Source organism: Falco rusticolus, chromosome 7 (genome assembly GCF_015220075.1).
Source record: "Falco rusticolus isolate bFalRus1 chromosome 7, bFalRus1.pri, whole genome shotgun sequence".
Lineage (NCBI taxonomy): Eukaryota > Metazoa > Chordata > Aves > Falconiformes > Falconidae > Falco > Falco rusticolus.
Window position 1 is genome coordinate 5234504 of NC_051193.1, and position 71424 is coordinate 5305927.

General features: G+C 50.7%; 1 protein-coding gene across 1 annotated transcript; it reads right to left on the reverse strand.

Annotated features, from left to right (window-relative positions):
* Positions 1-6377: 6377 nt before the first annotated feature.
* SMAD6 (SMAD family member 6) lies at positions 6378-52334 on the reverse strand. The gene is made up of 4 exons (XM_037395218.1): positions 50554-52334; positions 48364-48420; positions 46570-46647; positions 6378-8197 (listed from the first exon to the last, which is right to left on the reverse strand). Exons 1-4 carry the CDS (start codon positions 51347-51349, stop codon positions 7656-7658), a joined length of 1473 nt encoding a protein of 490 aa, XP_037251115.1. The 5' UTR covers positions 51350-52334; the 3' UTR covers positions 6378-7655.
* Positions 52335-71424: the final 19090 nt, after the last annotated feature.

Below are 71424 nucleotides of genomic sequence, written 5' to 3' on the forward strand. Positions count from 1 at the left end.
GGACAAAGCGCAGAACCTTCTCTCTCCAAAAACCCACAGCCAGGCTGCAAGGGATGCTCTGAGGACCCTTCCCTTTCTCTCCCATTGCACATGCTCTTCCCTGCGATGCCAGGCTGGAAGGCATGCTCTGGGGACAGAGCCAGGCTGTGACCTCCTGCAACTGAGTGGCACAGACCCGCACCATCCTCCAACACTGTGGTCACACAGGCAGGACATCAAAAACGTTTTGTGGCCATTTCATTCAGTTTCCTGCCCCATCACAGGTCCCTGGTGCAGCAGCACACGTGCTGGTGTCTCCTCCACCACTATCACATATTACACAGCAGCAGGCAAGGGGCAACCCCATCCTGACCATACTGGGAAGCAGGCAACAGGTCAGAGATATTTTCAATTTATTACTTGAAAAAATAAAATAAAGGCATTTCTGGGAGGTTTTTTTTTTTATAGGGATAATCCCATTTTCTCTTTCCCCTGCATCGCTTTGACGTTTACTCTCTGCAGGAGCTGTGGAAGATGCAGACAGTCCCATCACATATGCCACGGGGCCACCAGCTTGTCACCCAACTCAAAGTGGCAGCTGAAGGGTGCTGAGGTTGCCTGCACCCCCAGGAAGCTGCGGAGGGAAGGAGCTGGGAAACACCAACAGGCAGATGAGGAATTTCTGAGCAAACACTTGGCAGCAGTTGTAAAGCAACACAGAAACCATTAGCTCCACGGATCCTTTATTGGGATGGCAGGCTCAGAGCAGGATGGGGAGATGCCACCAGTCCATGGCCCTGGCAGCAGACAGCCTGGCATCCCCAAAACCAGTTCCCACTGCCAGTGCTAACCCCTTCCCATAGATGCAAACAGGCTGAACACAATCCCATAAACAGCATCCAGATGTGGTTTGGGAGGCTAAATAATAGTTCTTGATCTTCTGACAATAGTGCCCAGAAGGATTTGGAAAACTGACAAAAAGCTTTGAAGTTTTATGTAATAAGCTTAGGATTTCTACAGCAACAGCTCCATCACCCCCACCCCACCCAGCTAAGGGGCTGAGCACCCTTCCCACACCCAGAGGTGCAGCCATGTCAGGAAATAAGAGCCAAAAGTTTACGTGGGGCTTGTGCTGTGTGTTCAGGAATTGGGAAGCTTGGATGCTGCTCATCTCTGGCTTGGTGGTCTAGAAATCACACTGACATTACCCAAGCAAGACTGCACCGAGGGCATTTCTTCTGTCTCCTGGTCCAGGCTGAAAATACTGTGGGAAAAATTATTCCCAGAAAAAAAACTGGTAGCTCCAAGCCAGCAAGCAGAAAGCCAGCAGCAGGAGAGCGCCGAGTGGCACTCCTCATAACTGAAGAGTAGCTGATGGGGTTTATTTTTTTTAACCAAGTTTCCTAAGGAAACATGGGAGCGAGCCACCCTGTCTGTCCATCCCCACAATTTACGAACCATTTATTGGATTTTAACAAAAGCTATGCGAGGATAAGCAATTGCAAAAGACATTTCATGGGGCCTGGCATGCCATCTCACACCCCTTGCTGTCCCTGCACAGAAAAAGGCTGGAGCAGAAACAAAATTCTGATTTAATAAGGAGCTACAAGAGATGTTCCAGCCTTAACACCTACAACCAGAGTCTGCATCTTCTCAGACAAGAAGGAAAAATCCAACCCCCAGCCCCACAGCAGCTGGAGCCCCCTCCTCAAGAAACACCTCTACTTTACTTCCCCCAAAGCTTTGCCTCTCCACCACCCTCCAAGAGCTCCATCACGCACCCTACTTCTCAGAGGCTTGTTTTCAGCTTTGTCCCCCAAGCTGGGGCTCGAGGGCAGCTGCAAGAGTCACATTTCCCCAAGAAATTCCGGGAAAGGCACTCCTGCTTTTAATGAGGAGAAGATTTTTTTTGCCGACTTCCATAGCCAAGCTAATAAAAATGGAAAGCAATAAGAAATTCCAGCAGAAGGGAGGTGGAAAGGGAAGATACCACTCATTTGAACCTATCCTAAATAGGAGAAGATAATTAGCCACATATATCCCAGAAAGAATAGCAACAGTATATGCAATTATTGGGAATGCACACTTTAAGAGCATTTGCCAAAAATGCCTGCTTTTATTAAAAAGGAATGGTTTCACAAAGGCCCAACTGTAAGAAAGGTTGTAATTTGCCCAAATAAAACTTAATTTGATCCATGAAATAGCTGTGGTTTATTGTGTAATATATGTGCTATGTGTTTTAATTTAATAGAATCCAATATAATTGTAAGCCAGTCGAGTTTCAGAGCAATTTTGGGTTGTTCCCACAGTGCATATAGTACAGATGCTACTTTGTGCATCACACCAGCACATGCATAAATCAGGAATATAGAAAGGATAATCCACAAAGCAGCAAGCAATGCTTCATCATGCACCAAATGGAAAATAAGACCTTTGAGGAAAGCAAAAGAAGTTATTTACAGGAAATAACTCTGGATGCTCCAGTTAACCACTGCACCTCAGACTCCTGGACCCAGTCGTGGGGTGCTGGTGCTGGCACAGCGGCTGCAGGGACCAGGCCCAGGATGCCACCCAGCACCAAGTGATGCTGTGGACCTCACTGCAATGCCACGTCACCCCCAGCACACCTCCCTTCCTGGGGCTTTGCCAGATTCAGCAACCCAGCCCTCCTCAAGTGAGGGGAAGTGGAGATGAATCTTTATTCTTACTTTCTAGGAAATTTATGGTCCACACTGGCCATCCATCAGACCAGATCCATGTTCACCCACAGGGCAGCTTCTCCTCCCAAACAGCTCAGACAAGGGACAGGAGGGACACAATAGGGTGAAGGCACCAGGATCTCTCACTCCCAGCTTCTCTGAAAACTGAGCTTAAAAACCAGCCAGGGCAACCAGGTAGCAGCAGCTTCACCACCAGCCCCACTCAAACTCAACAGCTCAAACCCAAGGCCATGCACAGCCCCGTCCCCACAGCTGGCTCCCTCCACAGGGCCATTCACCTGGATGAGACATTTGGGTTTTGCTCCTGGCATTTGTCAGAAAAGAAAAAATCCACTCTGGCTACTGAGGCTCGTGTCACACTGCTCAGAGGCTCCAGGAGAGCAGCAGCTCCGAGCAGGCAGCTGCTTCACCCTCTGACCCAGGACCACGCCAGCCCCGGGCAGCTGTCAGAGCTCTTGCTCCTTCCCCTGCACCAACAGGGATTTTTCTTTTTCCCTTGCTAGTCCATACATGGCAGGGGGGCAATATTCAGCTTTTAATTATGCATACAACAAGCCCCCCTGCCCCCCTTTTCCTGCAGAATTAAAATCCTGAGGAGGACTATGGTCTAGAGACCGACAGACCCTGCAGAACCATGGCAAAACCTGTGACACAAAGGGATCTCAGCCCCTCTTTTTAAGAGGAACTGAATGCGATTCCTTTTAGCATTCATTTCTTTTCTGTTCTGGGGAGTAAAAGGTATTTCTCAGTCACAGTAGCAATGAATGTCAAGGACAAGGATGACAAATTCCTTCTTGCAGGAGAAGCCTCTGGGACCTACCAGCAGCAACTGGCTGCTCATCAGCCCATCACAGTTTAACAATGCAGCATTACTCAGATTAAGAGGATCTTGTCAAATAAGCACACTCCACAAAACAAAGCCCACAAGGACTCAGGTCCAATACTAGGAGAATTACTAATTCAGGACTTCCACCCAGATAGATTTTGAGCATATTTGGCACAGGGAAGCCAGAAACAGACCATGCAGCCTTCAGCCTCCTGGTTGCACCCGTAACACCGTGAGAAACCACCTAATGCCTCTGCCAGTGCTCCGGCACTCACAGATAGAAGCGTCCAGCAAGTTTCACTGCCCAAATAACACCTTAATACATCTCTGTGTCCCACCACCTCCACAGATGACCCATAAAGCAGCCAGCGTGAGTCAGACCATTCACCTCCAGCTCTTCTGGAGGATCAAGGTCTTACTCCTCGCTGACAAGGGAATTTGAGGGCTGTGGTGTGGGGAAGCTCCACCTGAGGAGTCACTGCCTTGGAGGGGTGACACTCACCAGCTTAAGATCAGCTGAAGCACCAAACCCATGCAACACCCCCATCCTACAACAAAACCGCAGTGTCTCCATACAAGTAACTGCTGAGCTGGAGTTTGCTCCAAGGTCAGTGCGTTGCTGAAGCCCTTCAGCACAGGGGGGAAGGTGTGTTTGCTCAGGGATTTGCTGCTCCTGTGTCTCATCTGCCCACGCCGGCCTGGAAGGTGCTACAGGGATCCTGCCATGCTACTCACTGGTAGCACACCCAGCTCCTTCAGCTTAGCTCAACCCTCGATAGCAACACTATGTGTGTCCCAGCACTACTACAGGGGGGAGGAAAAAAAAAAAAAAAAAAAAAGGCATTTCCCTACTGCACTGCTAGTGCATCCTTCTGAAAAATAAGAAGCACTCTGTAATACCACAGCCACACAGGCAGCCCAATAACCTTCCCAGGACAAAGCTAAGCCAGTCCCAGCTCCACAGCTATCGCACAAAACCCTGCGGCACCCAGAGCAGGAGCTCAGCCCAAGCACAGCCCACGCAGAAGCAGCCCAGCGGACTAGCAGACCGCTTTCACACCTGCCTTTAAACCAGCATAACCCCACACAGACCTTAAAAGAACAAGAACATGGCACTTACCTCAGGTGCTGGAAAAGCACAACTGTTCCAGAAGACAAAAAAAGAAGGACCTGGAAAACCTCACAGAGGACACCCAAAAGCTGCCCAGAGGGTTGTGGCCATCTTGTTTTTGTAGGGGCTGTGGCTGATGAGCAAATGGCAACAGCTGTTGGGCACAGGAGTGACCCATTGGGTCGTCAGCAAAACCTAACGATGCTCAGCTGCACCCACAAACCTGGCAGGGAAATAATTGTTGTTGCCCTGATGCCAGTGCCCTCCACCCATAGCTACCCCCACCCCAAAGGCTGCTCCAACTGCCCACTTACAGTCACCCAACAGCCCCCAGGTTCAAACCCAGTGCGGGGTAATCACACCGGGGCGGCTTCAGCTGAGCTTTGCAACAGTCCAGCCTGGAGTTCCAACAGCCTGGAAGTCTTAAAGCATCTTTAAAGGGTCCCAAGTTTGAATGATTACAGTAAGGTACGAAAGGGGAGAAACAGGACAGGAAAGGATACTTGATGTCTTATTTCATTCCCTCACCATAAAATCCTTTTCTATTCCCTTTAAAACCTTGCTGTCAACTGAAATAAAACTCCAGATTTATTTCTGGGGAAGCGCATGAGTAATAATAAAAAAAGAAAAAAATTAAGTACAATCAGTGGATTGCACAAGGGAAACCCCATAGTTAACCCTCAAATTTCAATCCACAAAAATCCTTTCGCTGATGCGAACCTGGAATAGCAGCAAGTTGCCCGACCAGCCCAGCTGCGCTGCAAATGCACTGCGTGAAGTCAGGGAAAACCAACAGCCCATGAACAGCCGCTTCTGGGGCACTGGGGTGAGGTCTCTTGTGGGTGGTATAAAAGCAAACAACAATGTCCGTTCTTGGTGCCATTTTGCCCAAAACATGGAAGAAGAGGGCAGAAGGTGGAAGATGACAGCACTGCTGCATCCCTGTGCGTGCACACGAGGACAGGGAGGGAGGCAGCAGCCGGCTCAGGCTGCAAAGGCCAAACCTTCTGGGTTTGGTGGTGGGAAATGCCAGGGAAAAGGAAATGGGGAGAAACAATTCGGCTTTTGGCTGATCCTTCCCCGTTAAAATGAGGATGGTATTAACAGAGATCTCTTAAAAAAAACCCAAACATAACAACGGCCCCTTGACCAATGGCGTGAGTGATACAGTGAGTGATGTAGGTGGTATGGCAGGACACACCAGATCTAAGCCAAAGGGGATGAAAAAAATCTGGCTTTAAACGATAATGACATGTTTTGACAGCGTTCCCTGACAACAATGGCTGTAACACGAACAAAAATTAATGATGTCAAGTATTAATACTGATGCTGCATGAATTCAGCCAATGTGGTCCCAATTAAATATCAAGCGTGGTTATAATTTGAAAAATGACAGCGGAAACGTCATTGCGACATTCCCTGCCTGTCTCCCCCCGACACCCCCCAGGCCCGCACATCTCCCTGACGGGATGCGTCCCCACCTTCCCCACCCTTGCTCAGGGCTGCTGTAGAAACACCAAGTCCAGCTGCCAAAATGCACGACCCCGACATGCATCAGGAGGGTTCTTTAATAATAACTTTACATCCTATTTTACTCTCTGCGTTTTGAACCATTGAGGAGGTCTTGTTGCGTAAAAGCCGAGGTGCTTCTGCAGTCACCGGACTCCAGAGGCCGGGACTTTATGAAAATCCAACGTACACAGATTTGCAATACAACTCTTAAGACTTGGCAACACTAGGCACTGGCAATAAATAACTTTACTAACCAAACAAAGCCAGGCAATGTCCAACCTGCCCATGCAAGCGCATGGGTGCTAGAGCGCTGACAGCAGCCAAGCTCATGCAGAAGTCAGCAAAATGCCTGATTTTATCCAGGATTTCCAGAGAAAGTAAATCAGCCAAGTCAAGCTCATTTCACCAGGACTTCTTCTGGCTGCAACTGCTCCTCAGAGCAAACATGTTCTTCCCAAGCAACCCCGTATCAGTTTATTGCCCAGACGACAGACTGGGAGATCTACAGGACAAAGCTGCACAGACCTCACCCAGCTCACCGCCGCCTGATTTCAAGTTACTGGAGAGGTTCCCAAAACTCGGGCCATGCTACAGTGTCTCCAACTGAGGATCCGCCCAACTGCGAGTTGTCCAAAACCACCATTTGTTTCTCAACCAACAAACACGTCCAGGAGATACCGGACTCACAGCCAACCCCTGTGCGAGGTCGATAATGCAAACTGGTCCTACTGGGCAGCTTTTAGGGCCACGGTCTGTTCTGCTCTTTCTACCAGCACCGGTACCCATTGATTTGCAATGACAACCATCAATTTGCACAAATATGAACATGCACGCTCACCTTCAGGATGTCTCCATCATGTTTGGGTCATCAGAGAGACCAGAGAACCCTGAGCAAGAACAGCGAGGGGAGATTTTCCTCTCACCTTCTCCGCTTGCTCCCCGGCTCCCAAACTGTCCTCATTTACCCTCTTGGAGACAGCTGCAGCCTTCCAGCAACTCATTCGCTGCTTTTCTAAGGGTCCTGGCTGAGATGGGAGACAGTGGTCACCCCTCTGGAAATACCCCCTGACTGAAGAGTGCTCAAGCAGATACTGCTGCAGACTTCAGTCGGGGAGGGGGGGAAACAAAAAGACAATTAAACCCCCCCCCTATAATGTGAATACTTTATTATCAATGAGTGACTGGTATTAGCTTTTTGTCTGGGTATTAATAATATTTCAAAAAACCATACATCAAAATTAGGGCTTTCTCCTATTTTTGCTGTATAATTTTTCTTTTTTAAAAAAATCTGTATTGAAAGAATTATATAAGCCAAAGTGCATTTTCTGTTTTTTGTCCATATACACATTGCACCATACATAAATAATTACATTGTAAAAATGACTCCATAATTACAAGTATAATATATATTTTCATATAATATATAAAACTTTATATTAAATCTAGGTAGATGATATTTGGGATAGTCTGTGTCTTTTTTTTTTTTCCTTACGTCAGAGGCTGACCGTTATCGATTGTTACTGAGTAAAATCTCCAGCCAACAAGGACACGACGTGATAAACTGTCTCGAGTAACACGGCCCCCAGCCTTTGGCAAAGCTAATCCGCACGCTGTTCGGGTCGTAGGGCCCGTCCGCGTAATCCAGATCGGCCGTGTGCTGCAAGAGGCAGGACTTCTCGTAGTCAAACACCTTGATGGAATAGCCCGGCATCACCTTGCGCACTATCAGAGTCCTACAGTTGGGGATGTCCAGTGTCGGGGAGTTGACGAAGATGGGATGCTCACTGCGGTTGTAAGCCCACACACCGTCCGGTTCTTTGCTAAGTAAGATCCCATAGCCGATTTTACTTCGAGTCCTTCTCACAGTCTCGCTCCTGTTTTCCAGGTTTAGCTGTCCGAGGCAGAAGCCGTTTCCTTGAGGTAGGTCATAAAATATACTGACAGACTGTTCGTACACTGTGTAGAGGCGGCCGACGCGTGTCCGGTGCTCCCAGTAGGCCACGTTGCACCAATGGCTCCTCTTCACGGCATCGGGCGACGTACTGGCATCTGTGGGGAAAAGCAGGGAAGAGTCAGGGTTTGCTGTGATCGCCTGGGAAAAGACAGGGATGGAGGGTAAGCTAACGGCTCTCCCCACCCGCTGGCTTTGCTTATGTGGGAAATGAACTTGGTTCAACCCAAAACTTGTGTCCCACCCAAAGCCCGTCCTCAGTTATGTCAAACGCCACCAAGAAAGAAGGCTCAAGCAAAGGTTAGTGACCCAACGGGCCACCCGCCAGCTCCCATGAAGCTCGATGCCTGTTTCTCTTCTCTAATTCAATGTTCAGCCCTGCACCCAGCAGCTGGGACCCTGTGGGTTTCTGCCACCAGGAGCCAGCATGGATACTGCACCGCTGCAGCTCAGCCACCCTGCAGCGCGGCAGGTCCCCAAGCTCCGCCGCGGTGCTGCACCCCACTGCCGAAGGCCAACCTGTGTTGAGCTGGAACGCAGGGATGTCCACGGAGTGCCTGGATGACTGACCCGACAGTTCTCTCTGCCATGGATTATTCTTTGACAGTGATGCCGATGTTCCCATGGGGAACATGAAATCTGAGGAAGCGTTTCATGCCAAGGGGGAGTAGCTGCTATGAACTATACACGTTCTCCTACAAAGCCACTGGAACTCACTCCAGGACAATGAGAAATGTCTCTTCTTTCTAGGAATTACATTCAGGAAAGACAGGAGGGACGCAGACTGCCAGAAAGCTGCTTGATTTATGATGCCTCCAGAAGGAAGATGGAAACTCTCAGCCCTAAAAAAGCCCCGAAGAGGGGAAACAAACCTCTTGCTGAACATCATTCCTGCTCCTACCACACCAGTTAAAAGAAATCCACCCTGAAATCTCAGGCCAGGAGCTCTCCATCAAGTCAGCCTCGCTCCGTGCCTGGCATTAAGCTCCCTGACAATATATCACGCGCCCGCGGCCTGCTGACCCCTCTGCCTTCGTGCCATCATGTCCGATTAACTCGCACGCGAGGTGATGCCATTATTTTGCTTCAGAGACCCTATTGACGCACCGGATTTCAAGCGCAGCCCCGCAGCCCCCTTTCTTTTCAGGCTCAAATTACCCCGGAGGGGAACGAGCTCTCCTCCCCATTAACAATCTTTGAATTAAGCGGCTTTGTTAGAGTTTAACTTGAGTTGTAACCATACAAATTTAAGGGGAGGGAGATGGAGGGATTGTGGGGGGGAGGGTAATCAGGCAGACGGGGAGGCAGCGGGATGCCCTTTGCCATGGGTGATGCTCGTCGTCTTGCACCGACCCCTTCACCTGCTACAGGTCTAAACCACCCCAGAAATGCCAGATTGGCCCCCTTCTCCCCCGTCATCTGTTTACATTATTTTTAGGACCCAGCATGGCCACCAACAGCCCCCTTTCAGACTGATGCATATTTTATCCACAACCGGGAAGGAAACCCCACAGCAATCAAGACACTTCAACCCCACTGGGAAAAGCAACACCATTTCCCTGCATTTATGGCAAACCTTTATGGAAGAGCGAGCCAACAGCTTTGCGCCCACTAACACTGGAGGAGATGTCCTGGGCCACCCAAGGCATGGGAAAAGCCCTGCTGAGCACGAGTGGGTGAGATATTCCCCTTGGAGTCAGAGTTAGTGGCTCTGCACAGCAGGGAAATGGGTGAAGACTCTTGGTGAGGGCAATGGCAGCATCCCAGAGCCAGGTGAAGCAAACCTGGGTTTCCTTCCCCAGGGACAAGGTCCTGTCCCCCAGCCACAGCCCCTGTGGTGGCGTGGGCCACTGCACCACATCACAGTGGCAACAATGGGTCTTTGTGTCTCTTTGCTTCTGAGCCATCCTCGAAGGAAACCACCCAGAGTCACTCTGTAGTAAGCTCATCCTAATGCCATACTCTGCTACCAACAAGTATCAGCAAAACCTAAAGTTCTTCACCATTCTTACTCTTTGGCCAATAACAGTACTTTTTTTGCCATTTCAAATGACCATCCTGCATCCGGATCGCCAGGAGTTAAACGAACAACCCAACTTGCTCTGAAATAGTAATGACTTCATCGGCAAGTGCATGATGAATATGTTGTACCCAAGCACATCATTAAATACTGATGACTGGACTTGACCCTTCCTGAAGTACCTCATGATGCCTTGCAAAGCACCAGCCAGACGATACAAGGAGTTTTAAAGAAGGAAGAGAAGATTCAAATGTAATTCTGGGTTAGAAACCCTCCACAGCTGCCCAGTGCCAATATGATGCACGCACTAACATCTACACCACGAACAGAAACTGATAAAATTTGACAAAAGGTTTCAGAACGTCTCTGCAGTATTTCTGCAGCAGTTGCAAAAATTACGTTAACAATGTTAATGGCATTAACACAGATCTGACCCAAACAGTCTTACCTAACTGAACGTTACTGAAGCAAGACCATCCTTGGCTACATCTGTACAACCCCCTGAAATCAAGAGCTTGGCATGGATGAAAACCTTCTGACTTTCTCTGATAACACCTCTTGGTCTACCACCATGCAGATTGTGAGTGTGTTCTGCTCTTTAAAATACACTACAGCAAATAGTTCCAGATTTTCTTTAAGAGGTGACACAAGATGTAGTTCATAAATGACACGACAGCAGAAGGAAGAGGCACTGAGTAACTGAGCTTCGTCTGCAGGTGCCTCTTCCACAGCATCCAGTTCCCACAGTCATCTTTCCCTTGGGACAAAATATAGTCAAGACACTCCCAACACCTTTCCAGAACTCCTCTCAAACACCGAATTTTGCTGTCATCCCACTCAAGTGATGCTGGGGGGCTAGAGACAAGCTCAGAGCTTTTCATCTGCCAGGCCCAGAGGCTGGTAGCAATTACTGAGCTCTGCATCTGTTTAACCTCCCGACCTCCACAAAGCCCTGCATGCCCATTAGGTAAGTTGGTTTTGTTATTACATTTTTTAGAAACTACCACTCAGCCCCCGTATTTCCCTTACAGACTAAGTATGGGATAACTTCAAAACTCAGGTTTCCCCATCAGCTGAATTAATCAGGGGAACAGTCAACAATAAATATTTAAATAGGTGTTTCCTAGGGTTTATTGCAAATTAACATACCTAGTGGGGGAAAGCAAAGCAGGAGGAAACCAGTGTCTATTCTACACGAACATCTCGCCGTAGGTGCCACCACCCCCATGCCATCTCTGCTTTCCAGGAACTGGCAAATATTTTGGCAAAATCATCAATCTACACACACACTGAGAAGAGGGGAAGTTTTTTTTTACACCTCCTGCTTCCACTCATCTGAAACAGCCTTATTAAAATAACTTCCATGCAATTTATGGCATGAGCTTCAGTCTACCCGTACATGCACGCGTCTCGCAGGGTGAAACACCCCCCGCCAACGTGCTCCTCTTCTCTGTCACGGCTCCTGCCTGGCAGGGCCAGCTCTGCCAGCTCAAAGTGCTCCCAGAGGTGTCCTGTGCTCCTTCAAATGGGTGAGGACATTTGAGTTTTAGGTAACTACACATCAAGCAGCTGAAGTTTCCTCTCCACCCCTCCTTCTATGGAGCTTTAGAAAGAAAGGCTTTAGAAGCCATGCACCAGCCGCAAAGCAACCTGTCTGTGGCGTGCAGGCAAATAAAACATCCCAAACGGAGACTGTTAAAAGGCTCACCCAAAGAGCCTCTCCCTCCAGAAGGCTTTCGGCAGGGTCCCTCTTCCCCCCCAGCCCCATCCAGCGCCGCCCTTGCCAGCTGCCTCGCTCCCCCCATGCCACGCTGGGGTCCTTTGCCTTTTTTATCTCCCAGCGCGCTCAACCAAATCCTGAAAAGATGAACTCCTCTCGCAGCCCTGACATAAAGCAAGCACTTTAGCAAGCCCCTGATACAAGGGGGCCTGCGCTGTGTCTTATCCCCTGCCAAGTATTAGTTTCGCCTCCAGCTATTAGCCACTACCACTCAGCAGACAGCAGGGGCGGCCGGCAGAAAAGCATGTCCTCTGCCTTTTAAATAAATATTCAATTTTTTCCTCCTCTTTTTCCACACTGCCCTTTATGCACAGACAAGAAAACCCACTTCTTTTTTCTGTCCTCCTACCCACCCCCTTTCTGCTGGAACAGAGGCAGGCCTGTTAGCTTCCTTTTTGAAGAAAGAAAAATATTTTAGTCCTGCAGTGCCTCCCTCGATGGTATACGATGCATTTTTAACAACTATCATTGCAGGCAGCTACAACTTCTAACAGCTACATTTAGGCTGGCGTCAGGGCTATCTCCTCCATCAAAGCCACCTTTATCGATCAGATGGATGGGCTGAAACCCTGGCTCTTGTTTACTCCTTCCTCCGAGTTGCCGTTTCCTACGCTGCAGCGATGCCTCGCAGCAGACACATCCAAAAGGAAACTCAAACAATTTAAGATAAAAAAACAAGATAGGAAGCAAGTCAGGGAATCAAAACCAGAACTTAATGCGCAGCTCAGGCAAAAGAAATCCGGGTACGGGAATAAATGCAAAGAGCAAATACTGTAAATCCTCACAGTGTTAGCAGCACTGCTGCTTTTGCTCCCTGCAGAGTGTGGAGGTAAAGAAAATAACTCGAGGTTTTCTATTATTTGTGCTTTGACAGCATTTTATGCCAGTGAAGTTCAAAGCAGCGCACTGAAAGGGAAAAGAAAGATGCTTTTTTTCCAAAACAAAATGCTGCACAGTCCCACTGCTTGATGTTGCACTTCAGAGCAGGATGGAAAACATGGGCAGATCACAGAACTCATGAAACATCTCTGATTCATGCTTGGGCTCTTCCAAAGCCACCAAACCTCTTCTCAGCAGGTCAAATGGCCCCCACGATATTTGGCTGCAAGTAAGACCTTGCTGTGTAGGGAAACAGGGGTGAGAAGGGAAGTCTGCCGCAGTGCTTTGAGGAATATTCCCATTTTCACACAGACTCCTGAGGAAACAGTCACACGTGGCACTGTGTTGTTTATCCAAGCATTCCACGAGGAATGGGTGATGCCAGCCCCACCTTTCCCACCTAACCCCAAACCACACTCATGGGTTTTCAAAACACATTTAAGAGGCGCCCACAGGGAAGACCATGCACGTAAAACCCAAACATCACTGCTCTCTCCAGATGTGACGAGGACTCGAGTGAACATCTGGGCACGTGAAGAGATGAAGTGAGATATTCAGGTGTCCCCACAACTCAGCTCACAGCCCAGTTTCACGTCCCACCCTCCCATACTCCTGCACCACGGGGCAGCTTGAGGCTTCTCTAGCCACAGAGCTCAGTTACATCCTTTCTCAACTGCCACCATCTTTCCATCCAGTTTTATCCCACTTCAGCTTCTATTAGATACACGCTCAGACTTTTTTCTCACCTCTGCCACAGCACAGATGCATGCTTATACTACCCAACACGCCAGAGCGTGGAAGCAGGATGGTTACAGCCATACACAGGTCACTGTAAACAAAGTCCAGATAAAAGGCCCAGCACAAAGAACACGTACGTTTCCCAAAAATATTTTTAACAGTTCACTGGGGAGCAACTGGTTAAAAGAATCCCCCATTAATACCCTTTGAAACAAACTCCAGGGTAAGGAAGGGGTTAAAACTTTCCACAGCAGAAATGGAATTTTTATGGCCCTGAAAAAAAAAAAAAAAAATTAATTGTCAATCTGCCCCAGCAAAGCTCACAACCATTTTTGTTAAGCCAATATACTTAAAATACCTCTGCCTTACAAGTTTCAGCTGGAATGCATCACTGCGGCCCCCCTGAGAGCCCCCGCGCTGCAGCCAGCACCACAGCATCCACCCCAGCACCAGCCCCTCCCGGGCCGGGGGGGGGAAGCTGATCTTGCCCCACACACAGGGCACCCCCGTGCAGATGCCCTGGGGATACAGGGCCACAAAGCGGCCACCATCTGTCTGCCCCTCCTCATCGGGAGCCGTGGGGTGGGACTTTGGAGGCACCTTCCCACCCTCGAAGGAGCTGCAGCCCTTGGTGAGCTGTGGCTTGGCCAGCAGCTTGGCCAGCCTGCTGGAGCACTCCGATGTTGGATCCACCAGATATATTTAAGGGAATGTCCCCTGCCCACCAGCTGAACGCGGGAGGCTGGGCAGGACCAGAGTTGCCATCCTCGGTGGCCCCGGAGACACTGGAAGAGCAAAGGCAGCAGGAGGGTCTCCATGCTGTCCCCCAGTGAAAAGTCAGGGAAAGCCCTGACGAGGACAAGGACAGTTTAGTTCCCTTTTCCAATTACTTCCAGGTCTCGCCGATGAAGCAAGAAGCTGTCTGTTATGGCAGGACAACAGGTCTGGGCAAGGAGATGGCAGCTGGGTGCAAGCAGGGGGCTGGACAGCCCCCTAAGCTTCTTCCCAAAACTTTTCCTTAAGGCTCAGAATCAACTGAGGATCCTTTCATGTCCCAGCTCTCACCAAGAAACCCTTGCTCCCTGATTCACAGAGGCCCTGAACAACTGTCACCAGCTCCCCAGCCGATGACCGAGGTCAGCCACAGGGACAGCAGCCTAGACCTAGTGCGGACCTAGCAGGGTCTGTAGCAACGGGACCAGGGGTGATGGTTTTAAACTAAAAGAGGATGGGTTTAGGGTAGATATTAGGAAGAAATTCTTTGCTGTAAGGGGGGCACGGCGCTGGCACAGGCTGCCCAGAGCAGCTGTGGCTGCCCCGTCCCTGGCAGTGCCCAAGGCCAGGCGGGACAGGGCTTGGAGCATCCTGGTCCGGTGGAAGGTGTCCCTGCCCATGGCAGAGGGGTGTGGAACTGGGTGGTCTTTAAGGTCTCTTCCAACCCAAACCATTCCATGACTCTGACCTTCTCCATGCTGCAGAGCATCAAGCTCTCCCCCAGACTTCTGTTTTGCTCTGCTGAGACATAAAGGTTCAGCCCACCTCATACCCCAATTATAAAATAAGACACTGATTTCATACTACGATTAATCTGGCGTCAACACTGTTGTGGTGGGGTCCCATCTCCTCCAACCCCAGCATGGCTCTGGTGTGTTCCTCACGTTTGGATGTGGCTGTTGTGCAACTGTGAAGAGCAGTTCAGCTCACCCATCTGGCAAAACCCAACACCAAAGCAAGTGCCACCGGCCGCCGAAAAGCGCCCTTACTGCCGCCGCACCCGCCGTGGAGGAGCCACCTTCCTCCTCCTCCTCCAGCCTCCACCTTGGATCAGAGCTCTGGTGCTCCCCAGCCTCCTCCGTGAGCCAATTTAATTTGTTAACCCAGTAGATGATTAACTCAAAAGAACACTTGTGCTGGGTTAATTAATTAAATTAGTTCAAAAAAGGGTCTGACAGGCAACAGAGCCGGTGGAAGAGGTGCGTGGAGAGGCCTGGGGAGAAAGGGGGACATTTCCATGGCAGCCCAAGAAACAAAAGCAACACAGGACAGGAGCCAATGCCAAGAATTAGAATGAAAACAATTTTCTCTGCATAAAAGAAACCACTCTGCAAAATCATCAGCTCATGCTAATTTTTTTATATCCTTCAAAGAAAAACACATGCCACGTTTAGTTCTGCCCGGAAATTTGTAAGTCATCGTCAGTTAGCTTATTCTCAAGTTAAATTCAAGGAGTTGTTTCTAAATGTACCTTCTCTGGCCATTAATATATGTACTCCAGAACATGATTTTAAGGTATTTCAGCAGGGTTTTTTTCCAGCTCCCCTGCATGGTTTACAAAGGTCTTTTCAGCCAAGGGTGAAAAGTCCTAGAAAGTAAGAAAACTGGAAAAGCCCAACGCAGGTATTTTTCACTGACATTTTTATGTGTTACTTCTGAAGGCCAGTGTTTTCAGAGATTTAGGTGATTTTTTTTTTTATTTTTTTTTTTTTTGAGTCGAACAGTCTCCATATAATCTCAGCTTCCCTTGCTCACAGCTTTCACAGGCACATTCATCGCTTTAAAGTTCCTGGGCTGTGCATGTAACCGCTTTATACCTGGCATGTAAAAGTTAACACAACAATGTAAATACATCTTCAAAAGGAGCCCAAAACGTAATCACCTATGTTGGCTGCCAATTATGAAAGCACCAGACCTGTCATCAGCCAGAATTTGGCTGAGACTTCTCCCCTGTTGGAAACCAGCCCTGGGTAAGTCCAAGCCCAGCAAAATCCCAGGGTCGGGTCGTGCGCGGCACCTCCGTGAGCATCCGCAGCGTCCCCGCTGCCTGCCCCTGGGTGCCCCCACCCTGCACCCCAGCCAGCCACAAAAATGGGGAGAGGAACGAGCTGGTGAAAGACACAGGGGATGAGGCGGGGGGAATGTCTCCCTGTTCATTTTCTGTAAAATCAGGAGTTTCGCTGAAAATCTTCCGAGTACCATCTAGTTGGGGTTGCCGCCTCCTGCCAGCTGGGCAAGGCACAGACTACCCTTGGAGGGGAGAAGGCTCATTCCCCAACTGCCCTCCGCAAGGCAGGACTGCGAGGGTGGGGGACACTGGGACAAAAAAATGGGGGGAAATACCCCTTTTTTTTTCTCTTCCAAACAACTGTATATGCAATCCTTTTTTTTTTTCTTTTTTTTCTCCCAGAGCCTGAAAAACGCTGAGAATCCAAGAGAAATCACCCCATAAATCACCCGATGGCAGAATTCCCTTTTAGCCGCCGCCGCAATGTCCAAAGCTCCCTTCCCAGCGCCGCTCCCACCTGGAGCTGCGCCAGCACTCGCTATTAATTAATCCAGGGGCCGCCTGCTGCAATCCCGGCTACGCCAACCGCATCCGACTTGGGCTGGGCTGGTGGGCAGAAGTTGGGCTGGCCCTATATCCCGCGGGACCTCCTGAGCTCTCCTCTGCCTTTCAAACCCATTTTGGCCTTGCAGTGCAATTTTAGGTGCTCTTAGAAATCCTGACTGATGCCCTTGGGGAGGGAAATAATCTGCTCAATGACCAGAGCTGCAGCAAATTGGAACATCCCGCGGTGGAGCAGGGACTCTGGAAAATGGTATAAATGAATAATAATGGTTTTTGCTCATAGAGAAGTTTCGGCTGAGCACTTCAAAGCATTTTAAAAGCAGAAACTAATTAGTAGGTCCCTCTGAAGAGAAATAAGAATAACACCACTTTCCGCCTCCATCACGCCTCTCAGGCAGAGCACGTTGGGTGCCGGGCTTGGCTCCCAGCTCAGCCTGGGAATCATCTTACTGGAGGGTGACGGTCCAGAGGCACGAGGCTCGGGCTGTACCTGAACCAAACCCCTGCCTGGTTCACACTGGCACTAAATGATGGGGTTTCTGCCAGGGTGGAGGGGGCACGGAGGTGACCGAGCTGTTTTGGGAAGCCAGATGCCGAGTTGGTGAGGACATTGCTAAGGTGGCTGCAGAGATGCTCCTAAAGATGCTTCACTTCAGCCTCCCCACGCTGCCATGTTTGCTAAGAGCACTGGAGCATCCGTGGTGGCAGCAGGATCACTAATCCAGCATAGGGTGCCTGACACTGACACCTGCTCCAGAGAAAAGCAGCAGATTAAACAAAACAAAACAAAACAAAACAAAACAAAACAAAACAAAACAAAACAAAACAAAACAAAACAAAACAAGCCTTTTCTTCCCTCTGGTGGTTAGGTTAATGCTCAGGAAACCCTGAGCTCCTCCAAACAAAGAGGGCTGGCAGCCAGGCAGCACACCAGCACCCACCCACACTGCTCCCAGCACAGCCCCAACCCCAAATTACAGCTCAGCTCCCTTCTATAACAACCAAAATTTGCCATTTCCAGAAGGCAAATGCTTGGTGGTTCCCCTACATGAGGCCTCCTTCAGATGTCCCTGACTGGTCATGCAAAACCCACTCCCCAAAACACCAGCAAAACTGGAAACTTCAGGCTTAAGAGCTCACACAGGACATGGAAAACGAAAAGGCTGCGACTGTGGCAGCTCTGCCGCACTTTTATATTGTTACCACCCAGAAAATGAGCGGAGATGCTTTCATGGGAGGAAAATCAAAGCCAATACCCAATAAAATGCCCCCATCAGACATATTTTGAGAACCTGCAATTGCGCTCCATGCCGAGCTGTTCTGTCCGGAGCAAGACCAAAGTCAGCTTTACTCTGCTATTGCACCTCTATTGGATTTACCCCTGAGAATAAACCACAGGGTTTCAAAGTTGAGGAAGATGACGTGAGAAGCATCGAGCAGGGTGAAAAAACCCAAGGCCACCCTGATTTCCTTGAAGCAGCACCTTCGGGAGAAGACCAAGGTGCTGGAGGCAAATGTCTGTCAACTTGATGCCAATACCAGTGCAAAAATGAAGGACTGTAAAATCTTGAGGGAACTATCACCAACATGGAAAACCAGCTGTGATGGAGGAGTGCTGGGCTGGGGAGGCTCCCCGGTGGCCACGAGCAGGTACCCACCAAATGTTTTGCTCCGTATGGGCTGGGAATGAGCTGCTCTGCTGCTCCCTGGCCGGCTGAGTGCAGAGGCTGGTGCTGGGCAGCCATGAGACCCCAGTCTGGGACCTCTGGGACAACAAAAAGCTCAGGCTTTTGTCCCAGATCCCTGCTAGTATCCAGACCAGCTGTGGGTCCCCCATCCCAACCCATGCTCTGCCCCCCAAGAAGGGCTCCAGCTGATACTCCCCCTCACCTGACAATTCTCCCCCAGCACCCTTTAAAAATGCTTTTTTTTCCCAGCACGGTATCAGTGCCCTCACATACATGGGAAGCAGGCAGGGTTGAGAGTGAAATGGAAATTCAGGCTTTGTTCTCGGTGGCCAAAGCCCAAGATCCTTCTCCTGATAAAGCCCTCCCCGAGCCTCGCTGTCTGCTGTCTGAGCAAGCACCACAAGACGGGAGCCACGGCTCCACGGCTGCCACCACATGTCATGCCTCCCGTGGCTGCTTCAAGTCCTCGCTCATGATGGATTTGCCAAAGTTTCGGAGGGAATTAAAGGATTTTGGGTGCCAGCATGGCCTTTGCAAGGAAACAATCGCTCTGGTGTGCAAGCCAATTTGGTCATGCTGAAAGGATAAACCTGTATGGGGAGGTCTCAGGGTTCTTATCTCTTGGAAAATTTAAAAGCGATGGGGATGGAGTCCATAGGCGGTGTGAGCAGCCATGGGAAGAGCCCAGCGGCAGGCAGCCGGCGAGGCAGAGGCCGGGCTCGGGTCCTGCGGCACTGGAAGGGAGTACGGGGATGGCTCCTGCCCTGCTGCTCGCACACGCACGCACGTCTGCACAGCCACAGCCGGGCTGGGAGGAACGTGCAGAGGGATGCGTGCATGCGTGTGCACCCACACGCCAGATTTTCTGATAGCTACTTCATGTATTTACGTGTAAACATTTTCTGAGTCCATTCCAGCCCTTATTCCAAGCAAGGAGCTCGTTCCACTGACAACTACTCGTGGCCAGCATCCATGGGCTCTTACTCCCACTTAAAGCAAAGACTAAACAATGACTTAAGCATTTCAGGATTTAAGCCCCATAGCTGGTCCCTCACATTCACAGTCAAAGCAGCAAGGATGCCGCGCTGGTGGCTTCTGCTTTGCAGGAGGACCTGCATCACTGTGAATGCCATGAATAACCCTTGTGCCATTGGGGTGCCTCGGTGGATGCACTGGGAGGGGTCTCCTGGCCTTTTTTTTCTGTAAAATCCACAAATTAGCAGCCCAGATGCACTCCTGCTAGCCTGGGCTAAGATCACCCCCAAAGACCAAACATGCCTCACCTTGTTTTTATACTCTTTGCGATGGTGCTGTAAATCTATTAAAGTGCAGATAAACAGTAAGAAGATTTGCGCCGGGGTGAAGTGGGGGATGTATTTGCATGAAATCCACAATGTTCGCAAGCATCGCTGCAGCCCAGCGAGGCAGCAATGTGTGGCCTCTGAAAGCATCTTCACAGTCATCTCCCAGATGACAGAATTCCTAACACTGTATTTGCCATGGAGAGTGGAGGTGACTCATGCTAATTACCCTTCCTGGCCAAGGAGGACTTGTTTTCATTTCTAAAAACCACAGTTTCTTTCAAAAAAAGGGGGAAGAAATAGGAAAATACCAAAATACACACAGAACTCCATGGGCTACATCCTGTCCTGCTGCGCTAATACGAATCCCAGACACCCCAAAACTCCAGCTTTGCTCAGGATGTTCAAAGAGAAAGGGATTAATAAGTTATAGCACGGACACAGCCAGAGGCACACGGCAGAGACGCTGCCAGCGTTACCTCCAGGTCTCCTGATTTCCAGTAACACTCCTTCAACACAACCCAGCTAAAATAATTTGTGCGCGTATGAGCGGAGCTCAGGAAGGGTCCTTCGTTCAGATTAAAACCCCTCTCACCTTTCTTGGACAAGCTCTCACCTTTCTTGGAGGGCAGCTGAAATTTAAAGTTAAAAATAACCTTTTCAGGCCCAGCCTATGCAGGGTTCGAGGTTGCAACTCCTCCACGAGATGTTTTGGGGGGAAACGCACGGGCTGCAGTTATAAACTCTGCAAATTCAGTACCCAGGTAAACGACCTTCCCATCGAGAGGGGAAGGGGAAGGAGATCGGGTCGGGCTCTTTGTAAATCAAGGGCAGGGAGATTAAGGGAACATGTGAACACTTCGTTATGGCTAACGAGTTCAGCACTGCACACCCTCCACACAGCTGAGCGCTGAAGGAGAAAGAGCAAATTCTTCCCCTCCCCTCAAGGGAAATTGTTTTTAAAAAATAAAGGTGTATTGGGGGGAAATACACCTGGGATTATACATTAAAAAGGCAGCCTGTCAGAAGCCTAAACCAGACCCGTTTCTCTTCTCCACTCTGTATGTATCATATATATAAAATATCCACATGGATGCAAAGAACCCCCCTGTACAAAACCTGAAGAATAACTGAGTGTAAAATCAGGGTCGGATATTTTGCAGAAATACATCCACAAAGCTCCAACAAGCAACACAAGTTCCCACTCTGGAGAACTTTTGCTCATTATTGCAACAATTCGGACTATTTCCGTCGGGGCTGCGGATGATGGGGATGCCTCACCGTTCAACCCCAGTATTTGCACGGTACAAATAAACTAACGCTATCAATGTTATAAACTCTGTAAAGTTCCTGCACTAGTATCCTTAAATTGTTAAAAATAGGAAAGAAACTGCACAGTTCACATATTTTATAAAGCTGGGTTAAATCAACATCTGCAAAAAATATCCCTGTTAAACGAAATAGCAGGATTTCATTAAGTAAATTGCAAGTTGGCAAAAACTCTGAAAGAAAGGGAAAAAGCCACAGCCAGCCCTGTAATTTAAACCTTATTTTAACAGTGACAGTATGACTGCAAGAGGCTGCATTTCCAAACGAAAAAATAAAGTTTAAACAAAAGTACCTGTTCCCCCTGCTCAGCGCACCACAGTGTCTGCAATCATTACGCTAACGAGCTCTTCCCCAGGCAGATGAAGAGGGAGCAGGACCCACTCTCAGCCCCGCATCCTAGGGTAGCAAACCCACCAATTCTGCAAAATGCAGGATTTTCCACCGCGGGAGCACCCAGATGCCTATGCGGTGGTGGGGGTTACGGGTGATAATGTCTGTGGAGCCCCTGGAGCCAAGTGGGCTCGGGTACACCCCTGCGGGTCTGCAGCCTGCGGTTCCAAGCCAGCGTGGAGCCAGCACGGAGCCAGCCCTTTGCCTGCAGTCTGAGCCGCCGAAAGCTGGGATTAGATGGCTGCAGGTCTGAGAAACAGCTCCGTCCAGGCAACACTTCATCACTTTCTACATCTTAAACACATCCTGCTCCCCTGCACAAGACCAGGAGCCAGCCAGAGGCCAGTGCCCGGGCGGGCAGCGTGGTCCTGTGCAGGTGCCCATGGGGGCTGGGTGGCAGCAACTGGGCTTCTCACTTGGGTATCCCAACAAAGTCCCCGAAGCGACAGGACACGTGTCCTGCTACCGAGCAGGACAGTGGTGCTCTCCCACAGGGAGCTGCTTTTGAGGTCTCCTTTGTGACCAGCGTTTCGGGGGGGTCATGGCACCATGCGCACACGCTCAGGCTGCAATGTCACCCACCCCCAGCCCCAGAGCGAACCTCTGCCTGGAGAAGCAGCTGCTGCCGGCATCACCTGGGGCAGGCAGGGAGCAGGCAGGGAGCAGGCAGGGAGCAGGCAGGGAGCAGGCAGGGAGCAGGCAGGGCATCGCCTGCCCTTCCAGCCCGTTTTCCAAGCATGCCGAGCGCCCTTCCTGCTCGGGGGTGACTCAGGCGGGCTGGGCTGGGCTGCGTGGGGAGGCTGGACTCTTCCCACCGCGCCGGCCAAAAGCCTCTGCAGGAGTCGTCCCTGCAGGGGATGGGGGACAGGGACAGGCACTGCCTGGCTGGGGGGGACATCCCAGAGGGCACCATCCTCTGGGGCCACCTCCTCCAGGGTGGACCCCCCCAGCACTGGGCACATGGGGTCCAAATACTTGCTTCAAAATTACAGTATTTACAATTTCCCACCCAAAAGCTCTGCTGTCCCAGGGAAATCACCTGGAAGCAGCACTCTGGGATCAGTAAAATCTCTCATCCGGCACATACTGAATCTGTTTGCTTTGAAAATAATTGCAAAACCTCAAAACAAAACCTAAAAACAACTGTTCCAATATGCAAACTCGGAGCTGAAGAAGAGACTTTTAACAAAAAGACCAATTATTTGCTTACAACATTTTGGCTTCGCTATTTTTCCTGGCACTCACGACACCGGAGTTATTTTGAAGGGCTGTTTGCTTCATGAGGAGCCGAGAAAACAGTGTTCCTATTTCCTTTCTGATCTAAACATCCGTTTGTCGTGCGAGCGGGAGGAAAAAAAACCACCACCCAAACCCCCGTGCATCTGAGGAAGCACGAAGGAAGGGGTGGTGGGTACCAGTGGGGAGGAGAGTGGGCAGGCACCCACCCCGCTGCTGCTCCCCCCTCCGCCGCCTCTTCATTTATTGCCATCCAAGGGGGCATCCATCCCGTGCTGGCCCTAAATGAAGCGGAATGGCTGCCCCCAAGGGTCTGGGCTGCTCTCCTTGAAGCAAACCAAGCGAAGGACCCCTGGGCAGACCCTCGCATCTTCCTTAACATGTCCATGATGGCAAAGGCTGCCCAGCTCCTCACCACCAGCAGCTGCACTGTCTTACTGAGCATCTCCCCAGGCTGAAGGACAGGCACTCCTGCAGCCTCGTGCCGGATGAAGCAAGAAGTAAAAGCTACACGGGCACCTTGTAGGCATGCCGGAGACACAGCATGGCTGGAGCCTTGCAAAATCACATTTAGGAGCAAAAGAAAGGTGGTTGCCCTGGGGCAAGTGCAAGGCAAAGCAGGCAAACGCCTGCCTGCCACCAGCACTTGCTCCCAAGTCATGTCCAGCTGCACAGCTCCAGCCAGCTCGGCAGCCAGCGGGATGCTGTGGAGGGGCAGGACTGGGCAACCAAAGTCATTTCAAGGGCAGGGTGAAAGCACTGGGGATGCTCATGCATCCTTGACAATCACCAAGCAACATAAAGACCACCCGTGTCATACCAAGCCACCTACAGACCACAGCACCAGCACCACCTGAACCCCCAGCGGAGCTCCCCAGGCTGCAAGTCACCGATCAAACCCTGCATGGAGACAAGATCCGGCACATGCAATGGCCGCACCTCCAGCAGGGTGCCTCCTGCCCAGGCTTGGTGGCTGTGGCCATCATGTCCCCCTGTTTGGGGAGAGCCACGTGTCACCCCCAGGACCTGTGCCACCACCTCCTCCCAGCTATGCTTTCCACCCTTCGGTGAGTGAAGGGCCAGCTCACTGTCATATTCCTAAATTTCCTGGCTTTTGAGGATACAAGCCAGGTCATTAACATTATTTATAGGTTCCTGTGTATGAGTTTCCATTTGTTTGTCTGCTTAAAAACAGTTAGGTGAAAAAAAGAAATTCCTGGAGGTCCGACAGTTAAAAAACCCCCATGTCCATGGTCTGATGGGCCCAAAGGATCAGCAGCTCCCTTAGAAACATAACCGTTCCCTTAAATGCTTATTGTGTAAATATTTAAGCTACTTTATAAAACTTTTACAATGTACTTAGGAAGCATAAATCTCCCCATCAGAGCACAGCAGGCCATCGCAGCGGAGCACGCTTAGACGGTTTTAAGAACACAAACAGGGACATTTCTAATGCTAATGCTGGACCCAAGGGGCCCTAAGGTCACAATCTTATGGAAATCATTACTAAGCTGATCCCCTTCACTCACCCCAAAATGGAGCGTAGTTATGTGCAACCAGTCACTGCACTAAGTGTAACTCCAGTGTCACTTTTTTTAAAAAAAAAATGATTTACAGTTACTGCGTAGCGGGCAGCATAAAAGATAGAAGTCCTGAGATTTTTCTCTTTGAAATGCAGCACCAGATTTAATGTCATACAGGCAAAAATTATGTAAGTCCAACATCATCCACTAATACGCATCCATTTCAGGAATTAAGAGGTTTCTTTTTAAATGCCATGTGGCAGATTTGAAACAAAGCCTAATGCGTTACAGCCGACTTCTGCACCCCTCACCGGTACAGATGACTGGAACCCAACTAGCACCAGCCACCCGCCACGGCCGCTCCCCTGGGTGCAGCTGGGAGAGACGCACTTCGCAGAGGTGAACATTCCCTGCAGCAGAAATAAAGAGATGCTGCGCTGACTGACACAGCTGTATTCAGGGCGGTTTCCATATGGAAAGCCATCCAGCTTTATGAGATTTGCTTGGACACAGTGTTTTGCAGCTCGAATTCTTCAAATAAATACAAATCTTCTTATCTAACGCAGGAAATAACAAGTTTTTCCCCGGAACAGCTTCTCTACTGTAATTCAGGTGTGTCTGAGGCAACAGCAGCAGCAAATGGGAGCAGGGAACTGGAAGTTTACTGGCTTCGCAAATCACAGCTTTCTGTTGTGTATGATGAAGTGCACAGAAAGTCTAGAAGAAACTTGGATGGGAGTTCAACATCGATGTTTTAAAGATGAAAGCATGCTCTTTGATTAAATATTTAAATAAAGTTTTCTCATACTAAATCATTTAAACATTTTCACATTCCTCACATTTCTAGAAGTGCTGTTCACTTTTATTTATTGTTGTAACCCAGTACCCTCAGCAAGCTACCACGACTATTTGAGGCAACCTGTTTTCTAAAGGGAAAGTTCTTGCAGGACAGTAAAAATCCATGATGAGCAGGGTAGCCTGACTCTTATTCTCCAACCCCTACTTACTCTCCAGCCACCATCATAATTTCCTCTTTTTCTTACAAATAAATTCTTCCACACTGCACGTGGGGACAGCCCGGTTCTGCTCCAAATATTGACCAGAAATTCAAAGTAACTCAACTGACTTCACTGTGGTTGTATTTAGACAGCTGTAACTCAGAGCAGAAATTGGCCTGGGTGTTCAAATTGTCTTTTTTAGAAACGCTTGGGCTGTTCCAGTCTCCCGTCAGTGATGAAGTCAGCCTTACTCATCCGAACACAGGGTATGGCTCTGCCATCACCACCATGAAACAGCTCCAATAAGCTTAAAATCTGAGTGTGATTCTTGCTTCTAATGATGCAATTGTATCCAATGGAAGGGTCCGGCCATCCCATGCTTCCCAGCGATAGGACCTCACCGATGTCATTTCAATGCTCACAGACAACAGCGATGGCGAAGAAACCACTGCCTTGCTGCCACTGTGATGCGAGATGGTGTGCAGCTGGACTGGATGATCTCAAAGCTCTCTTCCGACCTAAACGGTTCTAGGATTCTATGCTGGGAAAGCTTTAAAACACCTGTGTCACTCCAGAGACGTGCTCAGACCATGCAGACCTGGGATGTCTCATTCACTGAGGCGCCCATCTGAAGTCCTGGAGTTTGTTGAGAAGGTACAACTCATGCAACCACGCAGCACAACGCTCAAGCCTCACTATGCAATGATGCGCTAACCCGCCCTCCCTCAGCCTGCGCGACAAAGCTTCGAGGAAGGAGTAACTATAAAGAGATAAAGAATAAATGGGAACAAACTTGCCCCAAGTCCATCTGGAGTAGACACACAGGAAAGGTTTTTATCAGAGGACAACACAGCAGTAGCAGGGGAATGGAAATCTGAGTTTAAGACAAGAGTTTGATAAACGTAACACAGTTTCCAAAGACGGAAGGTAACTGGGCTAAGTCACCCAGCGTGCTGTTACCCAGCCCTGATGTTCTTACTTCCTTGTAAATCCATCGTTAAAGAAAAAAACCAACCCGTGAATCCCGAGTCCCGCTCAATGCTCAGGGTACCCTGATGGTTTCATCCCCGCTGTACTCCACTGAACCTCTCTCCACGAGCTCGCAGGGCTGTTTAGTTAGGGCGTCCCAGTATAAAACTCTGTATTTATTCTGGCATTGTTCCTTTAGAAGGCCCTAAAACTCAAATAAAGTCCATTCCCCTTTCTGTGTATCTCCAGCTATTGACACTGCTCATGACCAATTTGCAAAACCAAACAAACGCGCGTTGTGTAATGGAGCTGGAAAAACAATTAGGAAGGGACTGGAGATGTGCTCACAGGTTCCCGTGAGGAAGGCTGGAAGGGGCGGCAGCCCAGGAAAAGATTACAAGAAATTAAACTTTTACTCTGATAACAACAGGCGCTATTTTCTGCCCATGACATCATGCTCCCAACCACTATTAAACAAGAGAGATAGTCCAGGGCTAGTTGAAGTTGCAGAGAACTTTAGTGTTTGCTTCAGTGGCCACTGCAGTACGTTTCCCTCTTTCAGAAACGGGATTTTTTTATTATTTTTTCACATGCAACCACCCAAATACCCTCCGCTGGCTCAGCTGACCCAAGGATAAATCACAGCATCCCGGGTCTGTGCCAGTAAGCCCTGACCTTCGTGGCTGCACTCCCCACCAGTGAGTGATGCAAACTTTGGGGCACAACTCATCTGACCTATTTTAGACCTCTTCCTCAGAGAGAAGATTAATTGTGTCCCACAAGTGTCTCTTTCTCCCTGATGACTGCAGTTAAGTATCTAGAAGAACAGCACAGACGTGGGCATCTGTATTAATCTGTGATTAAGTGTGAGGTCTGCTACCCAGGCAGCATCAAAATGGCCCCAAAAATTATCAGCTCTGTAATGACACGCAAAAGCAACATCTCACTAAGAGAATTCAAATCTTAAGGGTAATGTGTCATCCTCCTGGATTACTCTGGATACGAAATCAAGCTGGAAATGGACTGTGAATATAAATACATGAGTGGATCCTTCTACCTGCAGACACAAAACTGATGTGTAATTGGTGGCCTTTAGCTACACCTACGTAACTGAAGGATGTCTTCAGTATTATTCAGTGCTGCTAAAAACAAAGCACACATACACCCCAGGCTTTGCAAAGGGTAAATGAGATCACCCGATGGTCTCTTAACAGCTACAATCTGCATGCCCCAGCTTTGCAAAAACCAAAGAGGCTGACAGAAGATTAAATGGACTATCTGGAGGAGCCAAGGGCTGAAAAAGCACGACACTGTGGTGTGCAGGAAATGGTAAAGTTACAACTCATATTCATGCATCCCCTATCTCAGAATCCGTTTTTAAAAATAAAAGCTACCACTGATTTCTCTTGCAGCTTGAAGGACCCCATGATGGCCAGAGGAAGGCTGCTGCTGAACACAGACCCATCCCAGCCACAAAAGGGTCTCTGCATCAGTAGAAAAAGGGTTTCCTCTTATGTGCAACGTAGCAGGCAGAGCATCCTTTCTTTTTTAGCCCTGTTGCTAAGAAAGACACCTACAAAAATAAATCCTGCTTGCCCCCTCCCCCAGGCACACCCTTGCTGCACCCCCTCAGCAGAGAGACACAGCAGAGGATGGGGTGAGCGGTGCTCAGCCCCTGGCCCTGGCCAAACCCACCTGGACTCCAGGTTTCTTTACAAACCCCAAAACATCAGTATGTCCCCAATTCTGCTGGTGACACTGAGCCAAGTTCCTGACAGGGCTGTGTTTGGGACTGAAACAAGGAGGGAAAAAACCCACAGCATTTTTGACCCAAAAGCAAGATCTCAGCCCCAGAACTTGGCAGTTTCCACTGCTTTTTATTTTGCCTCAAAACTCAGGGCTCGAACACCCTCCTTTGGGAAGGGGTGGGATTTTCAGAGGCCTGCGAGACACCCAGCTGCCTGCCTGAGGTTGGGCATCTGGATGGACGTGTGCTACACCAGCCCGCACTTCTCCAGCGCAAAGACAAGGCAATCACAGCTTTTAATGCAGCAGGAACCCCTGAACGATGGGAGCCCGTTCCTAAGCCCCTGCTGCAAATCCCATTCGTGCCCAGAGATGAGCGCTTGCAACGGCGGCAGTCAGCGGCTGCACACAAATATAGCTGCAGGCATCTTTCCGACTGCTGCAAAGTCAAGTTTAAAAGCAGGATGTTTGGCTGAGCTGCTCTTCCCTCAAATAAACACCCACAGTCTTACTCAAAACAGAGAGGCACCACTCTGGGAGCACTCGAGTCACTGTGTTCCCAAAAACCTGTGCCTTTTGCTGCAGCAACGCCGCTGGGCTGGCCGGTACCTCGGGAAGGGAGCGATGGCCGGAGCACTCCACGGGGCACACAGCCAGCCTGGCACGCATATCTAGCATTTTCTCATCACCCCTTTTGCAGAGAGCTGCTAGGTTGAGCCAGCCAGAAAAACTGTGTTTCTGAAGCTCTGAAATGTTGAGTTCTGGAGAATTTCTCCCTGCATCACAGTTCGCTTCATCACACCAGAGGAAGAGAATTTAAAGTACCAGGGTGACCTGATGCTTCAAGTCTGGGAGCGTATCTGTGTTTAACACTTGCTGTTGCCTTTGAAGCACCGGTCCAAGTCAGTTTGGAGACCACAAAAGTCTCCAAGCATGTACGACCCTGCACCACTCACAGCCGTGGCACAGAGCATTGCGCCCAGGAGACACGGTCACATCCCGCTACCGTCAGTTAAGACGGGATTAAGATCCAGCACCGTGGAAAACCATTTCTGCTGCCTGCACATTATACGCCTTACACATTGTTTCAGCTTATTCACTTGACAGAAGCATTAAATGCAACTTTAAAGGAGAAGTAAGTAATAAAAGCTCCCAGGTAAGCCCATGCTGTTTCCTTCAGGTGAATGCACTCACCCAGGTGCCAAAGAAATGCTCTTTCCCCCGTTAAGGAAATAAACCACCACAGGTAACTGTGCTCACGCTCACCTACTGCAGCTGCATTTCTTTTTTTTTTCATCAGACCTGACTGCAGACATTTATTTTCCCACCAAGTGCCAGCGCTGCCTGACCCCCCCGCAGCCAGGGCACACGGCTGCACCCATCACAGTGGCCTGATCCTGCTCGCCCTCACAGCTCGGGGGTAGCAGAGCACCCCACTGGGAGAGGCACTGCACGGCACTAGCATGCGGATGCTCAATCCTGCAGGGAAACGCCAGCTCCTGTTTGCAGCTCCCTTTGCCATCCACAGGGCTCGACCAGAGCTGGCAGAGATGCCTGCCTGGGCGACAGCCCCAGCCAAACCATTAACCCTGATGGGTGTTTCAGCTGCAGCCCCCAGTTCCCCAGTCTGTGCTGCCTGCACAACTCTGGGGCACTTAAGGATGGATGCGAGCAGGCGTGTTGGTACTTCATGAAGCAGACAAGTGTGAGCTGTTAATGCTTTAACCAATTTCACTTCGAGTTAAATCCCCAGCTTGCTTGCCAGCCTTGCAAGCATCCTCTGGATGCTCAAGACCTTCATGAGTGTTTGAACAGGGTGGAAAAACATGGCTCAAAATCCCAGCGGATGCCTTCCGTGCTCAACACGCCACAAGCACTCAAACCCAGGGATCTGCACTGAGAAAGCCTGACCCGCAGAAACAAGTAAGCGCCATGTCTTAACAAACCTCTAATCAAAGCAAGCTTGTGCTGCGATGGCCGGAGGCGGCCGAGCCATGGCAGCGAGTCGTAAAGCTGTGCAGCACATCCCGCATCCCGGTCCTCCCTCCGCACCGCCTGTACAGGCATCCAGGCGATGCTCAAAAGCCAGCCCAAGACCCCAGGCGTAAAACCACAGTGTGTTCCAGAGAGGACAGAGCCAGGAGAAGCAGCGTTTTGGAGAGCTGGGCAGCAGCGTGAAGTAGGGGCTGAGCACGCCCCAGCTCCACGCGGTGCCAGCTTCGCCCTCGCCCGGCCCCTGCGCGCAGCTTGCTCCGAGGGGAAATGCGCTTTTCGAGCCAGCTGTTTCTCATTGTGTGCCTCTCGCAGCCTGCATGGGGGGAAGAGAGCCTGCAGGGAAGGGGAGAGGGAAAAGGAGGGGTGGGAGTACTGGGATTAAAATAATATTGTGTAGAAATCTCAATGAGAGGGAGAAAAGGGGGAGAGGAGAGAAATGTTTTCTGCAAGGCAGGGATGGAGCGGCAGTGATTTGAGCTGTGGCTGATCTGGGATTATCTTCTGGCTCTCAGAAACGTTCTGGTGTTGGTTAGTTTGTCCTCATTTAAACCCTGATTGATCGCATCGCATACATCCAGCCAGGGCAGCCCCTTCCCATCGGTGAGATAAAGCAGCCCAAAAGCATCACTGGGAACGAGCCTCTGCATTTAATGTGGACAACACGTTCTCCGCTCACATAAACCTTAATCACTTTTGTGGTGGGCTCTGAAAGCAACTCTCTTTATCAGCTCAAGAGTTTGGGAGGTGACAGCCCTTCCATTAGCACCTTTTTTTTCCCCCCCCTGCTGCTTATGTATTTTAAAATGAACAATCCCAGTTTGCAGCATGCTGGGATGTGCAGGCATACATCAGGCTGGGCGGGAAAGGGCTTCCTGCCCCACCTTGAACAAAACCTGTTTGGTGACAGATCTGACACAAACATGCAAAATGCCACAATGTTAAGACAGGTTCTTGCATTTTTGCCTTTGAGATTAAATTACTTTTGCAAAAAAATCAGATTTCGAGCCAAGAATTGGGAAACTCTGCAGTATTATTTTTACTGTTTACCTTTTTAAAAACAATAGCTACAGTCCAACTGCATCTCTTGGGGTTGGCTGCTGACTGCAAAGATCCTGGTCGAATTTTCTGGGACCAACTATCCCTAAATCTCTGAATGCCATGCAGGTCGCCCACAGGCTCCCTTCATCCACAGCCAAAGCAAGCCAAACCCCGGTTAGGACTGTATCGTTCACAGAGACCAAACCCAAGGTGACTGCAGCCACGCAAGCTGCTGTGATGCCTCCAAGCCGCCCGGCACCGTAATGCCCATCTGCCCATCTCCCCACCCCCAAACACCTCGCTGGCTGGGGGTGGCCAACCTGCCCTAGTTCTGCATGTCTGGGTTTGTACGCAAGCCTCATTTAAGATAATTAAAAAGCCAGCTATACCCCCCGATGCCCCTACATATATATATATACGTGCTTGCCTCCATGCAGCCAGTGCATGGAAGGCTTAAGTGCATCCCCAGGGGTGTGCTACGGGATGGGGAGGGCGGATTGCACACCAGCACACACGAGTCCCCGACAGGGCTCCGGCACTAGTTTCCTATCAGGAATGAGCCTTGGGCATCCAGTTCCCTTGATGGCTCTGAAAAGCTACACTCGGCTTTTCCTTCCTGCAGGTTTTAACGAAGTCATTAGCTGACACTTCCGTGTGCAGCAGCAGAGCTTCACGGACAGTGGAGCTCAGCGTATAAAACACCAAGTGCGAGCAGTCTTTGAAGCGAAGCCCTTCAAAGACAGATGCATACCAAATCCACCGAGTTTTTTTACAAACAAATTCAGTATGGCAAGAACAAAACTAATTTACAAGTATCTTCAATGTTAAAAAGTCTCAAGTGACCGAGCTGTTCAAGCACAGCTGAATTTGATACAAATCTAAAGGTCCACACTGATGATTCAAAGTGGAAAAGACCATGGATATTTCAAAATATGCGATCATTATTACCTGGAAATAAAAGAAGACTCTAATTTTCTTGTTTCAGCAGCAAAGCAGCTGCCCAGAGTGCTCCTATTCTAAACCCAGTGATATGCAAGTGACTTTTTTTTTTTAAACATACTTTTGCTGACATTTCCCTTTCATTAAAATAGCTCAACAATGGGGGGAAGAGCAACTCACCACGCACATAGGATCTTTACCTTACTTTGTACTCACAAAGGAATTTCCTTGCTCTCCTCTGGGGTGGAAGTTTCCACTGTCACACGCGAGTGACTTTAGCAGAGAGTCCCGTGGCATCCCAGAAACTGGTTTTCTCCCTTTTTCCATGAGACGGCTGTAAATCTTTGCAAGCCAGGTATAAATCAGCTGGACTAAGCGAAGACAGATGCGACGTGCTGCCAACAGGGTGCAAATGGCCACCCCTCCGCACTCACCCCGACGGGCACTGCGGCTGCCTTGTGGACCAACAGCCGTCCCCAGCGCTCGGCACGGCTTCAGGTGACTCTGTCTGCCAGGGACGGACAGAGGCTTTGCCGACAGGCGCCACAGACACCAGTTTTCAGCACAGACCACCCCTCTGTGCAAGTGTGGAAATAAAACCTCGTGCAACTGGAGAAAGTCGGATGGATTCCCATGCTGGGAACCTCCCGCAGTACTGAAAGATGGGTCAAATCAAAGAAAGGGCTTGTTCTGGAGTCTGGTCCTCCAAACAAACTGTCACCTGGCTCACTGGGAAACAGCTTTGGGTTTTGGTGGGGCCAGGATATCCCCACCAGAGATGTGGGCTCGGGAAGCAAAGCACATGGCGTATCACCAGCCCACTGAGTGCACAACGTAGCCCAAGAGTCTCCCCTCGCCCATCCCTCGTCCCAGGATAACCCCATCCTGTGAGGACCAGAGCTCACACCACAGGAACACCGATGGCTTGGCTAAGCGGGGGAGGGGGGAGGACTGAGTGATGGAGTAAGAGCCAGCCCAGTCCCGTCCTGTGACAGGCACCCAGAACCGGGGCAGCCCTGTGGCTTGGATCCCGGTGGGGCTGCCCAAACCCTGTATTTGCCTGCAGGAAAGGCCACCTCCGCAGAGCCCACCACCCCACGGCCGTCCCACCGCAGGGGTGCGATGGGCTCTTTCATCCCACGTTCATCGACCTCCACTGATGGTTACAGACTGCAGCAGGTCAGTGAGTTAGTTATAGCAGTAACTCGGACTGACCGACCTACTCACTCCCTTGCACGCAGCATTTCTCTAGACTCCTTGCAGGAAAATTTAACAAAATGGGCAGAAAACATGACACAAGCAGACGTGTCTGGGGCATCGATGTAAAAATGACATGAGCAGATGTGTCTGGGGCATCAATGTCAAAGCTCCAGGCAAGGCTTTTGCAAAGGGCTGTTGAGCTACTCAACACGTGGCACCTAATGGCATCCAATGCTCCCTGCAACAGCCCCGCATCGGCATGGCCACCCCCCCAGCTCTTGCCCCTTGCGTGGGATCCGGTGAGCAGAGCGAACACGCCGTGGATGCAACACTCACCCAGTGTCCTCACCTGCGCTGCCCAGACCCTGCAGAAACCCACCAGAGATGGAGGAAAAAGCCCCCAGCCACGTTTTACAAACTCCAGCGCTAGCTAGAGCTGTCACCCTTGCCCAACTCAGGCCCCAACCATAAAACAAGCTCCACAATAGTGTTATTTATTTTTTTTAAGTCACAGATTATTTCCAGCAGCAGGAGGGTGGAAGGATGCAGCGTGCTGGACCCTGCTCGCCGGCACCCAGCCAGTCTCATAAATGGTTGGCAGCCGGCAGAGCAGCAAACCTATTTCTATTGAAATGAGGTTGTTACTACTAATTTTTACTGGCTTCCCGGTTGATTCATAAAGTTTTGTTGGGTTTTTTTTTTTTTTGTTCGGTTGGTTTTTTTTGCGAATCTCGGAAAGCAATTCCTGAGACACTTGGGGAAAAACAAGCCCTGGCCTCCCCACGAAGGGCTGCTCCTGCACCCTGGCACAGGCGGCTCCATCCCCCGCAGAACTACGTCGTCTTGTTTTCAGGGCTTCAATAAAATCTTAGTAGAAAGAGTGCTCTAGTTTTGAATAGGCCAAAATCAAAACCTCATGGATTCGGTTTTGCTATTATCAGCCCTGCGCAGAAATGCTCGAGACTTCAATGGCAGCTGCAGACACACATTTTACAGGAACAGTTTGGGTCCAAGACATTAAAGTCCCCGTTTTCCCATCTGCTCCCCCTCTCCACAGCTGGGTGCACCAGGTTGTCGCACTAGACAAAACCAACCAGATCTAATCTTGCAACCTGAACCTTTTAGAAGTACCAGCAACTATTAGCTGCGAGACTCAGCACAGCTTTGGTCACTGATTGCAACGCCTGCATGGATGAGAGCTCCTCCTTTGGGATGGGCAAGGACAGCCAAAGTGATACACCCTGCCAACGCCAGGAGGGCCACAACAGTTTTACTCCACCAAAAACCCCAACACAGAGACTGTGCAACACACACGCACTTAGCACCGAGCTGGACCCCTGGCCATGAGCTGAGAGCACCGTCAGCCAAGCCAAGCCCAGGAGAAAGATGCTACGGGACCAAGCCCATGCAGCATCGCCTCCCCCAGCATCACTTACGTCTGTGTGGTATTTCAAAGTGTCTTTAATGCTTTAGTACGGCACTTCCTGTAAGCTTTGCTAATTGCTGACACTTAACTAATGTAAAGAACCTTCTCTACATATTTGCTTCCCTCTTCCAAGTGCTGGACCCTAAAGAAACCTGCAGCACTAAGCACAAGACGAGGGTCTACTCAGTGTAATTCCACAGTTCCCTCCCTGCACAGCCGGCTTATACTGTGGCTCCTTTGGATCTTAAGAAGAATGGGGCAAAAATAAAAATACATATAGGTCTTTTTCACAAACAGCTCTCACTTTAGGGCTCAAAGAGCAACAAATATAAAAGCCACAGGAAGGGCTCAGGGCACAATGACCGTGTGTGCTACAGAGCTCGGGGGAAGATGCAATGGTGCTCCCAAAGGCATTGCCAGGGACCAGCAACACCGACATCATTTATTCAGAAGTGAGGGAAAGCAGAGCCAGGGGAGTTCCCAGCCACGACTGTCCGTGTTTGTCTTCACTGCCGCCTCTGTGGGATAGAGCAGGGATGCTCTGAGATCCCACAGCCCTTCCGCAGGGGGAGACGAATCAACTGCCTCATTCTTCCAAGTGGACAAACTTGCATTTTGCCGGCGCAGGATCTCACAAATGGACCGTTGTCTGAGCACAGCGCCAGGCACTCGCCCCCAGAATAGGCCATGCTTTTTAACAGCCAGAAGAAAAATGGAAAAAAAAAAAGAGGAAATAAGGAAAAGTGACATGCTCTGAACAGCACATCCATCCCTCCGGAGACAGGTGGAATAAATCTGAAGAAAATGCAGTGTTATCATCACCCACCAACCAGGCACCCAAGTGCTACACCGCCATGCAGGTAACTATGGGGCTTTTTTGCAAACCCTTCAGTCACTGCTTTTTTTATTAAATAGACAACAGTGGTTTGCATCATTATGTGTGAAAGCATAAAGCAGCTGGCATTTTTTTACAAGTCTTTAACATTCTCTGGCTCCTAAAACGGAAAAATCTTAGCAAATCAGACCTTAATAAATGGAAAGTACTGAAAAATAGCCTTCCTGCTGGCACATTTCACTCCTGCTAATCGAATACCTAGATAAACCTGACACAGTTGTGTCTCAACCCCTTCTGCAGTGCTGCTGCTGCAAGAAATCCTGCCCAGGCATCCCTGGCGTGGTCCTCCTTGCAGCAAAAGATGCCCCTGCAGCAGGATGAAGCCTCCAGCTCCTCCTCCAGCCTCTAAAACACAGCCAACACAAGGAAAGGGCAGCCTGATCCTCCCAGCCACCAAAGAGCACTTAGGAGGAGGAACATCTCCAAATCCATAAAACCCGAACACAGGCGGAGGAAGGGGAGGGCAGCAACCAGCTCTTCAAAGCCCAGGCAGGGAGATGGCCAAGCTGCACTGGGTCCAGCTGAGTGTCGGCATCCAGCTGGGAGAGCAAATGTGACACGAGGGCACTTGCATGAATTGCCATTTGGGGAGGAAAGGAGGGCTTTGGTCCAAGGTTTCCTCTGGGAACTGTGCTTGGAGCAGGGTGGGGAGGGCTGAGGGATGCTGTAAGGGAGGACTATGTGGGCTCTGCTGCAAGCAGCCCTTGTGCCTTCAGGAAAGGGCTCCTGCTCCCCCAGGGAACAGAAAACTGCTGCGAATTAAAAAACAAATTCTATACTGATCCCTCTTCTCTTGCACTGTTGGGAATTTGACTTTTTGGCAGGTTTCATACTTGGGATTTTATAACCTGAAATGCAAAATGCTGAGACACAGAGAGGCATCGCAGCCCACTCCCAGGCGAAGGAGCCCAGGCTGCGGCCAGAGCTCTGCACGGCAGTGTCAGGGTGGCTGGCTGGGCTGACACGGCTGTGACTGGGCACAGCCAAGAGACTCAGCTGCATCCCAGCGCAGGGGCACAAGCCAGAGCACTGGCCCATCACCACTGCAGGGTGGCTTTATCATGTACCCTGGGCACAATGCTGGATCAGTGCGACTCAGCACCTGGCCACGGATCAGCCTCCCTGTGCTGCCACGAGGCACAACCCTGAACCCCAACACAGGCTCAACCCCAGTGCTTGCCTTGAAACGGCTGAAAAAAGGCTGATTAAGGAGATAAATACAATTAAAACTATGTCTTCTGACGCTGCCGGTATTTTCCCATAACCAAAGCCCAGGATGACAAACCAAAACGATGCTCAGCTTCTCACCAAAGGAAAAGCACCTCCGGGAAGCAGGCAGCGGGGCAGCAACATGCTCCAGCACTTCAACGCTGGAGTCCGTTTAATCCCTGCTCCAGCCCCAGGAGCTGCAAAGACCATTACAAGTCAGCATTCAGCAACTCTAGAAGAGGTCAGCCAAAACAGGCGTTTCCATGTGAAATGTTTTTGTTCTTACAATAAAAAAAAAAACAACAAAAAACCAAAAAACAAACAGGAATTCAACAGTTCTCAGCATCCGAAGGCCAGACCCCAGTGCTGGCGGTGCTTTGCACAACTTCATATCAACCTCCCCTCTCCCAGCACTCAGCCCCTGCCGCAATGCTTTTTTCCAGGCTGAACACCCGCTTTCTGGGGGAATCAACCAAGGGAGAGGAGGGAGAACGAGTCCAGCCCACTGCTGGGACAACCATCATCCAAACCCAATCCCCACGAGCAAGGTGCGACCTCAATGAGCAGATGTCCCTCCTCATCCTCGATCACCACCAAACACTTTGATCCCCACGCAGGACCGGGAGGCAGCACGCCCCTCTCCTCCCTCCTGCAGCCCACGGTAGGATGCATGGCAGGGCTGGGAACCACAGCAGCCGCGTGCCTAATCCCCTCCGATTCCAAGCACTTTGGAAGGACAAAGAGCCGAGTCTCCTTTGCCAGTAAATTGAACCTGCGGTTCCAGGGACTCAAGGCACTTCAAAGCCTGCAGCAGCCCGGCCAGCAGCAAAGGGATGTACTTTTCGGCTGTCGAGCAGCAAAGTAAAACCCACACAAATAAGCAGTGTTCCAGAAAACCAGGTTTAACCATCAGCAGCTCCGAACGACGAGGGATGTTTTTCCTGAAGGGTTTTTTTTTCTTCCTCCTCCTTTCCAGTTTGTCTTGAGGTTTTGGGGTTTTGGTTGGGTTTTTTTTTTTTTAATTTCTTATTAAAACACGTCTCAAGCTCCCACACTGCACACCCCTTTTGGGTCTTGAGCATCCTCCAGAGATAAAATGCTGAGTTAGGTACTGGAGTCCGGGAAAGGAGGTGCCTTTGATGAACAGCAAGTTTACAGACTTCAATCGTTTTGGTGAGCGCCACAGATTTAATAAGTTATTTCCGTGGAAAACCTTAGTAACTCAGTTATGAATCAAGCCTATAAACACCTCTCACTCATCAAAGTGCCACAAAAAAAAAAATATCTATTACTGTAACTGTGAATACAAGCCTCTCTCTACAGGTCCCTGTAAGAAGCCAACATTCCTCCTTCAGAACGTTCACCATTTTCAAAGGTCATAAATACATTATGTCCAGCATTCAGGAAATCTGTTTAAAAAGCAAAACACAGGCACAGAGAAAAAGTAAAGTTCAAACAAAGACATACCATCAGATATGCACTGTTTAAAAGACACAACCGGAGTTACATCAAAAGAACTTTTACTACCTAGAAAGCTATATCCAACTCTTAATAGAGTGCAAGAATGTTATGTTTTGGCTACAAAGCTTAACCTAATTTACTTTTAAGTAACTTGCTTACTTCCTGATGTTTCTTTTTTTAAGTGTGATGCTTAGGTGCTGGGAGAAGTGAGGGATGTGATTATTCTGTGATTCAAGGCCAAGCATCATAACTACTCAATGAACCACAGACAAAAACATTTTATCGAGGTGTTGTACTTACTCCAAGAACTTCTAGGCTGAAAACATCCCAGCTAGCTGTGAAAAGCCATCCCGGCTCCAGGTAAGGGAAGGAGAAAAAGGGCAACTGTCCCTTCCTCTTCTGCAGAAACAGACTGAGAAATCCAGCGTATTGCCTGCACAGAAACAGCGCTCCTCAACGCTGCCCATGATACGCTCGTTTCAGGGCATCATCCTGCCTGGCTCTGTCACCGCAAACTCTCCTTCAGAGCCGCGGAGCAGCGTTCACACGAACAAACGCAGAGCTATCATCCGCAAAGCAGCTTTATTCCCTGCATTAGGCACGGGGCCAGGTATTGGTAAGACCAACCTTCTTCCACCCCTCCTGCAACGGGCAGCCTGTGTGACGACAGGCAGATGATCCTAAGCTCTGGCAGCTAGTTTTGCATTTTTTTCTCTCTGTCTTCTGGACCAGGGACAGCTCTTTTTGTCCTCGTTTTAGGAAGTGTTGCCTGTGTTGGAGGGTTAAAGCAGGAGGATCAGCCATCATCATCATCGAAGAGGAAAGATCTTCTCGCACGTGAAGCAACACAAGCAATGGACAGTGATGGGAGGGATTTCGGCTCGATTCACATCTCTGCAACAGCTGCCCCATCTACCCTGGATCCTTGCAGGAGAAAACACATGGGAGAAGGGAGTCCACCACTGTTCTACCAGTTCAGATGAATGTCACCGGAGCTGCATCAACTGAAGATGCTCCTTGGAGCAGGCAGGTCCCTGGGATGCAGCAGCCCTGGCCGAACGCAGGATGCTGTGGGAGGTCCCTCCCATCTTCCCCGCTCAGCACCATCAATGCGCTGGAGAACCGCGTTGCTCTCGCAAACCATTTGTGCTGCTGATAACGAAAGGACATTTCTCCACCTCCCAGTCCAGAAGACACCTTCCCTCTTGGAAGACAGTATTTTTGGAGGCTGGTGACGATGCTCTCATGCTGCACGGGACACAAAGCCTCAGAACAACCTTTACTTCCCTTCTCAGGAGACCTTCAGCACAAATCACCTCTTTTCCCATCTCCAGCGAGTTCCCCAGAGGTCCCTCACCCTTCATGAAATTAATTTCCCCTCCCCATGGTACTAAACCTGGCTCAGCTCCAAATTAATTTCAAGACTGAAAGTCTTGTATTGTGAGCTCATAACCTGTAGGATATTTTTTTTTTTTTTTTTTTTTTTTTACGAACAGGTGTCGCTTGCTTTAGAAACCCTTCCACAGCTGCACAGCCACTGCAGAAATTTCATCCTCCTTCCAGAAGCCCGCACTCTGCACGGACGGGGTCACTGGCACCTCTCCTGCTTCTCCAGACAGGCCGTTGGGTACCGGTGGCAACATGAAGGTGTACTGTCACCCAAGCGTGGTCATCCACAAGCTCTACATGAGCAAGCTCCAGCAGACCTCAGCGCTACAGCTGTTGGGTCTGGTGGGCAGCAGGAGTTGCCCTGCACGGTTTTAAGGGAGAAACAACCGTGCACAGGGAGGAGAGAAGACTGAAGAATGGAAGACTGAGATGGGATCTTATCAATGTCTACAAATACCTTAAGGGCAAGTGCCACGAGGACTGGGCCAGGTTCTTCTCAGTGGTGCCCACAGGCAGGACAAGGGGCCACGATAACAAACTGCCCCCCAGGGAGTTCCATCTGAATACAAGGAAGAACTTCTTTGCCTTGAAGGAGACCAAACACTGGGACAGGCTGCCCAGACAGGCTTGCAGTCTCCTTCCCTGGAGACATTCAGAACCCACCTGGACACAACCCTGTCCAGCCTGCTGTAGGAAAGCCTGCAGCAGCAGGGGTTGAACTACATCTCCAGAGGCCCCTTCCTAACATGACCAGTCTGTGATGCTGTTATCTTCCCCAGCCTTGATCTAAGGTGCTTCAGCTTCAATTGTTAAGTAGGGGTTTATTTGCTCCATCTCAATGCTCTGGACAGCATCTTCAGCTGCACATTAACAACCCGGAGTGCTCTCTGCTGGGTTATACTGCTCATGGATGAAGCACTGCCATCAACAGGCTTTGGACACAACGAGGAGCCCATCTGGCTGCAGAATCAACGATGGTTTCCGTTTCCCTTCTGCTCCAAAGACAAAAATGTTTGAATTCCAGCAGCTGCCACTTGAGTCACCCAACTGTGGCAAGCACAAATGTAATGCAAAAAGACCTGCAATCCTCCTGTAAAGCTACAGGCTCCGGTGGATTTATCATCAGCCCAGAAAGATGCTCGTTGTAGAATAAAACAGCACACCTGCAGCTCTCTGAAAGGGACAGGCACTGAAAGCCCAGGGATGCTGTCTCCGAGAGCTTGCCCACATTCCCTTTCAGGGATTAGTTCCATGATTCACTCTGTAGTTTGCACAGTTGCCTTTGATGTAAACCTCAGGTAGGGCCAGAAGCTGCACAAGAACAAACCCGAAGTGAAGGTAGGTTATTGTTTGGAAGTTCTCCCAAGCATGGGGAAGGATGCTGCTGTGCGGTCACACTCTCTGATGGGGATTCCAACATTCACAGCCATCCACAGCCGTGTGGGGAAAACCTTCACACCAAGCAAAGAATTCCTCTCTGAAGCACATTAGAAAATAGATGCACTTTATTTCCCACTGGCAAACTAAAATTATGGAGGAAAACTGTTTAATATAAAAACATCTGACAAAGCACCTCCAGGATGTGTTTTTTTGCATCAGAGAAGTAGCTCTTGGCAACAGGCTCGCTCCTCCAACAAGAAAAGTTTTTAGCCAAACCCTGATTGTTATAGACTGCGCAGGGTAAGACACGCCAGCAAACTTAAAGTTAAATATGAAAGAAAAAGGAAACCAAAACCATTACTGGCCCAAATAAACATCTGTCTGTGATTAAACTGGATGTGCAGATATGCTCCACCTTTTTTTTTTTTTTTTAAAATAGATTTATGTTTCTGCAATAGGATGGGGGCAAAAAAGGATGAAAAGGCTCCACAGTGCTGCTGGGTCAGACCCAACCTGCTGCCCCCAGCCGGAGCCAGCACCCGCACCCAGGGCTGCAGTGCGAGCCTGGCACCCAGGCATGCCGAAGCCAGAGGTGGCCATCAGAAAGTTGCAAAGCCAACATTTCACCCCCAGAAGAAACTGCCACCCTATTAATGAGAAAATGTCTTTTTTTTTTTTTCCTGTTTCTGTTAACAGGTAATTTCACAATCTCTCCCCCACTCTGGAAAAGGCAATGTTTGCCCAGTTTCCACACATATCCGCCTTACATATTTAATAGGCGCTTTTTTTTTTCCCCCTACTTCTAACACACAGGATCTTCATAAATTTCCTTGTTAGCATAAATCCTTGCAGTCTGTTATTTCTGGGGGGAGAGGAAGAGAAATGTTCACTTTCTCCATTCAGTGGGTTTTAAAAAAATGCTTCCTTAAGTTCATCCTAAATATTGCTGGAAGCAGAAAAAACCCTCCGGCTCTCGCATTGGAGCCATGGCATCGCTTCAGCAGCGCTGAGTCATCAGCCGGGATGGACAGGCACGCTCCCACCTTCCTCCTCCCTGCAGGGATACGGGGACCCCGCTCCCCAAATCCAACACCCCCAGTTCCACCAGTGCCCTGCAAGCAATGTCTCTACCTTCCCAGGTCTTGGGAAAAAAAAAAAAAATACGAAAACCCCCAAAACTTTAAATAATCTCCAGGCCCTTCAGTCTCTGTTTCTCCTCTCTCTGTTAATTCACAATTATCCTCCACCAACTTCGGAGAAGGGAACAGTGAGCAAGTGACTGAGCAGAGCTCATTTCTACATGGAGTCTGTCCTCTTCCAGACTTCGGCAGAGCTGCCTGGAGCAGGCTCACATCTGTGCTTCCACTTTTGGGGCCGGCTCCCCACTACTCCAGAGTGCAGAGAGGAATTAATCACTCCTCCAACAGACCACCAGCTCACTATTTCTTCTTTTGGATGCACATTCCCAGCTACCAAGTGGGTTCACCAGAGCTGGAATCTTGAAGTAACAGCACATGGGAAGTGAACCGATTTCAAAGTCCAAAAAAATAAACAAACAGTATTTTTGGAAAAATCTAAACCAGCATCTTCCACTGCCTCCTGCAAAGCCTCTTGTTGCTGGTGCAACCTCCCCTCACCAGCCCCTGCTGTCCCCACTCTCCTCAGCTCTCACTGCTCTGGCAGCACTTCTCCCCGCTCAGGTGTGATACCCAGCCCCAAGCCACCCTCCTTTCTCCTCTCTGAAACCACCCGGTGCCGAGCATCCCCTGGCTCCAGCACCGGCTTGGCCAGTCCGTGGCAGAAGGACCGGGTGCGGGACAGGGTCCCCTGGCATGCTGCAGAACTGAAGGGAGGTGGGTTGGACACAGACACCCACACTTGGCAAGGAGCCCTTTCCCTCTGGAAAACCCTGCCATGCACTGGGCTCGAGCCTCACAGGCCCCACCGGTTCACAAAGGCATTTCTATACGAGCGACAAGATTTTCCATGCAAACACTGGTACAATGCCCGATGAAGCGAGGAGCAACGAGCAGGCATGTAGGGACACAGGCTCCAGTGACGAGTGGCTCCTTTTGAGAAAAAAATAGCTATCAAGAGCCTGGCACTGACTGCTGCAGGCAGTTTTTGTTTGGTATCTTCAGCAGAGACATGCAGCCGGTGCAGGACCTCAGCATGGTAGCCAGGGATTTTGCGGTGAGGCAACAGTGAGTTGTACCCATCACTACCTGTCTGCTCCTACAGCTAATGACTCACCCTTACTACTGCTCCAAAGAAAACTGATGCATTTTTGCACTCTCTAGAAGACAAGACCTACAGCAGCAGCAGCCGCAGCCACGAGTGATGGCCAAGTCAGCGCAGAGACCTACAGAAGGCTCCCGAGCAGCAACACCACCTTCTTCCCTCCCTACCTGTGCTCAACTCCTCCCCTCCTGCATGGTCCCTAGGACCTCCAGAACGTATTGCCACCACTAACAAGAACTCTGGTCACTAACTGTACGATTTCATGGGGCTTTTTTAGCCAAAAAGACAGACCGATGTGGCACGCTGTGCCAGGGGAGCAGGGCTATTTCACGGTCTTTAAGAGAAGGTCCTTCCTTGGGAAGGCGAGGGATATCCTTGTGGGATTCAGGGGAAGGCAGGTGATCCCAAAGCCCACAGCGTCTGCTCCAGCACGTCCCCACCGTACTGAACCAGTTCCCGCAGCAGCAGCGTGGCCCTCTACAAGCCTGGCAAGTCTAACGGGTACAGCAGCTTCTTGGCATGTGGTAGAGGAGCCAAGTCTGAGGGGAAGGGAAAAAAAAAAAAATTACTACAAATGTTCCACCAATTATGAGTCACGGGGCTGAGCTTTTGTTTCTGCCTTGCTGGATTTTGCCCTTTCCCTGGTATTTCCCCAGCTCCGGCCGGGGGAGCCGTGGGGACGCCAACACTGGCCAAGGCTCTGGCACAACTCCAGCCAGGGGAAGCAACAGGGCTCAAGATACAACTCCCGAAATGGCAGGTTTTCTTCACCTCTGCTCCCCAAGTGTGCACAGCTGCAGAAAAAAACCCCAACGAGGAACTCGTACTCCTGCGAGCCTGAATGTGACACTGCTTCAACTCAGAAGATGGAAACTTCGGGATCAAACACCTCCAGGTGCCTTTGCCACCAACCCAGATCTTCCCAAGCCACTGTACCTCACCGAGACATCGGAGGCATCCCCAGTCCGAGGGAAACACTGTGGCTGGACACCAATCCTTGGACAGTGAGCTTCCTTTCGTGACCCAAACGCTCTGAACCTCAGCTGAAGAGGACTCTGCAGCACCATCCATCGATCCAGTTCCCACAGAAGGTCTCATCTGCACAACTATGCACAACTTGTGCTTCCAGTTAGCATTGACTGTTCCTCCAAATTTTATAGCAAGCCTGCTAGTTCATTGAAGACTTCTTGCTATTTTTAAGAGCAGTACTATAGCCATGAGAAGGTCTACACTTCAAAAAGAGGGTGGCTGTGGGTTTTTTTAGATGTATACGTACAACAGAGATTATCTTCTGACTTCATGCTAAAACTTCCTGTTTAGAAGCTCATCAAGTAAAGAGTAACAGTAGAAGAATGGTTCTCTTTGTTATCCAAAATTGAATTTCGTGGGTTTAGTAGGAAAAGCCTTTTTGATGATCAAAGCTGAAGCAATAAATAGTAGTGGCTTGATGCTAGATCCAAAATGTACTTATTTTTGGAACAGGAGTTAAATGCACACTGAGCTCCTCCGGTACGCACAAGGGAAGGCAGGGAAGCCCACGTGCTTTGTGTATCCTTTACACAGGCCTACATTTCAAGCAGACCTATTAAATAAGTTGAAATGGAGAATAAACAAACTGAAATATGGCAGATAGACTAGAGTCTAAGTGCTTTTTCTCCTTTTACTTCCCTGTGATGACAAGTATGGGTTAACTTCAGTGAAGCTCTTATCCTCTTTCAGCTATCGTGAGCACTGGGGAAAAATAAATCACACAGCCCCAGACTCTTATTAAAAGTTACACCGTTGGAAACTACGCAGGGGGAGAGGAGGTATCCGATTTCAGTACAATCTCGGTCACATGTTATTGTTATATTGTTCAAGTAAAAGTTAAAAATCTCTTCTAGTCCAGAAAATCTACCAGATGTCCCATAAAGGGCTCCGCTGCGAGAGGAGCTGAACCACTACATCCTCAGGAACCGTGGTTTTCAAACTCGGCTGCCATAATTAACGGCAATTATCAAGTTACGATAAAAGCCATGGGCATGGGGAGCTTTACGGACGCATATCCAGCCTGAGGAATGTTTGTTAGGAACTGAACACATATTTATTAGAGCACAACCCTGAATGATCCAACTCCTGGCTATCAATTGTTCCCCTGCTATGGACACTTGGCAGCACAACAAAAGCAAGGCGGGCCGGCACGCTGCATTCGGCACGCGGCAGCACCGTGGCAAAACCAGCCACAGCAGGAGAACCTTAAAGGAGAAGTAGGAAAAAATCCCCGAAGGGAAACATGCCAGCATCCCTTGACACTGTGGTGCCGTGCTGTTTAAATGCCCCTTAAAATGCTGTGGGGTTGGGACTGGTTTAGGACCCGGAGGACCAGCACCCTAAGGGTCCCCTCCACTGCTGTCACCTTGCAGCATCCCCCAGAGAGCAGCAAAGCCCATCCACATGCTCAGCAATCCAGCACCTGGGCACAGAGGTGCCAGAGTCCTGCTCTACCACAGAGCCCAGCCCAACCACCCAAGGAGGCACACGGGGCTTCAGCAGGACGAAGGTTTATCTGTCTTCATCTTGGCTCTCACACCGTTAACCATGTCATTTCTTATATGGAAATTAAACCTGGTCCCACAGACAGGTCCCTCCTGCCCGACACACCATTCAGCCCCCAGCCTGGGATGCAGCATCAGAGGAGAAAGATGAGAAACCATCACGGCAGCCAGAGCAAATGGAAGCCCCAACTCTCCACCTGCTCGTGGGTAAAACCACCCAGGGCCTTACACAGCACCATTAAATGAATGAAAGGCTGCAGGGGTGGGGCAGTGCAAAAACCAGGACCTAATTAAGCAAAGCTTTGTTCAGGAGCTTCAATGGCATCGTAGCTGGGAGCCCTACTCATGAAAGCAGGGTTTGCACTGTAGGGCCAGGACCCAACAGGTAACACAAGCCAGACAGACTCAGCAAGAACCACCACAAAGCAGTCATCGTTCGACATGGCCTCACTGCTCCTGCCATGAAAACAGTGACGGCACAGAGCCCAACCTCGTGCCAGCCCACAGCCCTGGGGCTCGGGAGAGGTCTAGGTGGCTTCCACAGGGGACACGTGTGGCCCCGTGGCCACCTCCCAAACCTTTCCACTTGTCCCAGCACACTCATCCCATAAACACCATCTTATCACGACACGTGGAACACATGCGCCTCGGAACAATCAACTCAAAATTGCGCTTCCCCCACCCCCCCGCCCCCTTCTTTTTCCACCAAGAATATAAACCACCAGCAGCAGCAGCCGCCGCCATCTCCTCCTGCTGTCCTGCCCCACACAAGCTCCCCAGCACAGACCACGCGTGCACGAAGGCACAAACATCTGCCAACCTGAGAAGTCTCCAGGCGTGACATTGGGCGAGTTTGTAGCCTCTGTTTCAGTGTAAGACAACGTGGAATCTGATAGATCTGGGGGGGAAAGAAAGGAAAAAGAAAAAAAAAAGAGCATTTTTAGTTTTCCTGCATTTGCAAGCACTATGTGAGCATCTGTGGCTCTTCAGTTTCCCCATCATCTCCCCAAGAGAAACTCTCCACTGGGCCAGAAAGCAACGATTAACTTTGTACCTCTACCACGCAAATGCAAAGTTTGAATTGCTTCGACCACAAAAATAACTGCAGTTAAGTTGATCAAACAAGTAGGAACTTGGTGCTTACTGGATAAAGTTACATTAAGCCTCTAAACAACTCACAGTTACTATACTTAATTATCACCATTAAAATTCTTGAAGCTGTTTATTCTTGCTTCCTTCCTTCCTTCCTCTTTGCTGAAGCGAAGGAAACTTTGTTTTAACAAGTTAAGAGTCTTTGTTATTCTCTCTTGCTTACACGCCTCTAATTAAGTGCTCAACTGTTTGCTCACAGATTAACTATTATTTTTCCAATCAAACAAGCCAGTGAAGCAAATTTCAATCCCTGGCTGTTGTTTTAATAAAGTCACGTGTCACCCACTATCATCTCTCCCTGCAACACAAGCAGTTTCTGAAGGGAATTAACTCAGAAGGGGGAGCACAGGGAGGGACAACTCCTTTTTTCTGCCTCCACACCAAACAAAAAAAACCCCAAAAAACAAACACCCAAAAAATGGGAAAAAAATGGCAGGTTGTGGGCAGGTCACCGGCAGCTCCCAGGCCTGGCAGGGCAGGGACTCACCTTTGGCACGGGGCAGCTCCCGCCGTCCCTCGGGGCTGGGTGGGACAGGCAGGCACACTGTCCTGCTCCTATCGCCCTGGCAAACCCCGCCAGCCTCCTCCCTGTCGCTGCCCGACGGGGAGCAAGAGCGGCTCGCCTCCGTCACTACCCGCCCAGTGAATCACAGCCACCGACTATGGGACGAAGAGAGAAATCCCACGCTCCAGATGCGGCCACAGCTGCACCGGTCCCAGCAAGAAACCCAAAAGGGACACGGGATTCCTCCCTTCCCTCCCACATCTTTGCTCCCCATTTACTTGAGCAAGCAGCGGGCACTGAGAAAGGACGGTCAGGATGCAGCGATGCCAATTCAAAAGGTCCCCAAGGCAGTGCGCACCACGCAGGACCAAGACCCCAGGCTGCATTTTCCAGGCTCTCCAGCGGCTTTTGCTTCACACCCAGCCTACCCACCCAAGCCGCTTTTGCTAGGCTTTTCTTAAAAAAGCTTTTATAATTCACCAGGAAAAGCAAAACATCACTCTGAAATTATATAGTGCCGACGTTCAAAGAGTTTACATCTCATTTTAATACGCAGAGGAAGGGTAATAGCCGGTTCCCCCGTGGCGCAGCACAGGCAGGGCTTTATGGAAATGGCACCCAGGAGCTCCCACTCCCCCTCCACTCCATCATCCCGCAGATTACACACACAGACAAAACATGACGTCTGGTAACCTTTCATTATGCCTTCATTAAAAATAGCGCTTCATATTATTTTGGAAAATATGCATGTGCCTACATGGTAATTTGGTATGATAAACTGACATCCATTTACTTCTTAAAACCCATCAGCTGATGCTTGCTCAGAAATAATGAGCAGCCATAAAATCCCGACTTGTTGGCTTTTGCCTGACATGCCACGTAGGGTTGTCTTAGAACCAACACCAGGACTGCGCCATGAAAGAGCTGCCAGGAGATCAAAAGAGAGAAAACACGTACCCAGTGGCTTTTGCTCATCATTAGGAGACAGCCGAGAGTAGGGAGGCGGTGGAGACTCTGGAAAAACAAAACTTTACGTTAGTGCTGTGTTTGGCTTATCAACCCAACCCTCATGCTTTCGCTTTCTGGGTAGGAACCTCCCAAGGTTACAAACGCCCAATGGAAGAAAACCCGCTTGGAAGCAACTCAAGACCAAGAGTTTTCCTACTCTTTCAAGACTGGGGGTTCCACCCTGGTCTTTCAAAGTGGGCTTCACCACAGGAAAGGCTGCAGTTCTCCCCGTCCCCCCCTGCCCCGCACCCACCACCCTGAAGCACACAAACTGGAGCACGGCTCCCAAAGAGCGATGCTTTCCTCATCCGCGCTGGGAGACAACCGTCCAACCATGGCTCAAACACACACGACTACATTACAAGGACTGCAAAAGGCTGTCAGGTGCTGAAAAGGACACTCCTCTCTCGGCACATGCAGCCTGCTGCCAGCGGCCAGGTTGGCCTCAGCCACCAAAGTAACCCTGGTCCATCCCAAGAAGCCCCTGGGTGCAGGAGCGGCTGATCCCGCTCCCCCGACCTTCGCTCAGCAAAGCTCCCCAAGCGCTGGGCTGCGAGCAGCAGCACATCAGCAGTCATGCACTGAAAGTGAAGCAAGTCCTTACTAAATCAGGTCAGCTAACTAGCTCTGGCTGTCCTTGGAAGAGCCCAGACCACACGAAAGGCTGACAGAGGTCTGCCATCACCTCTGTGCGCTGTTCAAAGGGGAAGGGGGGGAGTTCCTTCTAAATTACAGTAGTGATGCGTTTCTTGAATTATAACTTGCTAAAATTGAGAGGCACCCAGCCAGCTGGGCTCTATCACAGCATCCAGCACGGGGCACCCACTCCAGTGAGAGACCGCACTGAAAACAAACGGCATCACGTTGACCCCACGCTACCGAAACAAGGGTGTGCTCCTCGGTTCCCACACAGATCCGAACACAAGGTACTGGGCCCACCGACTCCATCCCCGCTTGGGTTAGCTCCTGAAGAACAACCTCAGCATCCCCTGTGTGCCTGCCCTGGGATGGCCTTGGGTCACTTACTGCTGCTAAGAAAAGGTTGCTCATCTCCCCTAACCAAGCAAGCTGCCAAGCAACAAGATGCTCTCCTTGCAGGGCGCTTAAGAGTCTGAAAATAAAAACTTAACAGCGCCGATGTCTCGGGATGTCTGGCTGGTCCCATGCCAGAGCCAGACCTGCCGCCGCAGGGGACGCCTCCCAGGCAGCGAGAGGCGTTTTCACTGGGCTCGGCCGCGTCACCCCACTGTGAACTGGGTGGCAGAGCTGAATGTGCATGGTCTCTGCAGGGAGCCTGGCAAACCCTTGCGGAAAAGGGCATCAAGGCCCTCTCCTCGGGCTCCTGCCACCGTCCCCAGTGCCTGGTGGGGTCCGGGCACAGTCACCTGCTACGCAAACGCTAAGGAGCCCCTCGATCAAAGTGCTGCTCTCCGCAATGCCCGCACAGGGCTGGTGGCCACTCACCGCTGGGAAAACAGCCACCACTGCGGGAAAGCGACACGGAGGCTTCGCCAGTTTCTAAAATAAATGCGCAGTCCCAACAAATGCACATCACCTCCGACTGAAGCAAAAAACCTGCTGCTAGCCTCTAGCTACCTTCAGGGGAAGCACGCCCAGCCTACAAGTTTCTCTCAAATAAGTACTGCAACGCATGGCAGGCTCCCGGATTGCAAAAAACCATAAAATAACCGAAGCTCTTGTCAGGAAAGGGACCGTCAGCAGGAGGCTGGTGTCCTCCGGGATCCCTCTGGCCACGGTATAAAAACCCATGAGCCATCACCCAGAAATGCCTGGGCTGCCCGGCTGGTCCGGCGCTCGGCGAGCATCCCCGCAGCCCCGGTGGCCATGCCCGGTTGCCCAGCGCAGCCGGCCAGGCTGGCAGCCGCAAACCGCCCCCGGCACCCCGAGGCTGGGAGGACCCGCGCGGGCAGGGGGGCAAAGGGGTTTTTAAGCACAAGGGGGAGCCGGTGCCGGTGGGGATGCCAGGCCGGGGACCCCACACCAACGCCAAGGCGCATCCCGGCCGGGCATCCCGCCTGCCCTCGGGGGTGCGGATGGGCTGAGCCTTGAAGCCTCGATGTCCCGAATTGGGACGGGGGTGGGGGTGGGGTGGAAAGCCCCCACCGCCCAGCTCCTCACCTGGCCCACAGAGGCGGCTGAAGTGGTAGGGGTTGCAGCAGACAGTGGGTCCGTCGGCGACGCCGAAGCTCTGGCACTCGCAGAGGGGCTTCAGCTCGGCGGGATGCTGCAGGTCGGGCCAGCGGAAGAGTTTGCCCAGGAGCAGGTGTGGGGGGGCCGCCTGGCCCCCCAGGCGCAGCTCGGTGCGGGCCACCAGCACGCAGCCGCTGGGCATGCCCCCGCGGGACTCCACCGCCTCCAGCAGGCTGTCCAGCGAGCGCTCCTTCAGCCGCTTCAGCAGCGAGTAGGTGACGGCCTTCAGCTCCTGCTCCAGCAGCACCAGCCGCGACCGCGCCTCCCGGCCCCGCCGCTCCGGGGAGCCGCCGTCGGTCGCGCCGTCGGGGCCACGGGCGGCCAGGGCGGCGGCGGCGGGCTGGGGGCCGCCCGGCTCCCGCTCCTTGAAGAGGCAGCAGGTCACCGTCCGGCCGTCGCTCTCCCGCGCCCGCCGCGGGGTCGCCCCCTCGGCGCCGTCCCGCCGCGGCGGAGCGCGGAGCCGGGCCCCGCGCCGCTCCGCCATGGGGTCCCCGCCGGGCGCCGCCTCGCCCGCCGCCCCGCCGCGCCGCTCCTCCGCCTCCCGCAGCAGGCTGCGCGCTACCGCGCGGATCTCCGCCGAGGGGTTCTTCTCCGGGATTTTGCAGCTGCCGGTGGCTCCGAGGTCGTGGCCGCTCCTGGCGCTCCCATCTCCGCCGTCCCGGTCCGGAATGACGCGGCTCCTCCAAAGTCGCCGCACCAGCCCTGAGCGTTTGGACCTGAACATACGACACGCGGGCGGCCGGGGGTCGCGTCGCTCTCCGCCGCCGCCCCCCCGCGCCCTCCTCCGCGGGGCTCCTCGCTCCGCCGCCGGCTTTATCTCATCTCACGCCCGCCGCCGCTCGCCCGCTTCCCCGCCGCCCTGCCCAGCCACTCGCCGACGGCCCGCGGCGGGGCCGCACCGGGCAGGCGGCGCGGCGCGGGCATAGACGGGGCCGCGAGGGCTGCGCCGACGCCCGCGGCGGTGCGGGGCCGCTCCCGTGGCGGCGCTGGGGCTCGGGCGCGCCGCGCCGGGCCCTACATCGGCTGCCAACGCGGGGCCGGGAGGGGAGCGGCGGAGGCGCGGTGCGGGGGGGGCCCGGGGCAGCGCTCGGCTGCGCCCCTCGGCGGCTCCACCGTACGCGGAGAGGGGCGGGGGGTGCCGCCCGGCGGGCAAGCGGCGCCGGGGCCGCGGGCGGAGGTAAGGCGATTCCTTTCGGCCAAAAATAGTTTAAAAAAAGAAATTAAAATTGAAAAACCGGGGGAAAAAATCCAAATTTGAAGAGCGAGGGAGTGGAAAAGAAGGAAATAAAAATTAAGAAAAACGAAGAGACGGAGAGAGAAGCCGGCGAGCGGCGGCAGGGCAGGACGCCCGCAGCGCAGCGCAGGCCGGTGCCGGCACGTGCGCGGTGCGCATCCCCGGGGCGCGGCCCGTCCCGCGGTCGGGGCGCTCCGCTCCGCTGCTCCGCTCCCGCCGCCGCCGGGTCCCCGCGCTGCCCTGCGCGCGGCTGCCGGGGCCGCCGCCGCCTCCGCGCCCGCCCGCCCTCGCTGGCTTTTGTGTGGCCGGGGCGCGCGCGCAGGGCCCCTCGCGAGCGGCGGCGCGATTGGCTGCCGCCCATCATGTGCCAGTCTAGACACTTTGGCGGCTCCGCGCGGCACCGGGCGTTGCGCAAACACCGGCTCAAGTTTCCCAACCCTTAAAGGGACACGCACCCCGCCGCCGCCGCCACACACACGCACACAAACACACACGCGGACCCGGACCCCCCCCCCCCCCCCGCCGCCGCCCCGCCATCCTCCTCCCCAGGCTTCCAGCGGGCGGGTGGCCCCGCGGGGACCGGGAAGGGGAAAGGGAAGGGCCGGGGGGGGACCCCCGCCCCGCCGCGGCCGCCCCGCGGGAAAGTAGGTCATGGCGGCGCGGCGGCAGCGCAGGGGTTAAGGCCGCTCCCCCCGCCGGAGCCGCGGCGGCGGGACACACCCCCGCGATGTATCAACTTGTCCGCCGTGGCAAAAGTTCAGGCCCGGCGGGCGCCCATTGGTCCGCCTCCGCGTGACGCCCTGCCTCGACGCCGCTCATTGGTCCGGGCACGGCGCCGGCACCGCCCCCCCTCTCCTCAGCGCGGCGCGGCGTGCCCGTGAATGAAAGACATTCCGCGGGCGCCGGCGGCCGCGTTCCACTGGGTCTCTGCGCCCGCCGCCGCGGGGGCCCAGGCCGGCGGGGAGCGGCGGCCCCGTGGGAGGTGCGGGGGGGTGCGTGGAGGCGGCGCGGCGCCGTGTCCCGCCCCGCACGGCCCGGTTGGCACGGCGGCGGAGGGAGGGTGCTGCTGGGGAGCTGCGTGTAGGGACAGGGACACCCCTCCCGCCTCGAAAAAATACTAAAAAATAACTAAAACCGGCTAAAATGGCGATTCCCGCTGACCCCGCTCCCCCGCGCGGCCGGTCCCCGGGCGCACCAGCCGCTGCCCGTGGCAGGGACACGCTCGGCACGAAGCGGCTACTGCGGCCGGCCCCGTTATGGGGGCTCCGGGCTTCGCTCCGCCCCGCGCAGGCACCGCGGGCCGCGGGGGGCCCGGCCTCAGCGCATCCAGTGCCGGGAACCTGCTGCCGGGGGCATCCGCTGCGAACCGGCCGTGGAACTTAAGCTCTGGCGAGCGAAACCACACCGTGGCAATTGATTTCCCAGCAGCTGACCAGCTAGGGAAAAGGGAAAAAAAGGGAAAACCAAACACCAAAAAACCCCAACACCAAAACCACCACCATAAAAATATTTCAACCTGCAAATCGCAGCCAACCTGAATGTCCATACCTTTTCTCTTGGCATCTTTGGTTAGCTCTTGCCATCACGGAAGGCTTACATTCACATTTCCCCAGACCGGCACTAACGCACCTAAGAAATTAAATACAAATCCATTTGGTTAAGTCAGTCCAGCTTTTTATGGCAAATACAACTTGCGTGCATCAGCTTAACGTAAGGGATTAAAAAAAATGCTCCATTTAAAATCGATACGTGTGTGCCACTGAGGTTTGCACCAACATCATTACAATACGTAAATGAGGGTTTTGCCTTCCAGGTGCCTTCTGCCCCTACTGACCTGCAGGAGCAAGGGCAAAGCTCCTTGTCCCCTGCCCACCTAAAAAAACAACAACAAACCCACCTTTTTGGGGGTGGTTTTAGGAAATGTGCGCTTTGCCTTGTTAAAAATGCAATGTGAAAAATGATACAAATCCTTTAAGGGACCTGCTGCCTCTGCCATCGGGTTTCCTAACTGCTGCGGATGGGGGCTTGATGGTCCCGTGCAGCACTGCCCTCCCACCAGCTCCCTCCCTATGTCGAAACCAAACCGGGCATAAAACCAGATGATGGTATTGGGGTACCAACTCGCTTCGTGTGGAAATAATGTCCCATGACCTCTGGGCTAAAGCCCAGCGCTCTTACCAACCTGCACAGCTGCGACATTTTACACCTATCTCACGGTTTAGAGCTATTTACAACAGTCAGCCAGCATCCCACTGTGGTAGGTAAATGCTATTAGCCTGTCTTCACGTTAGGGAATAAAGAGAAGTTAAAAGGCATGGAAAGGCTACAAAAAAGATTCAGCTTCAGATGTGGAAGCAGAAATCGGGATTTCCTGGATGTTGGACCCAGGTAGGATCCCTGCCCATCCCCTGGCTGCTCCAGAGAGGTTCCAACGCTTGTTTAAAATCCACATCAACCGGCCTGTCCTGCATGACCCCAAAATTTACCTCCCTAAATGCAGCTGATGCTTTTCTTCCCAATATCGTATTTACAAACTGTCATCCAAATTATAGTAAGTCACCAATGTGCAATTACCAACATTTAAATATATATAAATCTTAAATATAGCACTGTTTAAACTAAGGATAGGTCATTTCAGCAAGCAACGTATTACTGCTTATCCAACGCTATACAATCATGGTGCGTGCTATATGGCAGAAAGAACAATGGAGCTTTCATGGGACGCGGGGTGGCCGCCGGTCTCTGTGGGCACAGGTATGCGATGGAGAAGTCCTGGTTTCACCCAGTGCCATCCATGTCAGCTCTTGCAACAACAGCACATTGTTCCATGCTGTTAACATGGGCAAGACAAACAGAGCGCTCAATTGTACTTGTCATAATGCACATATAATTTATAGTAATGTTGGTTATTAAAGGATTTCTAGTAATTAACAGCAATGTGCTCTTTCACTGCCTTTTTTCCCCCCCTCTTTTTTTTTTTTCTTCTTTTTTTTTGCCTGTCATAACAACAAACATTCCTGGGAGATGCTCTGGAACACATCCTATAGATCTTGGCACAAAAGCTGAAGAGAAGCTTTTGAAAGCCTGCCAGTCTTATCTGACATGGATCTCCCAGGTAGTATATAAAGCCAAATCCTCTTGGGCCCAGGAGGACCGTGGGTGGCCAGGAGGGCACCGGCACCAACCTCTTCCCCAAGCCAAACTGCAGCTAGGGTGGGGGGACAGGGGCCAGCACTGCCGTTGTGTCCGTGCCAGCATGGTCGAAGGTATCAGCAGAGCCCAAACCTGCAGACACAGACCACTGAGCTCTAAGGTTTTGGTAAGGAAAAATAAATCTCATGATTATTCTGCTTTTTTGTATCTCTGTCTTTTTATATGTTTCATGATTTTCTGCTTTTTTTTTATCTCTAGTATCTTATACGTTTCCGGTCAAAGAGAAGGATGCGGAGGTTAAAATAGAAAATGAGTAATTGCCATTGAAACAATGTTTTAACAGCTCAATTTGTAGGTTATTCTAATGCCTCGAAAATGGAGTTGAGACAGGGACGGCTCTGACTCAATGCTGAGGGGCAGTGAACACTGCACCCCCCTTTCACCGCCTGGGAACGGGGGCACAGAGCGCGTGAGCCTCGCCAGAGAAACCATGACAAAACTGCTGCGCCAGGGAGAGGGGCTCTGCCAAGAACTAAAATGCCTCATAAAACCAGGCTGGTTTTGCTGGAAGCTGATTTTGAAAGGAACCAGAGAAAAAAAAGTTTTGACAACATCAGAATGTCCCGTTTCCTTTGTTTTAATGACATGGCCGTGATTTTCCAGTTCAAACCGACTTTTCATTTTACTCTTGCAAATGTTATATTCTGTGCAGTAACACACTGTGATAGGACTTTGGACTGTCTTCAAAATGGAAAAGTTAAATCAGAACAAGGCATTTTGATAAATCCAAAGTTAAAAAAAAATTATGTTTGAAAAATTTTCCTTTATGGAGAATTTCACAGCCGTTGGACTCCACGCTCCCAGACTTTGGCGTCTTGAAACTCTTCATGCCGAGGATGTGACCCCACCCCCATCTGGGTGCGTGCCCCCATCCCATGTAGGCTACAGCCATGGCAAAGCCCATCCCGGCTCCTCCAGGCTCACGTCGTAGCGACCCTTTGCCACCGCTCCTGGGACACAGGCGAGGGCATGCGTCAGGGGAATGCAAGGGTTCTTTCACATCATCGTCCGCTGAGTTAAGACCTGGGATTTGCTACCTTCACATGTTTTCCAGTCGGCAGTAAATGCAGTTTGCAGATGGCTCTGAGATAGCCTGAGGTCAGTGGTTTGCACAGACTGCTCCGAACTGTGCGCGTGTGAAGGTAGAGCTGAGCCTGGGTGCGGTGGATTCACCGGCGGGAAGCACAGCTCCCATCCCGCCAACCTCGCGCCCCGAAAGTGGGTTTGCATGTCCCACTGCAGCAGGGCTTGCAGGCGGAGCCTGCACACTCACAGCCTCATCGCACCCAGTCCCTGACCTGCTTGAGGCAACTCTGCTGTGTGTGTCACTGCGCTGTGGCCACCGCCGGTGTGGGCAGGCAGGTTGCCCAGCTGGCAGGGGTGGCAGGCACCCACACGGCTTCCTTGCCTGCATCCCCACGGGGAACAAGGCATGTCTTCTCCCAGAAAAGCTGGGACATCACTGCACAACCCTCATCCCTGCCAGGAGATGCCCAAGTCAGTGCATTTACATCCCGACACAGCAGTACAGCCAGGAGGGTTTTGCACTAGGGAAGTTTTCACTAGCATCCTTCCTGCAAGTGGGATCAAAGTTTCATCATCCAGTGACCCCATCCAAGTTCCCACCAGATCCGGTGGCACCACGGTGGGTGCTGCGTTTGCTGCCCAGGGCCAGCCTGTCCCACGGGGCCCCAGCGGTGAACCGGGGCCACGGCAGCCAAATTGCTTAGGGATGAGTTGAAATCAAATAACCTCCAAAATTTATCAGAATCAGGAAGGGGGCGGGGGAAAAAAGGGACAAAATCCAACAGAAATTCGCCAAATACCGAATTTCACTGGACCTGAAATTAATGTTAATGGGTTAATGGAAACTCCACAAGGCAAGAGCTGCTGAGTTTCCAGGCTTTTCAAGGCCCTTCCCACGAGTATCTGCTGTGGGTGGGGACAAGCTGACTCACAGTTTCCAGGGCTGTAGTAACATTTCAACACCCCGGCACTCCAGCCTTGGGGACTGATGGCAAAGAGCACATTCCCAGCAGAGTGGTTGGGAAGTTTTTTGACAACATGATTTCTTGTGTCAGAAAACGTCAGTTGGGCAAAACCAAAACTTTTTTTTTTTTCCTTTTTGGTAGCAAACTACCGGTTTCCACAAAGTGCTGCTTGGAAAGGTTACCTGGGCTCAAGCCTGGATTTCTAGTCAAACCCACAGAAGTAAAATCATCTCCCAGAAGATCCTCACCGGTGGGCGATGGCACCCATCTGTGGTGGACCACCACGCCAGGAGAAGCTCCTTGCTTGGAGTAGGGACATGGACTCTTGCATCCCAGGAGGAGACTCAGCTCTATGGGCAATTGCAGCCCAATTTCTTTAAATCTCTTCCGGATGGATCTCGGCCAATTTGTATAAATAATCAAGCAGTTATTCAGGGAGAAAGAGTCCAACTTTAACACTGGAGATGCAAGGACCCATGTAAGATATGGGGTATTAGGTTCTCTGGTTTGGGTTAGGACGAACAAGGACAGAACCACAAGTCAGGCCAGTGCCATGAGTGCAGATTATCCCCCTGTGCTGCTGCTCGCATTTTGTAAGAAAACAAATTCAAGCCATCCCAGTAAAGTCCTGCTGCAATCCAAGTAAAGCACTGGTGTCCTGGGTTTGCAGGACAGAAAGGCTGCCTTCATCCAAACCTAATGCCAACTTCCACAGCAGAGAAAGGTGGATTTTTCCCCTTAATAAAAGCTGTGTTTCCATCTGTTGTGTGCTGCCTCTCTCTCCGAACACAGCCGGGGGACCTTATTCAGTCCCACTGCCCTGCGGTGTCATTTCACATTCAGCCAGAGACAATATTCACACACTTTCTTCATCTGAAAAATACAGAACAACAAGAAATGTATCCTTGCCATGAAGTTCGTTATTACATATACCAGGCAGCGAGAAGTGAAAAGAGAAATTTTTGGGAGTATTGCAGAAGGTGCGTCTTGCTCCCAGGGAGAAGCTGGCTGGGCTGGACCGGTGGTGGCTTCACAGCCTGAAGTCACTTGCTGCCAGCCTCAGCGAGAGCAAAGGATGCTGAAGCAGAAAGAGCTGTGGGGTGCAGCTTCCCACGGGATCCAATCCACAGAGAAGACACAGTAGCAAATAACGCAGCAACGAACACAGACCTCTTATGATTTCCAAACCATAAGCACCTGCTGTTTCCTCTAGGCTGAAATGCAATTCTTCCAATGGGAGAACAAGCCAAAGGGACACCTTGGGTCTTGTGTCAGCCATAGGGCACATGGTGAAACACGGAGCAGGAGGAACATCTTCTCCTGTAAAGACAGGAGAATGGTGCTGAAAATCCCAGCTGAGAAGACCACTTCTCTCCGAGCAGCCTCAGACAGACACCTTCAACAAATCCAGCGTAACCTCAGCAATCTGGACACCGCAAAGGATGAAGAGCTCCATGAAGCGTGGTGGGTTTCCCTTCACCGGCGTTCTGGGGAAGGCAATCGGCAAGTGCGTGCTGCCGGCAGCCCATCCAGCTTTCTGCTGGCCGCCCGCGCGTGGCTGCGGCTCAGGCGTGCAGCAGGTCCAACCAGGCAGGCACAAACCAGCCAGGGAAAAAGGAGAAGCCGTCGGACTTGAACCAAACCCAAGCCAAACTTCTTCTGAGGTTCAGCAAATTTCATGTCAATAACTTTTATTCCTCCTCCAGCAGCCAATACATTTCCTGAGCGTGGGCAGCATCAGCAATGCGCACCGCTGTCTCCCACACGAGCCCGTCCCCTGGCCAGCCAGGCAGAGTCTCAAATTGGATGAGATCTGCTTTATCAGCCGGTTCCTGCTGCCTAATCAAACCCAGCTCTCAGACCTCCAGAGCGTCCCTGTACCACCTCCTCAGGCTCTCCCCCTCGATCCCATGCAATGTTCATTAACTTGTTAACATCCCCGTGCACTTGTCTGGAAGGGCTGCCATGGGGAAGGCTCTCAGAGGCACATCAGTACCCGGCTCCCACAGAGTCCAGTGGGACACAGAGATCTAATTACCTTTGCTGGTCCAGGGGAAAGTGGTTTGCCCGAGGTAATGGGCAGCGTCTATGCTAGAGAAGGGAACAGAGCGCATGTGAAAGTCCAGGACTGAAAAGCTTCTCTACCTGAATGGGACTGTGCTGGGCCACAGGAGCTGCCCTGGGTCCTCACCTAGATTAAGGCTTAGGTGTCAATGTCTTCGTCCTCTCTACCCACATGCCTAATTTTATTAGATCATCAGTTCAAAAAGACATAAAAAATCACTATCAGTGGCATCAGGAAAGGTTTGCTGGCAGGTAGATCTTCCCCTGGATCAGCAGCTTCATCCCAGAGCACAGAGAGTAGTGCTGCCTGTCGTACATTCCTGTGCCACCCTGATGGCTGGGAGAATCACGTTCTGCAGCCGTCTAGTGAATCTGTAAAGTGGGGGTAGGCCCACAAGATCCTGTTGCTTTGAGGAATTGTAGCTTTGCTTTCCAACCCCACGAAGTCCTCAGAAACCCATGTTCTGAGGAGCAGTGGCCCGATGCCCTCCATGTTCTCTGCAGCACTCGTTGGGTGTGAACAGAAGTTAAGGAACTTCTGTCTCCGTTCTCCTGGACAGAAGGACAGGGTCAGAGCAGTTTTGGGGGATGATAACTGGGGAACATTCTCAGGGGACAGTTGTGTCCCTGTGGGCCATTTGGCCTTTCCTAGATGCTGAGACCAGGTTCTAAGCTGGAACTATCAGCTCTGTTTCACTGAGCACCCAACCAACAAAACCAACTCATAGCTACTGGGCACAGGACTGGCAAGCCTGCTGAAACCTGGGAGTGGTGTTCCCTTGCCTGATACCAACCTCCTGGGTGAGCAGCAGTGCCAGGCAGTTGTCGGTCTGAATCCCGTGTGCTCAGCTGGGGAAAAATGGAAAAGAAAGGAATGGGTTTGGGCAGGGGCTCCCTGGCTGGTGGGTGCACGTTGCTGCTCGCAACGTTTTGTTGGTTGGGTGCTCAGTGAAACAGAGCTGATAGTTCCAGCTTAGAACCTGGTCTCAGCATCTAGGAAAGGCCAAATGGCCCACAGGGACACAACTGTCCCCTGAGAATGTTCCCCAGTTATCATCCCCCAAAACTGCTCTGACCCTGTCCTTCTGTCCAGGAGAACGGAGACAGAAGTTCCTTAACTTCTGTTCACACCCAACGAGTGCTGCAGAGAACATGGAGGGCATCGGGCCACTGCTCCTCAGAACATGGGTTTCTGAGGACTTCGTGGGGTTGGAAAGCAAAGCTACAATTCCTCAAAGCAACAGGATCTTGTGGGCCTACCCCCACTTTACAGATTCACTAGACGGCTGCAGAACGTGATTCTCCCAGCCATCAGGGTGGCACAGGAATGTACGACAGGCAGCACTACTCTCTGTGCTCTGGGATGAAGCTGCTGATCCAGGGGAAGATCTACCTGCCAGCAAACCTTTCCTGATGCCACTGATAGTGATTTTTTATGTCTTTTTGAACTGATGATCTAATAAAATTAGGCATGTGGGTAGAGAGGACGAAGACATTGACTCCTAAGCCTTAATCTAGGGCTTTATCCGGGACATCCTACCTCATGGTCAAGTATGAACGACCCCCCTCCAACAGATCCTGCAGCAGTGGGAGCACAGTGATTGGCTCCTGGACTTGCATGCGGAGGTTATCAGTGCAAGATGGAGAAGTAGATGGGGAGGAGAAGTCACATTCAGCCAGTCCAGGGATGGTGCAGCCTCTGAGACTCCTGTGGGAGAGAGAGGGACATGCTGAGTCCAGCCATCCGCCTGCATGAGAACAGTTTGGGGATTTCTAGGCTCACAGAAACTCATAGCATCTATGTCAGCCTGGTTCTCTACTTCCCCAGTTGCAGGCAGAACAGCAGGCTAGCCATTAAACTCCTGCTGCCCTGGTCTGGCTATACGAGTCAAGTAATATCACATAAAACAGATGCTCTGTTCAAATAGGAAGGGAATTACAACCGCCCGCGTCCACCAGAGGATACGTCTAAAAACCACACCACCCATAACAAACACACAGGAGTTTGTCCTTTTTATCAGCATTTATTCAGCAGCCTGTGGAGACAGTCTGCCTTTCTGGAGCCTTTTCCAGGCAGATAACACCTAGTTTTGAAACTGCCCTTTACTTTTTTTTTTTTTTTTTTTGGCTTGGCTTTGGTGAATTCTCATTTTTGAGCTGGAAAGGGTCTATCCAAGTAAGAAAAACAGTCCAGCGCTGCATGCTGCCACCACGCTGATCTAGCAACAGACTGCGTAATATGCCAAGCCCGGTGTCTTAAAAAAAAAAAAAAAAAAAAATTATCCTTATCCTTATTTACCCATACAATTTGCAAATACAAAACTGGAAGTTCCCTGGGAGGGCAGGATTAAAAAAAGGATTATTCTATTTGGAGCTGGTCCAGAGAGCAGAGGGAGTATATGTATATGTCAAAAATGGATTTTAATTGAGGTTTGTTGTGTCCAGTGGTGCTCTCCTAGACGCAGGAACTAAAAACACGGTGAGGCTGGACGAGAAGGAAGCATAGGTTGACGAAGACATCAAAGCAGATCTGAGAAAGGTCAGATATAAATGGCAACCTGTCCATTTATGCAATGGTTTGCTCTTCTATTTATGATGGTATTTTCTGGGAAGAGCTGGTCAGAGCCAACTAGGGCAGGCTTGTAAAAAGATAATTTTTCTCCCTTAGAAAACACAAAGACAGACAGACTGGGCTGCTGGCTTTTCTCCCTTCCCAAGATCTGCTGCCCTGGGCAATTTGTTCTGTTGCAGCAGCTCTTTGCTGAAGTGACTGGCGTCTGGTCCGATTCAGAGCAGACGCCAGTCACTCCAGTAAAGAGCTGCTTACCACATCTTTGGTAAATATTTTCTGCAGTGGTGCAGTAGCATCTTAAAGAGCAGCACTGTTATTTCGTAGGCATCTCCAATAATAACTCAGAGAGAAGCAGCCACAAGACATTAACTAAAGCTGCTGCCACTGACCAAAACTTTAGAGAAGCAGGAACAGAAGTGGGGAGAGAATAGAAATAGTGACTGAGTCATTGGCTGGAGAGACTGAGTGCAGAAAGTGAAAAAAAAAAAAGGCAGGCTTCAAAAGCTGGTCCCAGGACAAGTCTGTGGGGCCAGCACGCACTGGTCTGCTGCTTCCCCAAATTTCTTGCAGCCTCAAAATGGGGATATGAAAGTCATTGTGGGAATGAGAATATTGTCTTCTCTGTTTTGAGCCTGGACCAAAGGTAGCCAGAGGCAATCATTGCTAAAGTCCCAAAACTACATCTCTTTTTGTGTTGAAACTGTATTTTGAGTATCTCTGCTGGCAGCAGGATCTCCAGGGCTTGCTCATGCAGAAGTGTGTGAAAATAGAAAGCAGGATTAGGGAAGAAAGGAGCTAGCCCTAAAGTCATTGGCACTGCTGGGTGTTACTGAGAGCAGATCACCCTTACGTATGCAGCAGGACACAGAAGTACACGGTCTGACCAGCAGTAGCACAGTTGCTTCTTAGACACCCAGCTTGCGGAGCGTGCTTTGCTGAGAAAGGAGATGGTGGCTGGAATCCAGTCGAGTCTCCAGGGGATCTTCTCCATCCCATTGCCACACCATGGAATGAGAAAACCCCTCTCTGAGCAGGCACCCCATGGGGACAGTCCTACTGTACCCTTGTACCCTGAACTGTGCTGAAAAGCCGCCTCTGTCCAGGAAACTGCTGGCTCCACATCTCAGGCTGTTGCGAGATGATCAGAAGTAGCAGCTTCTGCCCTGAGGCACCCTGGGTGCCAGCAGCGCGTCTTCCCGCTGGGCAGCCGCCCTGGCCACCAGCACAGCTGCTCGTGGGCACAGACCTGTTGGTTTGTGCCTGGATGAAACACCTCCAGGCAGCTCTGGAGGTGCAGGTCTCCTCTGCAGACCCCGTATCAACCTTTTAGAGCCACGTCTGGGGCTCTCCATAGTTTGGCATGCATTTATGACACTAAACCTTTCACTGGTATTTTGGTGCCAGCCATCCCTAGCAGCCAAGCCCTCCGAGGGTGTAAACTGGCGTGGTGCCTATCGTCTTCGGTGGACAGGTCCCAGCCAAAATCTGACCATTTATTTACCTTCTTACGCAGGCGATTACCTGGGATGATGCCTGACCGCACAGCCTGACCCTGCCCGCTGGCTCTTACCCACCCTACCCAAAGTCCAGCCCGTGCTAGAGCTGACCTGGCACAGGGATGCAAAGCTGTCCTGTTGTCTGGAAACGGCAGAAGGCTTCCCACGGCCCATCAGGCTATCCCAGCGTAAATCAAGATGAGAACGAGACTGGTGGAGCATTGACTGCAGCAGATACCTGGTGACAATACCTGATAGAAAACAAATTTTATATCAGGTGAGTGTTTTTTAGCTCTCAGCCTCTTTATATTCAGCTAGTGAGTAAGTAACAATTAATGCACGGTGGTCAGATGGGGTGAACTGAGACCAAAGCAGCATTGAGAGAGAGAGAGGAGTGTGTGCGAGTGCAGAAGAGCTTGGCTGAGGGCTCAGGCACAAGATCTGCGGGAACTGAGTCCCAGAAATTCTTGTCCCACTTTTCATGAGACCAGTTCACTCTTCATTGAGCTTCACCCAGCTCCATGGCAGGGGACAGCAGCTTGTCAACAACAGCTAAAGACAAGAGTCATTTGGGAGGAAAGACAATAAATTGTGTCGCATTAAAAATTAATCCCCAAAGCCAGGTTAGAACATAATTTTCATCTCAGCTGCAAGACCTGCCAGCATCTCCCAAAGCCACCTCCAGCTGCGAGCTGCCGCCCACCACTGCTCCCACATGCCCCCGCTGTGACACCAGTGACCCACCGGATCGCCAGTGCCTCGGCCAAGGACCAGCTCGCTGCCAACTGCCAGCCTGTGGTCCCATACTCTCGATGCAGATGTTAAATGCGCAGGACAAAAGAATGACATCAACCATCCCAACACAACTTATTAATATCGTCATTAGCCAAACAACAAACGTTTCTCTCCGAGTCGTAAAGCAAGGGTGGCATTTTTATTAGCTGAGGTTTCCTCCTTTTTTTTTTTTCTCCTTTTTTATGGCCTTATCCACAAATGCTGAGAGCCAGAGGGAATTATTTGTTACTTACATTAAAGCAAGAAGCCATCAGACCACAGGACTACAACCGCTCCCCATATCATTATTTTTTTCTTTTGGATTTATATGAACCTCATTATTAAACCTTAGCTAATGCAGACATCCTAACAATGCGCCGAGTGCTAATAACTGCTAAGCAGCATTATTAATTATTTTAATTACAGCATTTAAAATATATTTTGATTATATTAAAGAGAATACTTTCCTACTTTTCCAACCAAAAAAATCCACAAATGTAGCTTATTAACACTAATTCTATTCTTATTGGTAAAACTATTGTTAGATTTCAAAGGCGGCTAGTCTGGGCCCTACAAAAATGTATCACGCTGGGACGGCGTGGCATGTTCTCAAACTCTGGTGTCACTTAGCTGGGGTGGGGGCTGGAGGGAGCTTGGCAAAATGTGTTAGCGGGGACCAGGATGAGGAATTCAGCCCTTGAAGCTGACAGCACCCTGCGCCGGTGGCCTTTAGGAAAGGCATAGATACACACACCCCCCTTACAGCTTACATCCCCCCTAAACCTGAGCTCGGGGATGCTGGCAGGCTCTGTACAGGCTTGGGAGAACCAGGATCACCTCTCCGACAGGTGTTATGTGCACTTGGTGGGAAGCACCTATAGGCTTACTTATGGTGACTTACAGAGCTACTGTTAAGGGTACAACATAAGGCCACCATCCTGTGACAGGCACTCTTGTCGTTAACCCTCACTTGTAACGTTCAGGGGAATTATTCACACTGAACCCAGACACACAAATGGCCATATAAACACATGGCCGCACTTTTAATTAAAGATGTGCCGAGATAAAAAGCTTCAGAAAGCAATTTTAAACAATTAAAAATAATATTAGAGGTGTTTGTCTACCCAATCTGCATGTGTCCTGAGCCGCTCGGGGAGGTTTGCTGTATTCTGACCATCAACAGGGCTGTTCACAGCGATTCCCCTCCACCCTGCCAGCAGGCTGAACACGCGTCCGGACGTTTCTTTGCTCCAAAGAGTTAAGATTTCACTTGTCAGTCTGTTTTTGTTTCTATTCACATGTCAGTGCCTGTCATTTATTTAGTCAATGGGACTTGTCCAAGGGATGGAGACAGACTGGGTTAGTCATTCTGACCGTGGGTCGCCAGTCACTGCAAACTGCCTGAGGTCATTTCCAAAAGCTCCACTAACAATGAGAGGGAAGCTGGGCCCAGGAGACCTGCAGGAAACGCGGAGATTAAAGACAGAGATAGTCCTTTGCAAAAGTACACTGGAGGAATGTTCCCTATGTTCTGTCAACAGAGTTTCTTCCTCGCTCAAGCCTGTCTATTTTAAGGCTGAGCTCACACCAAAAATGGAAATCCTTGCTCAATGGCTATCAGTGGATCTTGGGTTTCTGGGGCTGCAGCAGCGTTACGGCCGAGGAAATGAACCCTCCAGCTCAGCCTTTGCTGCCAGAGCTGCTTTAAACAATTCCTCCTTCCAGCAGCTCTCTGCTGGGTTTGCTCCTTTGCCTGGTTAAAGCCCTGGGTGTAAAACCCGGCCGAAGCCCAGGGTACCGCCCTGCGCTGCCTGCGAGCATGGACCCCACCAGCATCCCCGCCGTGTACCGCTGGCACTGCCACGGCGGCGCCCGGCTCTGGGGATGGCACCTCGGCCCAGGCAGGGCAGCAGAAAGCACAGCAGGGCTGTGAGGGCCACAGTTCAGGCATGATCTGCACGCCAGGATGCTCTCCCGCTTTAAGGAAGGGAATGGAAAAGAAGCATTGAAACACAACCATAAATATTTGCTGCAGCATCTTGGGCTGAAACCAAGCCCCGTGACTGCAGATTTGGGGGAACGGGAAATTCCTCTGGCAGCCATCTGGGCGTCAATACAGGGCTGAAATACAAGAGCAGTTTTAGGTGCAGAGATGCGCATTTTGCTTTTTAAGCAAAACAGGCCAGGCCACTCTTACTTAACACATAAGGTACCTCTGGGTGTTATGGAAAACATTAATAACAACCACATGATTGGTGTAAAACACTGATTTTCCATCCAGAAAAACTATTGTTTTCAGATAAATACATTCCATTGAGCTTTTTTGTATCTGAACTTTCTGCATGTGGCTTCTGCATTTCAGGCTGATGGGAATGGGGGTTTGACAAAAACACTGGTGGCCCAGGAAGAGCCACCGAAGCCGACTGGCTCAGGAACCAGTGACAGGGGCTAAACCCTGCCCTCTGGTATGGGTGCAATTGCCGGTGACATGGGACAGGGGTTGAAAGTAAGGAAGGGACGGGAAAAGGAGCTGCACAGTGGATCTGAGCAGCTTTGCAGAGATAGGGAAAAGCAGAAAATGCATTTCTTAGAATACAAACATCCATCATGGACACACACGAGAGTATCCAAATTCCTCAGTGTTATATTTATGAAGCCATTCGGAGACATGATACAGGCCAGTTCCTGTAGATTTTTCCATGTGTTGTTAAAGATTCAAATTACAGAGTAATTTTCAGTCTTTGAAGACATTGGTCTTGGTATTGCAGAGCCCGGAGGCTGCTCCAGGCGGGGTCTGTCTGCGCTGCAGACGGGAGATAATGCAGAGCCACCACCAGCGCTCAGCAAGCTCAGGAGTCAGGAGCAGGCCAGGAATAATGGTGTCGAGGCACTGGGGGAAATTTACTCTGCTTGCAGATAAGGAAAGCATCCTGCTTTAAGCATGGGGTAAACAACTTTTGATACACAAGCTGGTTATCTGGGAAGTCCCCCAGGAGGAAGCGTATCTGGTGCAAGGCTCTGCAGGCACATCTGCGCTGTGTGGCACAGCGCAGTGTGGGGACGGTGACCCAGCTCTGGCACCCAGATGGTTTGGGGGAGCCCAGCTGCTCATGGGTGCTCACCAGGGCCAGGGTGAAGGCTCCACCAACTTGCAAAAGGGAATCGAGATAGCTGGGTTTGTCTCTGGGAGGAGGGCTGGGGCTCCTGGTCCATCGGTGGCCTCATGGTTGCACATGTAGGACTTGGGCCACCCAAGTTATTAATCACGAAACAGTTGGGCAAAATCAGAAAGGCTCTTAAAAAAGACTTAAAAACTCTTTCAGCACAAAACAGCCAACACTAATCATTTTTCCCGCTAAGTACACAGAATACTCTACCAAACTCAATTCAGGTGTGTTTTCATTGATAAAGCCATGAAAACACTCACAAACTGCAGAAGGCAAGTCATTTCATCTCAGCATGATAACCCTCTGGAGAAGGATCCCAGCTGCTCCCTGGTGCTCCTCACGTGGCTGCAGGGTTCATCTCTCCCTGCAGAACCGAGGTCTGAAACCTCGATAAGCATCACTGCCGGGTGGTACCTGGGGAACGTGGGCACAAGCTCGGCCCTTTGCCTTATTGCGGAGGGGCGACGGAGCCAGGGAAGGCGACAGAGGGAGGCAGGAGGAGCTGATCTCAAGTTTAGAGCCTGATTTACAGCTGAGGCCTCAGGCAAATCACTTACTGGCTTTGTGGTTGCATTTCCTCATCTCTAGAATCTCTTTCACGGGTGATGTGTGAGGGGGAATTAACATTCACACTTTGTTTTTAATAAATATTTAAAGATTCGCCTTGCATTTTATGAATATTTCTGAATGATCTTTCTACCCTTGCATAAGGGTCTTTCCCTGCCAGGGCTTTAATGTGAGCTCCTCTCCCTGGAGGGGGTGCGATGCCCCTGCTGCAGATGTGTGCTTTCATTGAGTAACGATTAAGCTGCCTCAGTTAAATGTAAAGGCATGTGAAGAAAGTTTTCTGCTGCGAGTTCTGCACCGGGCCACGCTGGACACCAGCAGGACGCATCAAACAAAAGAGTTCCTCTGCATAAAACAAACCAAAGCAGCGCCCAGCACACGCCGATGAGCTGTTAGCAAGCTCTGAGTGACCCCCAGTCCAAAATTCTTCATTTATGTGTGAAGCATCAGTAAAAACTCTGTTTTCACCAGCCCAGCGTGATTTGGAAGCGAAAGCATGGGCTTGAAGCTACTCTGTGCAGAGGCCAGTGGAAATTCGGTGTGGGTTTGACCCGAGGACTATGCACACTTCAGTCTCTGCCTGTTTATTGTTAAAATCATTAAAAACATCAGGGTTTTTGCATCTTAAAAGTCTTCACTAACTTCATAAAATATGTGAATGCTTAAGAAAGAATCTGTGTGCAACTGTATAAATAGTGACTAACAAGTAGGAATTTTGTGGTGTTCAAAGGGAGCAAAATAAGCTGACGAGCCTGTGGTATAATGAGTTAATTTGCCTTGCAGCCTACCTGGTGCCCAGCGGCAGCCTGCCCTCCCTCAGACGTTGCTGGTGATGGGTCATGTGCTCCTCCACCCAGATGAGTGATTTTAAGTTAAAAGATTCAAAATTAGCTGTCTCAGACATGCCCCAGCGCAAAGCTGGTCACTTCCTTATAATATGGATGCTGAATTTCTATTAGAAGAAAATTCAAAGCATTTCAGAATGAAGCATTTTGACGCTGAGCAGAAATCGCCTCCATTTCTAAATGACATTTCATTCTATTTTTACAATGCTACAAAGTTTTGAGAGCAAATCCAACCATGCATTCAACCAAACCAACATTTTTGTTCAAATCCTCATTTCCCAGAAAAAATTGTAGCCCATTTGTTTTATTCAGAACTAGAACAAACCTTTTCCCCAAAACTTTGCAACTGCCAATAATCCATTTTTATCCCAGATTTAATGTTGTTATAAAACTTCTTTACTGGAACTGCTGGAACTTGAAGTTGTCATTAAGCGGATACCTTGCACTGTCACTAAAATTCATGCCATTTTGTAATCCTGTAATTCCCCAAACTTGTCTCAGGCTTCAGCACCCCTGTCCAAGGGATGTTTACAGCTTATTCTTCCTCCTTAGGCAAAATTAACCCAAGAGCTAAAACTGATGAAAGGCACATTGCTGTCTGTCATAAGTGGCATATGTTGAAATATGGCAATGAAAAAAGCCAGCAAAGCTCAAACCACTGCAGAATCCCAGTGGAATGAGACATGTGAAGAATATTTTATATTTAGTCAGAGGAGGGGAAAGGCAGGAGCCGGATGATGTTGGGTTTTTCATGATGAAGAACATTTCTAGGGAGATTTCCCTGCCATGGGAAAAGTTCCACACTTTATTTTTCTAATGAACAACTGTCTCCAGTGTTTCACAACACCAGGTTGCTTACTATGAGAGCTGGAGCAAACCTACTTTCTCTCTCCATGTCCTTTTCAGCCCACATAGCTTTATTAGCCAGGATGGGAAGAAGGCTTGGAAGTAATAATGACAAAAACACATCAGTTGCAAAAAGAAACAACATCCTCCTCCTGGGCTCTCCTGTGCTGAGAGGCTTCCTTTAATCTTCACCATCCCTGGAAGAACAGCCATCTGCATGCTTGTTCCTCAGCTGTTGTCTTTACCTGGGTCTTCTGTATCTCCTCTGCTGTCCTGATGCACTTTCTCCCTACGTCTGCAAGCACCCGGCTGCTAGCTGTGTGTGAGAAACCAGCCATGCTGATTAAGGATGGAAACCAACAGCACAGGGCTGATAAAAGAGTGAACTGGTTCCTAAATAGAAGAGCCACACAACACCTCAGGTTTAAGAGACACTTAAAAGCTGCACTTCGCTCTGTAGATGAAGCAAGTCCCACTGTCTGGCATACACCTTGCAGACCATAATGGGAATTCACATATCCTGCTGCCTTCCAAGGGTACAAGAACTTGGATCCTACCAAATAACAGACTGTGCTGCTGCCTGTGAAGTTCTCCCCTTTGATTCTCTTGCTGAGTGCTTAAGCCAGTGACTTGGCCAGGAACAGACTAATTTTCAAAAGAGGCAGTCACATTTCATCCCGAAGTGCTCTCTCTACGTCCCTCCCACCGCGGAGCGTCTCTGTGCTGGACCACATCACACTCCTCCTGCAGTGGCTGCTCTGACTTAGATCTCCTCTGCTTCATGTGAGAAGGTGGAACAACACTGCTTTCTGAGCACCCCTCCAGAACAGAGGAGTTGGACATTGTTTTCTTTTCCTGTTTTGTTTTACACGGAGTAACTCCCCTCTATGGAGTCACTTCGGCTCCAGAAACAGACTATTAATAAACTTAACTGCTTTGGAGAGTCCAAGCCAAATGCTGGCTTTAGAGGAGGGAAAAAAACCCTACAATTGCATAGAGCCTTTTTGTCACTGACAGCCTTCCAAAGCACATGTGGTGATTATCCACCACCGAAATGCCACCACCTCTGCGGTGGCACAGAGGAGCTGTTTAACACAACAGGCCAGTCTGCCCGCCCTGGCGCTTGGGTGGAGGTCTGTATGCACAGCAGATGCTTTCTCTAAGTTGGATGCTGTTTGGGGGCTTTCATCAGCTTGCTTTTAGTCTACAAATAAATGGTCATATCCAAGGGGACAAGGGGTGGCCCTGTGGTTAAGGCACAGAGCTGGAAGTCAGGAGTCTCAGCAGGAGGTTGAGACAGTCCTTTGGTATCAACATTTTCTTTGCTGGCTCCAGCAGATTCTGCAGAACATAAGCTTTAGGTTTTAAAGAGAAGAATAATTCAGTTTTTTGGGAGTCTAAGATCCAATCCGAGTAGCCAACATGGATGAAAGCACAGTTGTACCCTGTGCTGCCCATTCACCTTTAAATCCTACTCCAGGCACAGGATCAGACTCCCAGGCTGAAGTCACTTCTGATATGACCAAGAGTGTCCAGCAGCCGGCAACATACAGGGATCACAGGAAGAGGCTAAGTGCTACTTTGATAGTGGGTGAGATGATATTTAGACTATATGAAGGCAAGTACAACATCCAACTTGCAGGCAGGACCAGAGGTCCCAAGGAAACAGAAAAGGAAGAAGGCTGTGCGCTCCATCTTGCTCCAAGTGATACCCGAAGCCAATGGAGTTGCTCTGGATCTGTGCTAGAGAAGGCAAAACCAGAATATAGCACCAATTTTGGAATGAGATGGATGAAAAAGCGACACACAGTTTTAAGACCAACAGAAAAGTTTGAACACTGAGTACAAGTGCCGTTCTGGTATGGATCTCTGAAGGAACAGAGGGCTTTAGTCCTTTTCCTTTTTAAAACTTTTAAAATTAATAGACAGCTTGGTGAAACAAGAAATGGCGCAAGCCAAGTGTTCAGTGCCCAGCGTTCACAAACCATAGAACAGCGCCTGCCCCCCTTCCCACCTCCCAAAATAGACCT

Excerpts from the sequence above, each read along its gene's own strand:
- SMAD6 (XM_037395218.1), bottom strand. The coding sequence starts at position 51,349 with ATGTTCAGGTCCAAACGCTCAGGGCTGGTGCGGCGACTTTGGAGGAGC. Across the intron at positions 46,648-48,363 it reads TGATGAGCAAAAGCCACTGG|ATCTATCAGATTCCACGTTG; the intron begins GTACGTGTTTTC and ends TTTCCCCCCCAG. Across the intron at positions 8,198-46,569 it reads CACGCCTGGAGACTTCTCAG|ATGCCAGTACGTCGCCCGAT; the intron begins GTTGGCAGATGT and ends TTTTCCCCACAG.